The following is a 72,089-nucleotide window of genomic DNA, read 5'->3' on the forward strand; positions in this document are numbered from 1 at the left end:
GCATTTGTCCTAGTTTGCCACACGCCACATGTTGATACTAAGGATCAGATGTATTCTCTCACCCTGTGAAGGCTGCCTCGGAGGAACCTTGTCCCCTTGGATGCAGCAGAATTTCTAATCAATTACGGAGTTTGCTCTCTGATCTTGTTGCACATGTGAATGAGTTCGGGCAAGGGTCCTTCCTTCAACAACAGTGAGGCTAAATAAACTAATCTCTCCTGCCTGTCTTACCAAAATATTGCTTGGATATGAATTTACCTTAAAGAAATTTAAAGACAAGAGTTGTTTGGCAAAACAGGAACACGTTGGTTTAATAAGATGCAGTGGCCGGGATTGTATTGAAAGAGTAGTGTGTGGAGAAAGTCTTGGCCGACCATTTATACTGTTCGGGAGGTACAATAAACCAATCTGGCATTCTTGCCTAGCCATAAATAACAAATACAAACATTTGATAAGGGAACACAGGTGGCTCCCAACCTCGGGGATAGCTAGTGTGAACCAGTGTGCAGGTGTCCAGATATCCAGCTTAGGGAGTGCATGATCACTACATTTGGTGTGTGTGCTGTGACCTAATTGGCAGAGTGTTCCTAACTGTAGGTGGCATCTATCTTTGTGGTATTTTCGGAACGTGTGCCTTGACCAAATGTGTTTTATTTGGGCCAATTCCCTCAGACTTGTTTGTGGTGTAAAGGCCTATCTTTGAGATCGATCAGAGTTTTCCCTGGGTGCACCTTTATCTTTGGGCTAAGTGTAACCCCACCTGTGACATGTCAATCAGTAGGCTCAGGTCTGACCACGTGCATCTGACTTGGGGTTGATGGGGAGTTCTCCTAGCGTGAATCCAAAGTTTGAGTTGAGGATGGAGGTCTGCTGAAGCGCAATGCCTTGGTGAGTCACTGGAAGTCTTTGTTCTAGGTGATGAGGAGCTCTGGAGCTTTCAGATGGATAAACCTGTATGGTCAAAATAATTTATTTGGGGAAACAAGTATCCGGGACTCTGAATTGCCTCTTGGGGGCTAGGACTCAATCTGCCACAATGCACCTGCACAGTCCAGGAACAATCCAGTTGCAACTGGTCAGCTTGGGTGGTCTTCTATTTGTGCTCACAGGTGGCTTCTTCCAGCTCCTGTTCCGCCTTTTGCTGATCAGGGATCCCACTCCTTTTCCTTTGAGTGAGGCACAGTCCTTCCTTTGTAGCACCTTGAGAGTGAAGCAGGTGCAGTCCTTATGAGAGCGTGCCTTCTGTGGTGCAGTCCAAGGGTCCAACAGGGTAGTCCTTCTTCATTTGTTCCAGGCAGTGTTCCGAGGATCTCCTGCACATCTTGTATACTTATTCTCCATTCTGGGATGGACAGAGCAGGGACAGCTTGAACAACAGGGATACAGTTACCTCTCTCTGCTATGACTCCTTCCTGTAAAGTGTCACATAATTTTTACGAAAAATGCACTGTTCTTACAAAAATCAGAATGGAAAAATTCCCTCCTTGATGTATGTGTCTGTCTAACCTAGCCCAGAGGTGTGGCTAACATCTGACTACATTCCCATTCCAATCCCTCTTCTAATCTAATTAAGGGGGCTCCCATCTGGCTGGGGATCAAGCAAATGGGGGCTAGCCTGGGTCCTATGACATCTGCTCTGCCTTTGAAGTCCAGATTATCTCCTCGGCCCCTATCTCTCCCTGGCTTCTTCAAGAAGTAAATCTCCTCTCACCAAATGGATGTATTGTCTCAGCCCCAGGCTTCTTCACACCATCTTCACACCTACCCAGGCTGTCAAAGCCCGACCATTCAGGTGGGGCTGCTGCAGGGCTGCTTTAGGTAACTTTGGGATAGTGAGTTCTATAACTACTTTCAGGTAATAGTTATTATAAATCCAATCTTGGCAAGTTGTTGGATTTATTGTAACCATTATTTTGATACTTTGAATGATATTGCTAGCTTGCACCCAAGCAAAGGTAGACTTTATTAAGTTTAATAAAGCCTTCCCATGTTAGCTTATGGGGCTAGCAGCACTAACAGAAGGAAAAACAATGTTGACTGTTTTTCCCTACCACTGCATATAAACCATCTTTTATATTGTCCATGCTTTTTATAACTATGATCCCTACCCTTGGGGAACCTAGGGCAGACATTAGGGATGGCTTATACATTATAGAAAGATCATTTTGGACTTTGGAAGTACTTTTAATTCCAAAGTTGCATTTGGACACAGTTGTATTTTAAAGCCAGCCTGCAAAGCAGGCTTGACATTAAAGTTATACCAGACACCACAACAGAGCACACTTGGGTGCCTTAAGTCCACTGGAGTATCTAATCCTACATGCCCTATCATATACTTGGGACGTACAGGCCAATTAAAATGATACCAATCAACATATCTCGTTAGAGGAGCAAAGCTCTGTCCCCGGGCATGGTTAGCAGAGCCCTAGGTCCTTTCAGAGCCAGTAGCCACCAGCATCAGTAAACAAAAGGATGACTTTCCTACAGATCTTGCCTAAATGATATTGGAAAAATTATATCATTATATCGGTTACTTCACCATCAGGCATTTGAATTTTCTAACTCTGAGTGCAATGGCATCCTCTCACAGGAGAGAGTAGGAGTTTTGCAATATACATGGGTCTGCATGCAGTACATCCATTTGTAGTGATGCTGACTTTTAAAAGGGCTGGTAACAAAGAGTCCTTTGGGCAGCATCCTGAGGTTATTAACCTTACAGTATTATCTAACCAGACTCCTACAGGTGACCATAGGTTGCTGGGTTACTGGATACCAAAACATTTTTGTCCTCCAGTTCAATGTTATGGTTCTTTTTGTAATATCACTTTTAAAACTTGCTAATACTTCTCTCATTGATGCTCCTGAATGTGTTTTCATAACACAATGTTATCCTTTTGTTTAGCATCCATCCTTTTAGTGTTGTAGTTTTTCACAGTTTTCTTCACCACTTTTCTAACGTACCACTCTTCCTGATTTAAGTTTTTACTCACTTCTACATTGGATTATTTTGAATAGTGCCCATTCATATTTCAATCTCATCATACAATATTTCAATTGTTGGCCCTTTTTTTCCTTTTCAAATTGGGAGATTTGTTTATGCGTAGAATTATTTTTATTATGAGAGAAACATTTTTCAATATTGTTAACTATTAGAATTATAAATATGTTCACTGATTTATTAATTTGCCTCTATCAGTATTGTACTGTGTTTGTTCATTTAGTAGGTTTAAACATTGCTCAATTCTAAACATCCATTGTAAAGGTGGTAGTCCTAATGCTTTCATGATTGATGAATCCTCTGTGGATCTTTGTTCTATTTGCTTTTTAAACTGATATTCCCTAAATCAAATTTGTTGAAAATCGGGTTACTCTCTGCCAGAGTGAAGCACGAGCCAACTCCAAATTACCTGTGCTTAACACTTTCCTGTAATCATTTATATTAAATCTAACCATGGCAAGTTGTTGGATTTATTGTAACCATTATTGTGATATTTAGGATTATGTTGCTGGCTAGCTCCTAAGCAAAGGTAGACTTTATTAAGTGCCATAAAGCCTTCCCACGTTACCTTAAGGGTCTACCACAACTTTAGCTGTTTTCCCTACCAGGTCACATAAAAAATCTTTTAAATTGCTTCTTATAACAATGATCCCTACGCTTGGGGCACCTTGGGCAGACCTTAGGGGTACTGTATAAATTATAAAAAGGTAGTTTTGGACTTTGGAAGTACTTTTAATTCCGAAGTCTAACTTGAACACAGTGGTATTTTAAAACCAGCCTACTAGGCAGGCCTAGCTTTAAAATGACACCAGCCACCACAACTGTGCACATTTTCGTTATGGTAACGTTGCAAAAAAACAGTCAGCTTAACTTGAAGGCAATGAGTAAAGTATTTATGTAGGTCTTCAAACTGTTATAAAGTGAAATTACAAAGCGAAAAAAATCCCTAATTTAGAACAATAAAATAAAAATGCATTAAATCAATTGATACCAAAACAACAAAAATCCAATCAGTAGTACCAGAGATATGGAATTTTAGAGAAGGGCAAACTGTAGTTATTTGGCTGTGCCAGATCAGGACAAGTCCCAAGTTCGGTCCACCCACGATGGAGTGCTAGCTGGATACAGGGATCATGATAGGCCGGTTGAGCAAAATACTTTAAATCCTAGTTGCAGAGTATTGTGAGATCACCTGTTGAAGATGCATTGCACACTGGCTGTTCTGAGGAGCTGCGAGGTTGCATTGTGAAGTCATGCCTTTTTGTTGAGTATGCCATAGAGAAGGGGCTTGCCACGTGAAGTCCTGCGTCAAAGACGCACACCCCACCGGAGATTCTGGAGAAGCTGTGGGGATGCGATATGGAGTTCTGCGTTGTTGCTGGTGACTATTGGCTTGTAAGGTGAAGGCCTGTGTTGAGGATACAACCCGCAGCAATGATTCCCATTAGACTGTGGGCTGTGATGCAAAGTCTTTTGGTAGGATGCTTTGTACTTCTGCTGTTCTGACAATGCTGCCAGGAGATGTGTCATGCTGGGCCAGTTCCGCTCAAAGAATCACAGCTGGGCTTGCTGGCCACCATCAAGTCCATCTCCAAGAGTCCAAGACTGGTGCGGCAGGCACCACTTAGAGGACAACACTGACAGCAAGTAGAGGCCAGGTGCTGAATTCAAGATAGTTGGATCCTTTTCTGTCCCTGAGGCTTCAATCAGGAAGGCAGCCAAGTAGACCTTGGAGTCACTCTGGTGGTCCAGGGTTCAAGAAGCAGGTCTAGTCCTCTCACTGAGGCATCAGACCAATAGGGTAAGAGATTAACAGTCCTTCTTGTGGAGCCACTCATCAGCTCTACTAAGTCTTCCACAGGTCCAGTGGTGTACTGAAAAGCTAGGTCTGAGGGTCCAATATTTATGCCTTGTGCTAGCTTTGAAGCAGGAGGAGGTTTTTGAGAGTTCCACCCCAGCGCTAAGACGCCACTGGCATACACGCGCTTTATAAAAACCTCATTTCATTTCATTCATTTCATTTCATGATTATAATGTCCTGCCTTACTGCACTGCCCCCAGTTTGTCTTGGGTCACAAAAGACCAGTGTCAAACCTTGTTGAGCATGACCAGGCAGGTCCTTTGTGATGTGCAAGTATGGTAGTTGACATCCCCTCCTACTCTTCAAGTCTGAGATGTCCCATCCTGCCAACACCTATGGCCCTTTGTTTCACTGTCTGGAAGAAATACTCAAAGACCAACTTCAAGCTACTATTTGTTGTGTGGCCCAGAATACATGCTGCAGATGTCAAATGGTTAGGAGATAAAAATGGCAACTTTCTAACAGTGGCATTTTTAGAATTGTGACTTACAAGTAGGGGTGGGCGGAATTTGCATAATCGCGTTTTGCAAATCTCCGCGAAACGGTAAAAAATATCCGCGAACACGCAGAAATTCCGCGAACACGCAGAATTGCATGTTCGCAATGCTTTTTTACCGTTCCCAATCGCTGTTTGCGTGCTCGGGGGGGAAATATCTCGCAAACACGCACTTGAGAACGCGAACAAGCAAAACATTTTACGAAGTCGCGGAACACACAATTTTGGGCAATTTCGCGTTCTCTCGGAACACTCGGAACACGAAATTACCCAAATTACCCAAATTCCGAGAGCGGAATGGAATTTACCCCGCAGGCCTACTTAAAAGCCAAATTTGTTGTTAGAGAAGGCTTTCACTTGCAATTTTATAGACACCAAACTTGACATTCCCACCTGCTCCAAATTTAAAATGATCACTTATTAAATGTAATAAGTTAACCAAATGGTATTCTTTGGGAGAGGTAGTCCTTGCAGTAGTGAAAATAAATTTAAGAGTTTTTCACTAACAGGACATGTATGGCTTAAAAGTACATGTCCAACCTTTTAAACGCACTACACCCTGCGGGCTGTTTAGGGACTACCTTAAGAGTGACTTGCATGTATTTAAAAGGAAGGTTTATGCCTGACAAGAAGTTTATTTTGCATGGTTGAAAGAGCAGTTTAATCTGCAAAGACAGGCAGCAATGGTAGGCTTGAGACATGTTTAAAGGGGTGTTTAAGTTCATAGCATGATCAGTTCTGGAGGGCCACTATTAGCGGTCAATTCACAGGTCATAGGTACATGCAGTATCACTTTACTAGGGACTTAAAAGTACATTAAATATGCTAATTGAGTGTGAGCCAATTATACCATGTCTAAAGGAGGAAGAACTTTAGCAATGGTTAAAACTGGAGACGTAACACAAAAGATCCTGCAGTGTTCATTCTTTCCTATGTAATGCCAACTAGGCATTACTATGTTTTGTCTTTCTTTCATACTTTCATCCATGTTGACTCCTTGGATACACCCCTATCAACAGTTCTTGTTGTCACTATTAGCAGATATCAGAATGTTTTGTCATCCAAACACCACCTCTAATTAATACACATTAGCATTTTTTTTAAATTAAGCTATTAATCTTGTGTGGGTCAGTGGGCCAGGCAACATGTTCAATATTTATTTTGACTACCATGTTTCTCCTGTTCATTCCCTGCTGCATTGATATTCTTCCCTTTGAAAGACAGGACTTTTCTAAGAACCCCTATTTTCTATTTATTTTAAACATTCTGTGTGTTTATAGAATATGGCTTGAATCCCCAAATTTGATAAAAGTAACTTGTTTGGCACATTTCTTCCCACATGGTGATGTTTTTTCAAAGCATAGCAAAGTTTTGCCAAAGAGAAACATATAGAGGTCATTTGACCAAGAATGTTTATTATTGTTTGGTCCCTAATTCTCCAAATGCACATGTTTTTCTTCAAGTGGTAATATACAAACTTGATCTGTTTATATTAAGCCCCAAAGTGCAGCAGCCAATATTACGGCATAGCTACTATAATGTTATACATTGTCACTAAGGAGAGACACAGAGGTCCTAACTATCCCCTTGACCTTCTCCCCAAAAAAACCTTTAATCCTATCGGAGGAATATAGGATCAAAGATTTTTAAACATATTTTGTCAGTGTCTGTCAATTTGTAGTATACTGCGTGAATCCCAACACATATATGTTTGTATTTTCTCCCCTTCTATTTGCTCCATCCCATGTGTTGGTCTGCGCAGGGATGTTGTAGCAGCCCTAGGATGAAGCACGCTGCTATCTAGTAGGTGAGGGCAGTTTCAAAGAACTTGAAGGTTTTCCAGGTAGGGGGGTCATTGAAACATGTACCTCCTCTTCTTTTTTTCTTTTTTTTTTGTAGCTTAGATTGGGGAGGATGTAAAAGGATGTAAAGGAAAAGTATCTCTCCCCCCCTTCTTCTTGTGTGAGAATAGAGTGAATTCATTATAAACATAAAATCATTCTTAAGTACAATATTATTTACATTTTCATAATCAAGAAATACATTTAAAAAAAATAATTCTTACTTTAATTCTAGTAAATATAAAAAATATTATTTACTCTTTTGTGCTTCACCTCGTAGAATCATGCAATTCATGGTGTGGTCCGACCGGTGTCCGTGTAGGCGCATGTGGCGAGGTGAGCTGAATATGATCTGCTGTCTTGAGAGATAGGGAAGAGCATATTGCGCCTGCTGCTTTCTCTTTTTCCCTGCGTGCCTTGAAAGCGTGGGGCAGCAGGTATATATAGAGACTGGCCCCACCTCTGTTTTCTTGCACACACTTCTCATCGTTCGGCTTCTTGGCTAGTTTTAAGCAGTGGTGTTCACTGGTCTGTTGCTGCTTATGCTTCAACCCCCCCGCTCGTCGAGTAGTGGTGCAGTTTTCTCCGACTTTATATACGTTCGCCCCCGCTAATCATCCATTGGTAAAATGCTTCGCACCCACTCTCATCCATTGGCAAAAAGCTGCTATGTAAGAAGGAAGCGCAATGGGTTCAATGCAGTTGGAAATGCGCAAGGGGAGGTTATTCAGTGGCTATTTTGGGTCCCACTTTCTTTGCAGATGTTGCACTAGCCACCACTTAGGTGCAGACGTTCAGTGAGCTGCTTTAGTCCTTCGTCCATGTCGATACCTGTAAGGAAGCCTGTTGTGTGGCGGGCGCTTAACGCTCCTTTATTTTTATGCCGAGTGTAAAGTAGTGGCCTTTGAGAGCCGTCCCAGTAAAAATAGGATGTAGAGTTTTGTTATCGGCCGCCAGCTGTAGTTTTATAAAATAAAGGCAGCATGAGGCCATAGGAAGGGGGCGCCATCTTGGACAACTCGAAGCTGGGCTAAAGGGTAGAGGCTATTCGCCACATGTCCCGTTGGAGCACCTAATCACTTAGTACTGCACATGGGCGTGCAGAAGTGTTGGGAACGAATTCTTAAGGGTTTCATTTTAGCCCCCCCCCCACCACATCTAAAATAATGTTAAAATATCTAGATTGTCTTGCGATTACACTTATCGAACATAGTTACCAGCTACCGCAACATGACCTTATCATTCAGACTTCTGAGCCATGGCTTTAGTATACTTTGCTTTCAATCTGTTTTTCCATGACACTAGATTTGAAAGCCTTCAACAAATTCAAAATTTGCAAACATACATGGCAAGAATTTTCAATTCTATTAAGGACAAGGAGGCGAGGATTATGCTATTCTCATTTCTTTAATAGAAATGCCCAGCAGCCAATAAAAACAAGTAAAAAACCACAATACCCATAAACACTTGGGTAACAACCATAGAGTCTGCCATATATAAGGCCATGTAGACAATACCACTTCCTCTTTCTTTGGTGAGAAAATATTGGTCAAGAAACTGGAAACATCATGGAAAGTCAATTAAGGAAAACACTAACTCCAAACCAGGACGGCCAGGGAAAGTCCATAACACCAACGACAGAAGCAGGCAGGAAGCACAATCCTCAGAGGAGTAGGCAGGAAAATCCAGGCCGGAACGAAGAGTCGTCACTTGGGATCTGATCCTGAAAAGAAACATAGAGCCGTAATACACATGCCATGCAAATCTGATCATAAAGAAGAAGTGTGGGTAGAAAAAACAAGGCAATTGCATCTTTACAGCATCAAAGCATTATTGAATATGAATACAGAAACAATAATGTACATAATAATGGGTAGGATAATCCTCGCCTCCTTGTCCTTAATAGAATTGAAAATTCTTGTCACGTAGGTTTGCAAATTTTGAATTCTATTTCAGGACAGGAGGCTCCGATTATGCTTGTTTAAAGCTGATCCACCACAACAGAGGCAACATGAGCAATAGGCTTAAAGTAAAAAGTCTTAAAAAGAGAATCAGAAGACCAATCCGCGGCCTTCATAATATCACACAAAGTGACACCCATCGAGATAGCTTTAGAAGCCATCGCCCCTCTAGCAGAGTGTGCTCCAAACACAGACACATCAATGCCAGCTTCCGCCATGAGCCACCGTATCCACCGAGCCAAAGTAGCTGGGGTAACGGGGCGAAAGGGCTTCTGCAAAGCAATCAACAACTGACCTTGCATATCAGAATGAAGAGAAGAAGCACTTACTTCGTAATCCTTGAGACAGCAAACCACACAAAGGTTAGGATGAGCGGGGAAAGACGGGTAAGAAATGGACATAGTATTAGTCTTGGTACGTCGAGAGAGGCGTAACGTGACTCCATCTGGAGTAAAACTGCGCCCGGCCAGATCCAAAGCACGGACATCGGACACCTGCTTGCAGGAAATCAGACACCACAACATAGTGAGTTTAGCTGACAGTTGTTTACGGGATAGCAAAGTATTGACCGGCCAGGCCTCAAGAAAACGCAACACGAGTGAAACGTACTTGGGACGCGGAGGATTCGCTAGGTGGATACCCTTGAGCAATTTAGCAACCAAAAGATGTTCGCCCGCCGGTTTACCATCCACATGGAGATGGCCCGCAGAGCTAGCAGAACGGAAATTGTTCATCGTACGGTATGCCAAACCAGAGGAAGCAAGCGAGGCCAAAAAATTGACCATCACAGAAACATCTGCTGATGTTGGATCAACTTTCCGCTGAACATACCAGTCACACCAACGCTTCCAAGAGCCCTTGTAGCGTTTGTGGGTACCAGGGGACCAGGCGTCACTGATGAATCTGGAAGCGTCCGCAGAAAGGCCTGGGACCGACCAGCGTTCCCCGAAATCCGCCACGCTAGGAGAAGGAGAGAGCCGGACCGAATCAGGGGATGCGGATTCAGAAGAGGATCGAGCAGGAGATTCCACTTCTGGGGAAGAAGTATCGGCACCGCACAAGCCATCTCCAGGAGAACCGGGAACCACGCTTGGGCTCTCCACAGAGGAGCAATCAAGATCAGCTCCGCTTTGGAGGGTTTCGTGTAAGCCAGAACCCTGGGGATCATCATGAACGGGGGAAAGGCATAACAAAGAGTCGATGGCCATGGCTGGAGAAAGGCATCCGTGGCTAGGGCCTCTGGATCCGGCCTCCAACTGAAGAACAGCGGGAGCTGGGTGTTGAGACGGGAAGCAAAGATGTCCAGATGACACTGGCCCCAAGTCAGGAGAAGACGACGGAACACCCGGGGATGGAGCCTCCGAAGTCTCGTAGGTGTCTCCAATTCCAATCCGCAAAAGATTGTGGCCGCCGGGGAGATATTCTGCAATAACAGTGATCTTTTGTTGCAGACAATAGTGCCAAAACTCCTTGGCAATCTCCGCCAGTAATCTCGACCGAGTGCCCCCCTGCCTGTTGATATAACAGACTGCTGAAACGTTGTCCATGCGGAGAAGGATACAGCAGTTGGATTGAAGGGGAGAGAGGCAACGAATCGCAAATGAGCCCGCTAGAAGCTCTAGGCAGTTGATGTGGAGGGAAAGTTCCTGGGGAGACCACCGACCCCACGTCGAGACCGGACCGCACCGGGCCCCCCAGCCCCACTGGCTGGCATCCGATTCGATCACAACCTCCGGCGCGGACCCAAAAAGGGCTCGACCGTTCCAGGCTTCCATATGATCCAGCCACCAACGCATCTCCGATCTCGCCTCCTCCGAAAGAGGAATTTGGTCCGAATAACGGAGGCCGTTTTGGAGATGGCGAATTTTCAGGCACTGTACGGCCCTGTAATGCAAAGGGGCCGGGAAGATCGCTTGAAGGGAAGAAGCCAACAGACCGACAACTCGTGCTAACGACCTCAACGACACAGTCGGTCTCGCAATAACTGAAGTCAATTCTCTCTTTAAATACAGAATCTTCTGATTGGGCAAAAGAAGTTGACACGTAAGAGAGTTGACACGGAAACCCGGAAAATCTATCACCTGAGTCGGGCTCAACACAGACTTCTGAACGTTTACCAGAAAACCCAGGGATTGCAAGAGGTCTATGGACCATTCCAGATGAGACATCAGGCGGAGTGGACAGTCCGCCAGAAGGAGGATGTCGTCCAAGTAAATAATCAGACGAACACCCCGAATGCGAAGAGATTCCACGACCGGCCTCAACAGCTTCGTGAAGCAACAAGGTGCCAACAAAAGGCCGAACGGGAGAACCTGATACTCGTACCAAGTCCCTTGCCAGTGGAACTGGAGGAATCGGCGATGGGGATGATAGATTGGAATGGACAAGTAAGCATCCTTGAGGTCCAGACGGACTATCCAATCCCTCTCGCGCAAAAGATCCCTCAACAGATGGATCCCCTCCATTTTGAAGTGGTGGTAGACCACTCCCCCGTTGAACTCCTTGAGGTTGAGAACTAACCTGGAGCCCCCCCCTTCTTCTCCACCAGAAAAACTGTGCTGACGAACCCCTGCGGATGATGCACGGTCAGAACAATCGCCCCTTCAAGAGAAGTGATTTTAGCTCCTCGGAAATGAACTATTGATCCCTTTGGGAGAAACAAAGAGGAGAGGGAGGGCGAGACTGACTTAGAGGTTGGTAAAACTCTATTTTGTACCCTTGGACTGTTTCCAGAACCCAAGCATCGTTGGAGATCAATTGCCAATTGTTCAGGAAAAAATTAATCCTGCCCCCCAGAACCATACTGCAAGCAGGAATTATGCTCACCTGAAGTTGCGGAATCCTGATATCCGCCGGAGTATCCACCTGAATGTCCTTTCTGGTACTGTCCTCGACCTGTCTTGGAGGGGTAGAAATTGGACTTTTGAGAATAGTTCGAAACTTGATTCCCTCCTCTATGGGACTGATACCCCCTTTAATTGAGTTGTTGGGAGCCTCGGCTGGACGAACGTCCCCTACTTCGTCCGGGCCTGTTGAAAACCGGTCGGAAAGACCGGCGAAGCAAAGCCTGAGCCTTTTCCAGGCCACTGAAGGTACTGACAAACTGAGTCAGCTCTTTTAAAAATGGTTGACCAGAAAGTATGCCCTGAGCCGCAGGGCCAGATTCAGAAGTGGAAAGCTCTGCCAGTTTGGGATCGAGCTTAAGAAGGATTGATCGACGCCTCTCACTGGAAAGGGCTCAGTTGTGGTTGCCAAGTTGGCAAATCGCCCTCTGAGCCCATTCGATAAGCTCATCAGGGTCTACCATTGCAGAAGATTGTTTGGCCATGAAGCCAAGATCAAAAATCTTGGTGAGTGGGCCCAGCAGATCCAGGACCTTATCCTGGCAAGAACGCCATGAACGGTCAAGACCTTTTTTCAGATCTTTTGCATATTTACGGAGATAGGTCACCATGGTGGGATCCACCTCTGGTGTGTCAGCTAGATTGTCCGCCAGATCCGGTCTAGGGCACTCAGAACAGAGGCGAGCACGGACCTCCTTCTCCAAGGGTTGGTGGATGTGCTATTGTACATACGCAGCCACCGCTGGGGAGGGGAGGGGAGCCAAGTGGTCGAATTGGGATGGACAATGTCAGAGAGCTCAAAGGTGAGAAGGAGTGGATGGGTGGGGGCATCCCCGAAATGCTCCTTGCATTTCTTCTTCGGAGGAGGAGGTGACACATGTTCAGAGGACTACGAAGAAAGTTGGTCATCATCGTCAGCGGGAGTCGCTGCAGGCTTGGATTTGGTAGCAGAAAGGGACTTAGCCAACCTCTGAAAATCCGAGGCATGAGGATTACCTGGGGAAGACGTGGATTTGTAGGATGCAGGAATCCAACCCTGCTGTTGAGCATACTGCGCCAAGTGTCTCTTCAGAGGAGTAATAGCTCGAACAAGCGCTTTATTCATAGACTGTTGGACACCCCTATCAAGGGCTTCCACCAAGTCCTGCTCAAGAGGCACAGGGGCCTCCTCATCATAATCATAATCATCCTCGTAGTAATAATCACTCATTGTACACTGAAGTGCAATTCAATGCCCAGAAGAGGTTAAAAGTCTACTTGCCAAAGGCAAATTCAGGGGGAGTGACCAAAACCCCACAGCAAGCCAAGGAAAAACGCAGTAAACTGACACAAAATCACTTAGAGAGTGGAGGGAGGGCTTGCCGTACAGAAAAAGGCACTCTAGGCAAAACCTATGCAAAATTATACAGCCGGCAGCCTTTACTAGCAACCGGAGTCAGCAGGGGTTCATTCCTAGGCTGTGGGCGGCAACAATCGCAAAGGACGTCTCTCTCAAGCTCCGGTTCAGTCAGACGAACTCAGAGCGCCGGAAATAGCTACTGCGCATGCGCGGACACCGGCTGCCCAGGAACAATGAGGAGAGCTCGCGCTGCAAGCGCGAGGACACCAGCACCCCAGACTCCCACTCCACAAACGAGGGACACGGGCACACAAGCGCCCGGACACCAAGGGAGGTGACACACGCTCCCAGCCGCGCCGCGCCGCGCCGCGCCGGAACCGAAAATGAATGGTTTGAGAAAGCGGCACACACATACAGCAACGCGGCGCAAAGCACGAGCACAACGCTCATCAAATATTAGCAAATACAGAGCAAAAAGGCATAAGGTAAGAGAAAATGCACTTAACTGGCTGCGGAGCAGCAAAGAAAGAGGAAGTGGTACTGTCTACATGGCCTTATATATGGCAGACTCTATGGTTGTTACCCAAGTGTTTATGGGTATTGTGTTTTTTTACTTGTTTTTTATTGGCTGCTGGGTATTTCTATTAAAGAAATGAGAATAGCATAATCGGAGCCTCCTGTCCTGAAATAGAATTACCTTGAGGGCAGTCTTCGGAATCTCCGCAACTCCTAGTTATGATATTGTGGACGCATGGAAATGTATAATCAAGAGACATGGTGTTAATCATGGATTATTTTCCCACGTGCTGGGGGACTGAGTAGTGCGATTCAATTTAAAACCTAATAGTTATGTGCCTACTTAAATTGACTTTATAATACCTGCAGGAGTTAAAAGTTGGCAATTGTACTGTGTATTCACTAAAATGCCTTATGGTGGTAAATATACTCCATTCCTAGTGAATAGTGGACTGATCGCATTTAGTCGGTTACTAATTTCCGCTGGCTTTACCTGTCCTTTTGAGAAAGAATTACATTAATTCTGATCTCTTATCGTGGACCAATTATATGGGCAGTGGATTCTAAGAAAATGCTAATTATTTTTCTTAATGACATTGATGGTAGTTGGTGTTTCATTTCTATCAGGTTACCTTCATTGTCAGTTTGCCACCAACCATTTCAATAAAGGACCCTAGTGTATAATAAATACTTATTGCACTGATCCTTATCCACCACTGAAATTACTTCATATTTCACCATATTAATTTACCACTAATCCTTTGTAGGCTTCCTGAATAGCGTGCGTCATTAAGAGCTATATAAATACAAACCTTTGTCCTCTATCCTTCTGCTATCATTCCAAATCCAAATAACTGACTAACCTATCCACCACTTAAAATGTACTTGCATGTTTCACTACACTAATTCAACACTAATCCTCTATGGGTCCCGGAGTAGCGTTCTAATCGCCGAAAAAGCGCTTCAACGCCTCGTGAGGGGTAGTAAGTGCTATATAAATGCAATTACAATACAGTACAATATTTAACAAAAATGAATTCATTTAGAAAAGACTAAAGTAAAAAATAAAAAATATATAATTAAAATACAGGATCCATTTTATATAGTAAACAAACATGAATCCAAAATTATAAATAATAAAAAGAAATGAATTATTCTAACTAAAATTTTGGAAAATGTATACATAGGAGGGTTGAGTTTAAAATATACTATTCTTCTAACTCCAGTTTAACAAACATTTGGTTGAAAATGGATGCATGGGTAGTAGATTTTATTTTCTAACCCCAGTCTAATAGACATTGGAGACAGTGCAAGCATAGAGAGTGTCAGATCAACTATTCTAATTACAACATAACATAATATTATGGAAAGTGCATACATTGGGGGTCTGATTTAGTACTTTAACTCCAGTCTAGCAAACATTTGGGAAAGTACAGACATTGGTAAAGTCAGATTTACTGTGCAAACTGTATACTAACAAATATTGAAGACAGTGTATACATTGAGGTGTCAGATGTAATAGTTTATCTTAAATCTAACAAAGATTGGAAGAAGTGCATACATTTGGAGTGTCAAATTCACTATTCTCACTCCAATATAAGAACCACTGGGGAAAGTTCATATATTGGGAGTTGGCAAATTTACTATGTTAACTCCAGTTTAAGAAAAATTGATTAGATGCATGTAATTTGCTGGGGCAGGAAAGAGGATGGTGTTAGATTTATTAATTTAACTGCAATCTAACAAACATTTGGTGAAGTGTACACATGGGGAGGGGTTTAAATTTACAGTTCTTACTACTATCTAACAAATTTAGAAGAACGTGAACACATTGGAAAGCTAATATTTACTGGTTTTATACCAGCTTAGGAAAAACTGTGACCAGTGTAAGAATTGTGGAGGGGTCAGATTTAATATTCTAGCTACAACATTGTAGTAATTGAGAGATGTTTAAATACAACAAACACAAATATTATATATGCACAAAAGGTATTTCATGTATATAAATTATTTTAAAAGTCTAACAATCAGAAAGTTTAGAAGTAATGATATTATGTTATGTTACAGCAAATTTGTAAAGCGTGCATACACCAAAAACGTTTTATGGCGCTAGAGGCGCAACAGCAGGGGGGTCACAACGACTTAGCCATATGCTTGTCTGAAAAAAACAGGTTTTCCACATATGAAGGCTCTGATACTAGGAGGCAAAGAATTCCAGACGCCAGTGGCAAGCATGGAGAATCCGGATCCACCCCAGCCTCTTCCTCTTGAACTTAGTAGATTTTGTTGTAAGAAACTCAGATTACACTTGGGTATAAAGTTCTGAATTCTGAAGGATTTTGTCTCAGTTAAACTTAAGTTTTGATCTTAAGAAGACCAAAACTTAAGTTTAACTGTGACAAAATCCTAACTTTCAGCATTCACAAAGTACATTTAGGAGTAGTTATGTTAGGATTCCTAATTTTACTACTCCTAAATCTACTTTGTGAATACAAAAAGCCGTAAAGTTAGGATTTTTCCTCAGATTACTTTTGTGATTTGGGCCCATGCTGTCTGAAGGTTGGGAGTCAGCCAAGGAGTTACAGAATGTACAAATTACAGCTAGGAGGATATTTAGGTTTTCCATAATTTCCAGGCGCACAACCAGAGTACCCGCAAGGTAGTAGTAAGAGTTATTGAGTAGTTGGTATAGGCAATGAGGCGAACGGTAAATCCTCACAACCGTTCAGGGATGGACCAAGAACTGATCCATACGGCCCTTATGTAGGAACAATAAACAGAACTATCACACCAACAACGGAACCTATTGATACCTCTATTTTGTCAAACCTGTTCGCCAAATGTTTAAATGTTGAATGATATTGGTAGTGCTCCAATGTTTTTCTATGGACAGTACTGATACTCTTAACACTAAAAAATTACATATCTATATTGTATAGCGCAGAGTTACAGAATGTATTAAGCTTCCAGTTTCTGAACAGAAAGGGGAATTTCTAGATGTTATGTCATTTAAATTTAGTTTGATTAAATGATGGTCTGACCAGGTACAGTGGGCAACCTCAAGGTTGGACATGTATAAATTTAGTGACTAAACTAGGCCAGGTTGGTGAACTCCACTCTGTTGGGGGAGTTTGCGGAGTTTCTAGAGCACGCAGGGTACAGAAAACTCTGCTCTGCATAGTGCAGAAGAGTTTTTTCCCACTCGTACTCACCAACATTAAATTGGCGAGCACAAGCCACCACACGGGTAGAATCTCTACTCAATTGGCAGGAAGATAAGAGCAAATGGCAGTTCGCACTGCACTCTGCCACTTCAGGAACTCAGATGAGTTTTTTGTCACTTTGCAGAGCTTCGTGTAACGGAACTCCGCGAACTCCATCCAGGCTTGGACTAAACCTGATCAATAATTTGCCCTTAATATGATTGGCAGTGAACACCTTCTAGTCAAAGTTCAGACTAAACAGATGATCAGATTAATCAGTGGATATGCAGCCACTATTTTTGTTTGTTGGCCCACATGTTAAAATCTCCCAGAAGTAACATTTTTGCCTACCCGATGGCTAGAGTAGATAAGGCGTCAATCAGAAGTGAAGTGAAGGCAACTGGGGCATATAGTCCCAAGGGTTTGTACATATGAAGACGTTATAAATGACATACTAGCACAGAAATATGTTTATATTAATAATTAAATGATAATTCAAATAAAGTGTATCCCTAAACCACCAGCTATGTAACACACAAACGTTGTTATAAAATATGATGTGATGCAAACATTATGAATTGTCTTTATTCATAATGTAACATGATTAAATGAAAACACTACAATGTCTTTCTCCAAATATACTCAACATATCAAACATTGTAAAAGAATGAATCATATAGGAAAAGAATCAAACAATAACATGTTTATTATTAAACTTGTTACAATAACTAGGATACAGATGACACTGCCTACCCAAGCTCCGGTACACAACACTATCACTAAAAATACATCAAATACCAGCTCCAAGCATTTTATGAATTACAAATGAACGCATAGATAGAAAATGGAAAAAGAAAAATTACCATCAATAATACATTAATCAATCATTATAAAAGAACACATATATTCTCAGACCACCCATCCAATTCTTCAGTGAGGCCGGCAATATGAAATGAAAATATATTCAATAATAGAAAATGTGAATAAATAAATGAACATTTTAGCAAAACTCAATTCACATAAATATTAAATGATATAACCAGTTGTGGCCGGTACAGGTAAGAGTGGTTGGGCAGTGAGGCGGGGGGAACTGACAGGTGACAGAATAGGGAAATAGAATAAATAAAACCACTTACCTGGTGGTCACCACATCGCCAACTCGGTGAGGCGGTGGGCACAGGGTAAGGATTTTATTTTTTTTGTAACTTTATTTTCCCTATTCCATCGTCTGTCAATTTCCCCCTTCACTCTGCCCTGCCCCACTGTTCTTACCTGCACCAGCTGTGACTGGATATAACAACCACTGACTCAAACCAAGATAAAACCCAAAACTAAAATCTAATAAGCAATTCATAATATGTATTAAAGATGAAAGCAAATCAATGACAAATAAAAGGTACCACATAAATGAAGCAAAATATGTAATGGTTAGTTCAAAAAACACTACTAAGATCAATACTTTTATTTACAACATTTTTAGTGGGTTCACTATGAAAATGTGTCACAATTACCTTTAACTGAAGCAAACATTTAGTAATATTTTTTAGTGGGGCGGGGCAAATAAAAACTAGTGTAGGAACATTAACAGAGAATTATTAGGGGCAAATTTACAAGGTCTAGTGCATCTCTGCAAATCAGCAGGGATAAGCCAGAAAACTTGTGACAAACCAAACTACCCATGCACCACCACGGATGCGCTGCATTTACAATGTGATGCACAGTGGCGCACGGATGGGCAGATACGCGTCGTATCTGCTGGCGTAATGTTGGCGCAGTGCTAGAGTTGTGTCGCGGGTGCGATGCAACTCCAGCACTTTTCCAACCCAGCCTGTCTCCAACATGCTGCGTTTCGCCTTACACCTGCTTCAAGCAGGGGCAAGGTATTGACGCAGCGGCTACGGAAAGTGACTGAGTGAAATCTTGTAGATTTCACTCAGGCACTTTTTCTAGGCTTTCCTGCGACGGACCGCCCACACTGGGATGGTACGCCCACATTATACCTGACGCAGGCATAATGTGGTTTAGGGGTTTACAACGTGATGTATCTCCCTAGATGTGTCACGTTGTAAATCCGTCACAGCATGGCACTTGCTTTACGCTGCTGCTGCGTCACAGCGGCAAAAATGCGTCACAAGTGCCTCGTAAATCTGCCTCTAAGTATTTTAACTTTAAAAGCAAACCATACCTTTTCAAATTAAAGTGAAGCATCTGATAGGTGTTCTTATCGGACATGTTAGGCAGTAATTAGTTTCTGCCATTTATTTCTGAAGGACTTGTATCCTGAATTTAGGGCATCTAGAAAGACATGTTCCATATTATAGCTAAATGTGTCGACTTGCGCAGTAGAATTTTAATCTAGTGCGCCACGCCGTGATTGATCATAACTTTCCTGTTGGTGATTTTAAATTAAAAGGACCGTGGTATATTGATGATCAAAAGAACAGATTAACATAGGATGGTTGTCACCAACAAATTCCCTACATGATTGAGTAAACAACACCTCTCCTAGAAGATAAGAAAACGAATGGTAGAGGTATCCATTTGCTCCTGTATCTAATGGTGCATGTTCATTTGGGCATGATTAATCAAATTTATTTCAATCCTATGGCCATGTATGAAAAAACTGATTTCCTAATATAAATTCCCAAAAGCGATTCGGAGAAGGGTGACTAGTAATACACTTTCCACTCACATGTGCAACTCTGAAAACTGTGCTAATATAGTCGAGTCCTAAATTTTGGGTTACAACAGTGTGTGTGCTAGTTAGAGTGGATATGTCTCTAAAAGTAAGTGAACACCCAAACATTTTGTAAGATGGTCTGTATTACCACAATGGAAGTCAAAGCTTATGTACTTTCATCATTGGCAGGAGTAAGTATTTTTCTAGGGTAGTAATATTAGGAAAACAAACAATTGAAAATGCGCATGTCCATGTGTACATGCAGTTATGTCCAACTGGTGTACATTCTAAATGTATAGATGTTATGCCTTTGAGAACTTCTGCCAAATAATGACTGGCATAGATAGAAAACGTCTGTGATCCCTTGGGAATCTAATACATATCTGAAATATGTTCCAATTAGTGTGGTAATGGTTTGAGTGAAAAGGCCCTTAAAACTGTCTCATGCTTTCAATGGAAGAGCAACCGAATAGAAATTTGAATAAGATGGGAGAGTAAGGGTTAAGAGCAACTTTGAGACTATTAACTACATTTGAAGAGAGGGCAGGCCTTACACTGGAGGATGGTTTTCTGGAGATGGTCATGTTAACAATAACAACATATAGTGGATGAGGAGACACATGATTTAACATTTTCAGAAATGTGTCTAACAAATGGGACAGCAAGGCGAAATGTTAATAATAAGACAAAGGGTGTTCGTCTCACAGCTCACCCAAGAATAGGGCAACTCCCTTTAGTAATCATAAAGTCTACCTACTCCTCTGTTTTGCATGTAGGCTAGAAAGGGTCACATCAGAGGAAAATGCCATAAAACAAAAAAACCCTAGGCAACAAATTGAATGAAGAGACAACGGGTAACAAAAACTAGACACCTAACAGGCCTACAAAGAGGCTCGCAGGGACGGAATACCTACAAATCCAGAAGGAGAATCTAGCAAGTGAATTCAGAAGAACTAACCAAATACTGTAAATTAGAAAAATTGGGAGGAAAATGCCAACAGGGAGAAACTAACATGACGAAAGCAGCACTTCAACTACATTAGGGCAGATTACAATTTCATTGGGAGGCCTCCAGAAGGGTTCTGGAATGAGCAAATCCGATTCGGAGCCTTTGTCTCTGACTGAATCATTCCCCATCCAACCATCCCCGAACGACCAAGCACGATGCGAAGGTCTCGTTCAAGTCGACTGAATCGTTTCCAAACATGAGTCCGACTCGTTCGCAGCCAAATCATTCTGTGCAATGGAGCCGGCTTCCGAGTGAGCAAGTACGATGCACAATTCGGACAGTCGTATCGACTCTGTGTCAGTGAAATGAAACAGCTGTGGGAATCAGACTTTGGGGGGCTGTAGCAGGACCCCCTTCATGTGGGGCCCTCATGCGGAATTGATCCCATGGGGGTACCCATGGGTCCCCCCTTTCCATCCATGCATGCACAGTGTGGCGGGCACCATGGAGTGCCCACCATAGGGTGTACACTTTTCCCCGCCCATCCCTTTTTGCTGTGCAAGCCTGTGTATGCGTTCAGTATACCGTCTCCCATAGAGTTCAATGGGAGTCCGAGCGACACGCGTCCCTCATCATATGGATGCATCGGAATCAGTCACTCAGACTCGCAATTCGCTAGGAAAGCCCTTCGGATCCGAGTCGAATGGATGGTTTTCCTAGCGAGATCGTAATCGGCACCTAAGTGTCTCAGATCCAAATTGTTCTTCACTCCTCTTGTAGGCAATATATAGCAACTACTGAGAAGAGGAAGAGAAATCCCCTCAATGGATGTAGTGCTATCTTATTGGATTAGTTAAAAAAAGGGATTATTAGAATATGTAGTTATCATGAAACAGGCGCACTGGAAGAGATGTCCATGATTGCTCCATCAGCCTCTGTCTTAAATCCTGTACCATTCATTCATCTAAATGCTGAATATGCCCACACAAAGTGCACCAAACAGGTCATCAAAGTAAAAACTTGCTGGCATGTAAAATTGTAACAGACCCCCCCATCACTGCACAACCACCAACACCAGGGAGCAATAGGGAGGATTCAGCTGTTGTCTATGAGTGCACAGTGGACTGAGGTGCAGCGATTCCCAAAGAACTCTGAGAAGTGGCACCACAATTTTAATTGGTTAGTTAGCACACTGGAGTCTTCAGCATGGATGAGCCCTGCAACAACCAGTGCCTCAGCTTACCACTCTCTTTTTTGACGGTATACCTCTGTTTGACTTGCTAAACCAATAATCATGGCACATTTATGTGTTTTCCTTCCTCATCTCTGTAGTTTGTCTTAAGAGTGTGCGTTGTCAGGAACTATTTCATTTTATCCACCTTTTATTCTTTAAAGAAAGGATTAATTGCTCCAGCAATGTGATGAGGGACGAGAAGGTTCATCATAAATTACATGATATCTCCTAGATAGGGCATCTACCACCGTTTTGTTTAAGGCAGGTATATGAGTCATTCTGAACTCATATGGTGCAAAAAAGTGAGGCAAGTCAGCTTGACAACTATTCTGTCATGAGTTTTTCTGCAAACTCTGTACATTTATATACTCTATAATACATGAGATGGCAGAACATTGGATACTCCCAACAATTGTCATCCTGTCTTTTTAATAAAACAACTCCCTGTGCCTTCTTAGAAATAGTAGTTTCTATGCTAAAATGCTTTTGTGGGTCTGGTTGCCTAAGAATGGGAGCTTGAGCAATTTCTTACTTTAACTCCTAAAACAATTTCTCCGTAGAATGCAGCCAGAAAGAGGAAGTAACAAGGAGAAATAAGATAAGATACATATAGATATTTCTCCTCATTGCACCTCTGAAATATCCAGTGAGTCTTTTATTACCTTTGCATATTTTTTATTTTTTTAAATGCTGTTTAATTTATTCTCCAATGTGGTGCTATTGTTGACTATTGGATGAGTCTCTTTGGCACTATTATTGACTATTGGATGAGTCTATTTGGTACTGTGTTAAATTGGTTCTCCTCATTCCTTCACAAGAGATCTCAGCGTGCTCTAATCAACCACGCTTTTCCAATGAGTTGCCAGTGCAGGTTAGCATACCCCAAGGTTCTATATTTCATCAACACTGTTTAACCTATCCATGGAGCCCCTAACCAAAATCCTATAGCTAGCCCTTATCTCTACGACATGTATGCAGATGATACTCAACTCTACATGACAATTGCCTCTTTCAATGACATCAGCATCCTCAATAACACCTTGAAAAAAATGCAGCAATGACTGACTAATAACCACCTCAAACTCAATGCCCTCAAAACAAAATTCTGTTTGATCTCACCACCCACTATCAGCCCTTGTATCTAAGGCTGCCTCCCATATCTTACTGCCTTGAACTGTCTACCCCACACATTTTTAAATCAGCTACATCCCTAGGAATAATCTTGGACAATGCCCTCTCTATGCAAATGCACATCAGTGCCACCACCAGAGGAGCTAACCACCAACTGCATGGACTAAGGAAACAGAAGCATTTCCTCCCCCACGGCAGACCTCAAAGCAGCGAGTCAAGCACTTGTGTTATCAAATTAGACTGTGGCAGTGCTTCCCTTGTGGGCCACCCAATAAAAGTCACATTTATACCACTGAAGGCTACTCTGAACACAGCACCTAGGCTCATGACTGTCTAAAAAAAAGTGATCATGTCACCCATGACCTCTAATCATTGAAATGGCTACCCCATGAGGCTGAGATACATCTCAAAATTGCCTTTAAGACCCATAAAGTGTTGCACCACAATAACCCCTCTTACCTGACCTAGAAATTGACCCTATTGAGTAGAAATAGATCTTCTAGAGGCACAAGCTCCCTACTACTTAAATGTAAAACCAATCCTTTTCTGGAATTACCCACAAAATCTGGATCTCTCTCCCTCACAAGATCAAATGCAACCCATCCACAACTATCTTCAGGAAAGAAGTAAACATTCTACTATTCAACAAATTCCTCTCACATTGAGGACATACCTCCATCTCTTCATGAGCGACACTTTCCTGCCTGATTGCTGTTCCATTTTGTCATACCTTCGCCCATACCACTGGCATCAGCCCTGTTTCTCCATTTCCCAGCTATCTCCACACTGTCCTGACATCTATCAGACTATGCCCCTCCCAGTATTTATGATTGACTATTTGTTCCTGTCTTTCTTCCTGACGTTTGCTTATGTAACTATTGTCTACATGACATATACCTTGTTTATGTATATTGCTTACCGTTTGTATCATACCTACCTTTGTTACTCTTATAAAGCACTCTGTCACCCGAAAAGGTCTTGTTTGCACTATATAAAACTATAAATAAATACATAAATAGTGAAATCTGCTTGTGAGAACTGCCTGTGTAATGCTACGTCTGGTGCCTAGTGGGAGCCACTTGAACATTTGACATACCATGCGGAGAAGGTGGAAGCATGAGGAGGTGACAGTATTGACCTTGATCTTCATGATGAGGTTGGTGCCCAGGATAATGCCTAGGATTCTAACATGGTTGGTTCAGGTGAGTGTGGGTCAAATAGTGAAGTTTGCATTGGTTGTGATGGTGTTATTTGAGAGGGAAAAATTAGCTTGGTTTTGTTGGCATAGGAGAATATGTTGATTCTTGGAGAGCTGATAATGTTTGCCAGTTGAGTCATGTATATGTGTGTGAGGCTGAGGTATAAACCTTGTGGGACTTCACAGATGAGATCCTTGGGTTCTGATGTGACCGGTGAGAGCCTGACTTGTGTTCTTCTGGAGAGGAAGGAAGCTATCCATTTGAGTGGTGGCTCCTGTATGTCTGCGGTGTGCAGTCCTGTGAAGAGTAAATCATCCTGGAGTTTGTGATGTTCTATGTGGTCTGAGAGTTGTTTGTTGATGGTCTTCTTGATTACTTTGGCTGGGAAGGGAAGCAGTGCAATGGGTCAGAATCTTTGATTTTGTGTCATATGTTTAAATGACATCACCTGGCAGTACATTGCTCACCAAGAGTTCCAAGTTGTGTCCATAAGAAATGATATATCTACATACATAAGTAGTGGAGCTACCTCATGTCTGATCCATTGTATGTCAGACATTGATTAGGCTTATGTGTCTGTTAATTGATGGTTCTCCTGTTGGACTTTATTTGTAGAGCAATATAGTCACTTCATGTTTCCAGAAGTCTGGGATCTAGTGTCAGTTGTTCAATGGAATAAAGAAGTCTTCCATATTAAGATTTTCAAGAGTTTAAAACATTCACTATCTAGGAAGCCCTCAAACTTTATCAATGTTATGCTGTGTGTTATTTCCTCATTTGCCCTAATGAGATGGCACATGAATGAATCGGGTCACTCGCTGAAACTTAAAATTAATTCAGTAAATCATCATTATCCTGGAAAACATATCATGATAAGCTTGTTACAATGCATTACCAGCAACAACATCACCTCAAGCCACCGGCAGAGTGTGATGGCATCATACTCAATCCCCACCTCCAATGCCAGAACTCTCCATCAGCCAAGAGAAATCAACAGTAATTTCCAACGCTATAAGGAAGTAATTGTCTGACAATAAACTCCATAAAGATTCCCTCCCATGACCTTTCAGGCTTTAGAACCTTCCTATCAGTGGGCATTTGAATGAAGGCCTCTTTTTCAATCAGGCAAAACATATATCTATTGAGATAGCATAGCTCAGCCCCAAAACACAGCAATCAACAAAAATCCTAATACCTCAGTAAGCAATTTCCGACATTAACAGCTAGTGTTATGAACAAGCACATGGCACATATGGCCACCTTTGACAAGTGTAAACATATAACTGGAAATAGTTTGAACAATATTTGATTATCTTCTTTAATGAGAAGTGTAAGAACTTGAAGTTTATTATGGGTGCATGGTAACCCATCACAATAATAAAGTCACTAACTTCTTAGGTCCAGTCAAAGGTTTCTATAATTTATTCCTGAGCTCAGACCCTGGCAGCTGTGGCACAGAGCAGACAGGCTTAACCTGGAGAAAATTAGTTAAACTGTCAAACACACAACACCATAAAAATCCTTCAGCAATTTAACAAAAATCTCCAAAATATAAAAGAATAATAGGCAAAATGACACCAACACAACAAAACTCCAAAAAGGGAACAAGACACATTTTTTAAGATTTAAGTGGAAAAAGCCCCAAGAATTAGCAAAGCGCAAATGATAGCCTGTGGTCAATGGATGCCAGAAAAAAGTGCAATTCGAGGCCAGCCATGATGGAATTCAGATTAGATACACCAAGTGGATTTCTTCTAAGGCCCAATAGAGAATGGGATTTGGTCACTCTTTGAGAGACAAATTCCCCTGTAAGTTGTTCTGTGCTAAAACTGTAGCTGCTGCATTGGGACCAAAGGTTGGATTTATGAAGCTGGTTGGTCATTTTGTCGCTCTGGAGCATTGGAGATCTGTCACTGAACATTTTCTAAGTCTCAACTCTGAATATAGGGGTCAATTAGGATGGCGGACGGATCGCCCGTCCGCCATCCTTGCCCGTCCGCCACCTATTTCCCCCACCATATTACAATGGCGGGGGGACCGTGGTGGACGGGAAGACCGTCCGCCGCATTTCCACCGTGGTCGCTTTGCGACCGCGGCGGAAAAGCTCTAATATGGTGGCAGTGTCTATCAGACACCGCCAGCCATATTAGGATGTGCTGGGGGCTATGCATTTCCGTGGCGGCAATGCCGCCACAAAAAGGCATACGGTCCTTGCTTTGGGGGTCCGTTGCGGGCCCCGAGGGTGAAGGGGGTGTGTGGGGTGCACATGGGGGGTACCTATGGTACCCCCTGCAGTTGCATGCACAGTGCGGCAGGCACCGCATGGTGACTGCCGCTTTGTGCATGCAAATGCACAGCATGCATTTTTAACTTTGCAGCGGGTGCTGCTTAAAGCAGCACCCGCCGCAATGTTAAATATACGGGATGTGACCGCCAGGGTGGCACAACGGAGGGAACGCCGCTGCCCCTGCAGACGGTCCCTCCACCTCGGGGGTGGCGGACGGACGCAGGTCCGTCCACCATCATAATCGACCCCATGATTTTGTTGTTTTTTTTAGTTAAGGGGGCATTTGACTTGGGGATGAAACTGAAATCTTATTCAACTCTTTGAACTGATGGTTGGATATACTTTTTCTGGCAGGTCCTGCTGCACCTCTGGGGGAAAAGCTTCTAAAAGTTTCAGAACTTTTTTCTGATGCTCAAACAATCACAGAAGTACATTTCTAAGGTCTCAGGTCCTCAGTGGAGTCGCTTAGGCTAATGTAAATTATCCTTCAGAAACTCTGGGCATGGAAAAGGTAACTTTGTAAATTTTTATTTTCCTAAATATTGAGTAAATGTTCGCCTTCACCATTGAATTGGGCTTTTCATAAATACTAAAGAGTGGCGGATTTCTTCTTTTTTCTAGCTGATCCCAAACTAAAGATCGCATTATTAATATTTTAATATGAACTTTAATTTTCTCATGGAATTGCCAGGGCCTTCTAAAGTGAAGATAGCTCTTAGGCCCTTAAGGCTGCAGGGAAATGGTGGCAGCAAATGTCTAAAAGTCATATTTTTTATTACTATTTCCCCTTACTTTGTGGGCTTCAAGCCCCACATAGGGGTGACTTATTAATGTTTAAAAGGAAAATATTTTACCTGTCAAATGGGTTATTATGACAGGTGGGGCGGGCAGGTTTAAAATGCAGTAGTCATGCTGCAGTGGTAAGCCTGAAGCCATGTTTTTCTTTTTCACACTAGTGGAGGGCACAATAAGAGCTACTTTTCATTGTCATACGATTGCTAAATAATATTCTATTGCCTTATACACAAGCTAAATAAGCCAATCAGATATTAGCACTTACACTAGGCACTGAGCAGCTGTGCCCCAGTGTGCAAAGTGTAAGTGTTTTAACAACTTCTACATGAGATGTTCATTTGTTTACAGACTTCAATTGAGGATGTGAGGTTAACAGGACATACCTTACTCTTGCTTCCATGGCAAATGCACACTGAGTGATGAAAATAAAGAAAATTAGGGTAAATGTTTAGGGAAAGAGTGGGATAAATCAGCCAACACAAGCTAACTTCACCTGGAACTTGAGCCAGTCAAAACCTGAAAAAAATTATCAATATTCAGAATTGGGCTTTATTTCACTCCTAGAGTTAGCTGGGGAGTGCACTTTATAGAAATCGCTATAGAAGTGCTGTGAATTGTGCTCGTCTCAGAAGATTCCATACAATTAATTTAAGGAGGAAAGTCAATTGACCCTTTTTTTCGTGTATTCGGCAGCAGGATTGCTCCACAGTGTTCTATTGTGCTATATTTTTACATCAGGATCTGAAGTAAGGTGGAATGTGTTGGAAGGAAGTTTGCTCAAACATATCTTGGAATGCAATAAGTCCATCTCACATCTTCTTTTGCCAGTGGTAAACTTCTTGTTTGAAGGTGTTCAACAATCTCAATCTTTTTCTATCTCTTTTGTGAACGGGGTGTCAATGGAAGGAAACTGGCCCTTTAATTTGAAATTAACTAAACAAGTTCGAAACCTTTCAAATTGCAGACTTGTTTTACTACTGTAATATCATGAATTAAGAGATGTATGGACAAACTCTCCATTGTTTAATCTTACTTTAAGCACGCTAAAAAATTTCCAGTGAAGGATAGAAATTTTGAAGAACAGATATTCAAATTTGAGAAGTTAATTGATGTGTAATTTTATCTGATCTTGATACCAGTGTTTCTGAGATACTTAACCACTTGCCTCTCACCCCGTGTAAATTGTCGGTCATTGGAAACACTTTCTTTTGACTGATTTAATTATAAATAATGCCTTTAGTGTTCTCGTTTCAAATGTCACAGTTATCTATTACTTGAAAGCACTTGTTGCTCCTATATATCGGTCTGCGCTATATAGGTAATTTCATTAAATAAATGACATTTTAAAAAATATGATAGAGTACAATAATTATATTTAATTAAAGAAATAAGATATGCAGAGTACTCGTCTGGTACATTGAAGCATTTTATCACTTACTCTCTGTCTTGGCCCAAACACAGAGCACGGATGCTATTTACTATTTAGTATCTCATTTTCACGAATAGGCAATTCCAACATGCAAAGAGGCTTTTAAACGTTTGGTCAGAATCAACAATCATCTTTATGAAGGTGACAAATGTTAATGTAGATTTAAAGCCTATGGTTAGCGTCCAATATGAATTTACTTATCATGAACTATTAGCCTAATACCTAGCATATTTTAATGGTATTATCAATCAAAATGTTAAATATTATTTCTCAAACTGCGCAATTCTTATGTATTTTTATGTGTTGTTTTAATGGGTGCTTTCACAATAAGGTATTGAATGGTGTTTGACAAGGCAACCATACATTACCTCCAAGGGCGTGTAATAGCACCGTTCAAAAACGTTCTGTAATCTCGCCACGTGTGCTAAAATAACACTTAATGTAATCCGGCTTTTTTGTTCTATTCGGCCAGCCAGAATACATCACTTCATTCTCAGCTGCACAAATGGTTTAACAACATTCAAGTTCTCAAACACTATTACAGTAACACCGCAGAAGAAACTAATATCATACGCCCGCTGCTGATGCCCTTTTTGTAAAAATGCAAAATTTTTATGAATTTAGAATAAGACACATTCCTTTTTATACACTATCGCCTGACTGTATGAATGTAGTCTTTTCATATCATCTATCACCTCTGTCACAATTTTCGTAAGATTTCATAACTCTCAAACATACTTCTCCTATTACAGATTGTATGATTTATGAACAGCCAGAGCTGCCGAGACAGATGTGAGATTAGCATTGTAACCCATTTCACATCACCTGCAGAATTTTTTTTTTCAATATACTGTCAGATTTAGACATCTAGCATATTTGGGATATCCTGTCACAAACTGTGCACTTTAAGTCATTTGTAAAGTTTCTAAAACGATATAGGTAATTGGAAATAACTAAATACAGTGCGTAGCTGCTATGGGGACCCTGTACATCTGGATACCTGGTAATAAAATCACACATTTCCAATGAAACCCACTTTACCTAATTAAAGCCTTTGGGCAAACGAACATCTCTTGCTGACTTTGGGGCATATTTATGGTCCAGTTTGTGACACGTCTGCACCACATAACGTGGTACATGCGTGATGCAAACCTTAAGTGAGATTTATGAAGCCACGCACGGCCACTTTGCCTGGCCCTGAGTGGGTCCACAAAACTGGAAGAAAGCAACGTAGCGCAAATCGCTTTGTTACCTTACTCTGCTCTGGCAACTTGCTCCATGGACATTGCATGAGCATTCCCATGCAACTCACAAGGATTTTGACACATTGTCAGATTTACCAGAATTAGTAAACCTGGGAATGCGCAAAAAATATATGCCTTCCCCTGAAAGCCGTAAAAAGGAAATATATTTATTTCTGCCTGATTTTATTGACATTTTTTTTTTATTGAAGTTTTTAATCTTGTATTGCAGTACATAAAACATATACAAAAAAATACAGTTCAGGCTGTAGTGTCACTTGTTACAACATCGCAAATTACATATTGTTCTGGTATATATAGTACAGTACATTCCTTACTTTTGGTGTATTACCATTTACCCAATATTAGAAGTGAGGACATCTGTGTGTTTTTGAAAAAAGGCTGTTAGGGGTGACCAATAGTCTTCAGGGAGTTCTTCCTTGTACGTGTTCAGAGTATCTTTACAATATACCATATCCATTATCCAGGCCTCCCTGCTGGGGCTGGTTTTACTGTCCTAGCACATGAGATATCCTTCTTTTCGCTAATAATAGTGCTATAATATACAGCTTTTTCTTTACAGAGCGCAGCTGTTTCACAATGCCCAATAGACAAGTCTGTATTGTACATTCCACTGTAGTTCCTAGTATTTTACCCAGTGTTGCGGTCACGTCCATCCAATATTTCCTAATTTTGTCGTAGTCCCATGACAAATGGATAAAATCAGCGTTGTCTACCCTGCATCTCTTGCATCCGGCATCAGATCGCAGACCACATTTATGCAGTTTTGACGGAGTGTGATATGTTTGATGTAAATATATATATAATGTATCATTTTTAAATCGCCGTTAGGGATGAGCATTGTAGTCAGTGCACAGCTGTGTTGCCAATCTGCCTCCTCTAGTGGTGTATGCAGACATGTATTCCATCGTTCCCATGCTTTTTTGGTGGACCCTGCAATATCTTCCTGCAGTAATAAACACAAGGTGCTTGTTATTAGGGTTTGTAATGACCATTTGTAGTGCCGGTAGGGTCAGCGGTTCTTTGGGAAAGTCCAGATTGAAATCTTTAATCGCTCGTCTTAGTCTATGGTATGTAAATCGGAATAATACTGTTTGGTTACTGATGAAGTGGAGATCATTGTTATCAATTAACCATCTGTCTCTGTAGAGATCTTCCATTGTGTCTATTCTGACTTGTTCTAATATGGACATGCCTATCTCTTCTTGGATCATGAATAAAGCCGGGTGTTGCCTTAACGGCATTGCTGGGTCGTATAATGGTAGTTTATTTGTGAGTTTCACCATGCATTGCCATGCTAGATTCGTTGTGTTTATGGTATTGATTTCGCCCCTAGTTACATGTGTGCGTGGATGTGACAATATGCTACTTAAGGATATAGGATGTGCATCTACGTCTTCGTCGGTGACGTGTGGCATATACCGCACTGGATGATACCAGTAGTGTGCATACTGCACTTGTGCACATAGGTAGTAAAGTAAAAAATCTGGTACCACAAATACCCCTTTTGGGTAGGGTAGTGTAAGTGCTCTAAATTCAATACACGCTTGCTTTCCAGCCCATATTAGATGTGTTACGTTTGTTGTTATTTTTTAAATATTGACGCGTGCGGGTATGGGGATATTATTATATAAATACAAAAATTTGGCCAGGATCACCATTTTAACAAGAGCCATTCTATCAGCCAGAGATAGTGGTAAATGAATCCAGTGGTCGACTTGCTCCTCTAATTTCATTATAGCTGTCCCATAGTTTGCTCTAAGTACTATTTCAGGGTCTTGATGATACCATATCCCCAAATATTTAACAGGTTCTCTTTGCCATTCTAGGGCATAATCTATTGGATGTGGTTTGGTAATTTCTGTCAATGGGATTATAGTGGATTTACTCCAATTAATCTGGCGGCCAGATTGCCATCCAAACTTAATATATTCCCTTAAGAGAGGCAGGAGGTTTACACGTGGTTCGGGCACATACAATACCATATTGTCTGCGCATAGGGAGATATTTATGGGTCGCAGATAGAATTGTACCGCTGTGGTCTTATGCTGCTGGTGGATTTTGCATGTCAGTGGTTCTAATGCTATGGCGAACAGTAAGGGTGATAGTGGACATCCCTGTCTCGTTCCACGTGCTATTTTATTTTGGCTTGAGATGTGCTTATTAACTTTTATACGTGTCACTGGTTTGGTGTATAGAATTTTGATCCATTGTATAAGGAGAGGGGGCATTCCCATTTTGGTTAATACAGTGAAAAGGTATTCTCATTCAATCGAATCAAAAGCTTTGGCAGCATCAAGCAGTACAGCCGCCGCCTCCATTTCTGAATTGAGTTGATGAGATAAGGCAAAGAAAGTTTGTATGTTGTGTACAGTGGATCTATTGGGTATAAACCCGACTTTGTCATGTAAGACAATATTTGTCATTAGGGGCTGCAATAATTTTGCTATAATCTTTGCTAATATTTTGGTATCAATATTATTTAAGGATAGTGAGCGATATGACTTGCAGACAGTGGGATCTTTGTCAGGTTTGAAAAGGGCTATTATCTATGCTTCCCAGTGTGTAGGAAAGAGTATTTGCCTATTATATGCATCGCCATACATTTCCACCAGATAGGGGCATATTATATCTAAGTATTCCTTATAAAATGTATTTGCTGGTGAAGCCGTCTTGCCCTGGGGCTTTCCTGTTAGGTAGCATTTTAATAGCTTCCCGGACGTCTTCCATCGTGATTGGTTCACTAAATAGTCTCTTTGGTTATCTGAGAGACATGCTATTACTGTGTCCTCTAAGTATTCCATGACTTCGTGTGTTTTGGCTGTATTGCGTGTTGCATACATTTTGCTATATGTGTGCATGAAGGCTTCGAGTATGCTTGTAGTACTATATTGCATTAAACCTTCAGTGTCTTGTATTTGATGGACTGTATGGGGTTTTTGGGCTAGGACACGTCTGAGTCTACCACCCACTCCATACGCCCTCGCCATTCATCTACTAGTTATATATTTAAGCTCACTTTGCGCATATTATTTGTGTAGTGGCACATATACTGCAGGGCCCTGTACCCCAGGAACATCTGCACAATCAGAACATATATCATGGACTTTGATATTTTGCAGAGTAGTACTCAAGAAAAATTAAAGGCAATACAACCAAAATCTAACCCCCCCCTCTCCCAACCCTCCCCTCCGATCGCACTATACACCCACTCTAGGCAGAACCATTCCAATGTTAGAATAAAGAAACCCACCAAAGTACCACCACCCACCCCTTCCGCTGAATCCTGTCCTACGAGCCCAATCCTATAAACCCGGGTCCCGTTCTATCGGAACCGGGTCTAGCAGCAATCCATGATATTCTGCCCACCTTTTCCATATTTTAAAGTCTTTTAGGGGTCACCCCCTAGCGATTATTATGGGTTTCTCTAGGCCCAATCAAAAGTCCAGTCTATTCTTCCATGTGGCTAATGCAGGGGGGCCCCGGTGCCTTCCACGCCCTCGCTATGTCCCTTTTGGCTATTGTAAGACCCAACAACAATAAGTGGCATTTACAGATGTTGCCGCCTATCGGCTCCATAACGTGTAAGAGTGCTAGTTTCAGTGAGTGGGGAAGATCCCATCCCAGCACCTCCGATAGACAATTGAAAACCCCCCTCCAGAAATGATCTAAGGAGAGACACTGCCAAACCGTGTGTATTAATTTACCCTCCTCCCACTCACATCCGAGACATATAGGGAAGGCAATCAACCCCGCCCTCCATAAAAACATATATGTATGATAGACCCTATGTAGATATTTAAACTGAACCAGGTGCAGACGCACCGCTATGGCCGCTTCCCGTGGGGCAGCCAGGGTCTCCACCCAATCCTCTTCCTCCAAGGGGCCTAGATCTCCTTCCCAATCCTCCCGGGGTTTCTGTAACGTGGAGGAGCAGTGAATAACCAGGGTTTAATATATCCTGGGGATCTTGCGACCCAAGAGTTCTCCCATGAAAACTTTGGCATCCAGGGGACTAAATTCAGCCAAAGACTGCAATCCCGCCAGACTGGGTAACAGAGCATGTCAAAATTGCGGATACTTGAAGAACTGGGACCCTGGCATATGAAATTCCACCTGAAGAATTTCAATACTGGACCTCTCATGACATCACCCAGGACCAATATCCCTATGTGATCCCAACCCCGAAATCCCTGCAAGGCTGCGAGTTGTGGCAACCGCCCATTATCCAAGAGGGGAGTCTCCTGCGTTAGTGCGTTCCACACCCCATCCTATGCACCGCTTGCCTCCAGATCTGTAACACCACCTTCATTGCGATGGCAATGATCCCCGCAGTGATACCGAGTATAAAACACTATGTAGCGAGTGATCACCCAAAAGCCGCCTTTGTACTGCGTATGACGGGTCCTCCCGATCACCATATCGCCATTCGTTCAGTACAAGCAAATGAGATGCCTGATAATAGGACAAAATATCTGACGACGCCAGTCCTCCATAATAGGTGGATAAGAAACACGTCCGCAGGGCCACACGTACCTTGCCCCGTCCCACACGACCTGCCCAAGAGCCGCATTAACCTGCCTAAACCAGCAGGGGAATCAGATATGGGTTGTTCTGTCACTGATATAGATGGCGGGGAGCGCGACCATCTTAAATATGGCTGATCTGCCATAGATAGTCAGTGGCATGAGGAACCAGGTCCTAATATCTTCACATACTCGCTCCCACACTGGTACCAGATTGCGCTTCCAAGCCACTGCCGGCATATGTGTTATAAATACCCCCAAATAGTTCAGTCCTGCCGCCGCCAGTTGGATCGACGATGCCCAGACACCCAATTCCTCCCAACATCTAAGCATCAACAATGTAGACTTGCGGGGCTTCATATACAGTCCAGTAGTCTCCCTAAAAATTTGCATTATGCGCAGGAGCCGTGGCCCCGTTCTGTTTACATTTGTGAGGAAGAAGTCGTCATCCGCATACAATGCAATCCTGTCTGACAACCTCTGGGCCCATTCAAAGCCCTCAAGCTGTGCTTCTATTCGCACCCACGATGGCAGTGGCTCCATCGCAAGTATGAATAAATATGGAGACAAGGGGCATTCCTGCCCCGTTCCCCGACTAATAGAGAACAATTAGGCGGCTGCGCCAGCCACCCGCACCGATGCTGGAAGGTCCGTATATAGGAGAGTCAAATAAGAAATAAACCTCGGCCCAAAGTTCAGCCTTTGAAATAATCTGAAAAGGTATACCCAACTAAGAAAATCGAATGCCCTATCCATGTCCGCTAACAGTAGCACTGCCGACACACCTAGGCGCTGAACGGACGCCTCCGCAACGTGCGCCTGCCTAATTTTATGTCTGGTTGCCCGCTGAGGCATGAAACCAGCCTGGTAGGGGTGCACCAGTGCTGTTACATGGGGCAATAGTCTATTTGCCAAGGCTTTATTCAAAGATTTTGGCCTCCACATTTAAAAGAGAAATGGTTCTGTAAGACACATGTTGATCCGCGGGCCTACCAGGCTTATGGAAGACCACCACCTCTGCATGTCTCCGATCCAGGGGAAGAGAGCCGTGGTCCTGTGCCTCCTCCACCAATGTACAATAATGAGGTCCCAGCTGCAGAAAGTACCTCTTAAAAAATTCACTGGGGAACCCGTTAGGTCCCAGAGCCTGCCTAGAGTTGAGCTCTCCCAATGCAGTTCCCAGCTCCTCATTTTACAGTGGGAGCTCCAGATCATCTCTTACCACATCCGAAAGAACCCTCGGAGGAAGGTCAGACAAAAAGCGATCAACCATGGTGGCAGGCAAACATTCCTTAGGGGCATAAAGATCTGCATAATATGTAGCAAAACTCTCCGCTAGGGCCCGTGGGTCCGTGAGTGGATCACCCACTGAGTCCAATATGCCCGGCAGACTCTGAGCATGATACACCCTCTGGCAAAGTCGATGGAGCATCTTGCTATATTTGTACCCCCGATTGATACACTCTGCTGTGCGTCGCCAGCCAGGCCTGTTGGGCCACATCCAGCAGTAGCATGGCATAATTTTGTTGGGCAAACAGCAATTGGCGCCGGGCCTGGCCGCCTCCGTTCTATCACCCCAATGCCTTAGATCTTTGATACCCGCCTCAGCCTGAATGAGCACCTCCCTGCGTGCCCTACGAGCCACTGCGCACCAAGATATGTTTGTTCCCCACAAGGTAGGCTTCATCACCTCCCACACAGAATTGGCCCTGGTCACTGACCCTACATTCACTCTCAGGTACTTGTCGATAGCGTCACACATCTGTATAGTCATCATTCTACAAGTGCCACACCGAAAGACACCACCTAAACGGTTGCCTTCTCTGCCCCATCCATATGGTGAGGGCATCTGGGGAGTGGTCTGACAGACTTCGAGGGAGAATCTCTGCTCCCTCCACTCTGCCCACCGTCCCTCTGGGGACAAAAAGATAATCGATTCTGGAAAAGGAGTTGTGAACCGCCGATAGATACGTAAACTCCTGACTGTCCCGATGCAAATAATGCCATGTACCAACCCAGTAAACCCCCGTCACTAAAGAATGCAGCCTTGTGATGCCGCCACCCTCTGGAACCCCCCTCTCCCTCCTGGGATCCATGGCCACATCCATTACATCGTCCCAATCGCCACCAACCACGCCACCCCATCCGGCATATCCACCTATATTGCCATAAGGCACTCCACCAGACTCCCCTGTAACGGAGAAGGAGCATAGACGCTGCCCAGGATCAGGGATTCCTCCCCAACTTAGCCTTGCAGGAATAGCGCCCCTGGGTGTCGGTCCAAAGCCTACTATGCACATAGGGGACCTACGATGAACCAAGATAGCTACCCCTCAGGACCCCCTCACAAAACCTGAATGGAACACCTGTTGATACCCATATCATTAAAGGCAGAGGGTCTTTGTCCCTAGAAGATGCGTCTCCTTTAGCAGGAGGATATCCGCCTCAGCCCACTTGGCCTGTTGCAGTATGGCCCCACGTTTAATCGTATCGAGGGCTCCCCTCACGTTCCAGCTGATAATATAAATTGAGCCCGGGTACATTTTCTCCCTATGGGGACACCTGCCATGTGATATTATATCGATGTATATGGGGATGTGGTATCCTACCGGTGTGTATGTACAAGCCAATTGTCTATGTAGTGACGTGCGATAAATGAACAAAACAACCCCCCTCCCAACAAACCCCCCACCCTATACATAAATAATTATGAAGCATCTGTCGTGGTGGGAATGGGCCGTGTCCCCAATGGGAGGATCCGGTCCGCCCCGACCAATGGATGCCCAACTCACAACCTATCTGTCACTTACACTCCCTCTAGTAGCACAGGCCCACTAATGGACCCAGCCCATAGTTGATCCAGTAAATACAGGCTGCTCCGTCACTGCTCCTCACTTGTGTGACCATCAGGGTATCAATGTTTGTCGGCCCGGGCCAGTCCGGGATGCCGCACCGCAGGACAGAGAGCAGAGCCTGTAGCATGATCTTCTGGCGCCCTTTGATTTCACAGAAGGCCCCCTCCTAGCAACCTCCGACGAGGAGGAATCGGACTCTCGTCCAGGTGGTGTATGGGCCCGGACTGTTTCATCAGTTCATTTAAACACTTCTTCTGGAGTGTCAAAGAAATGGGTACGAGAGCGATAGACCACTCGCAGGCAAGCAGGGTATATTAAGGCATACAGGAGCTTGAGGTCTCTCAAGCGGACCTTGGTCGCCAGGAACGACTGCTGAACCAGCCTCGTATAATCTGGGAAGATTAGTATGCAAGCGTTATCATACTGTAGGGGTTCTTTGATACGTGCCTGCTTCAGAATAACATCCCTGTCATGGCAGTTCAGAAGCTTCGCAATGACTGGCCTTGGGTGGGCCCCAGGTGGAGGTTTCTGAGTAAGCGCTCGATGAGCACGCTCAATCACAAAGCAGGGGGACAACAAATCTGGTGGAAGCCAACTCTCCTGCCACTGCGTGAGGAACTGTTCAATGTTGCCCCTCTTGCAGCCCTCCGGAAATCCAACAAGGTGGAGGTTATTGCGTCTTGCGCTTCCCTCCGCGTCTTCCACTCGAAGTGGTGACATCATCCTCCACTCCAGAAATGCGAGTCTTGCCCTCAGTAATACGGGATACAGCGTTCCACAGACCCTGCCGCAATAGCATGACGTCCGACCCCACTGCCCCTATCTTAGCGCCCAACATGTCTCTGGACTGTGTAATAGCTGCCATAAGCGCTGCATTGTCCAGCACAGCTCCTTGCAATACCCCAGAGGAGGACCCCCCAGCGGCCCCCGAGCCTGTTAATTTGTCAATAGGGCCCTCTTTTGTAGGCCCTCCACCGCCCCTGTCTCGTGTCATAACTGGCTCAGAATAGTTCTCAGGCAGTCATCAGATGATCAATAGAGCCCCATCGGTCACTAGAAATCGGGTAGGACCACTGTCAGGGGCCACCGCTAGAGGTCTCGAGGGAAATCCACCCGGGCCAATAGACCCCTCACGTATGTACTCCTGAGACTGTGGATCCAGTCCACCGCACCAGAAAGCAGACTTCCACTGGGATACCCCCAATGTCCTCTGGAGCAGCTCATACACCAGCAGCGCTGATGAGCCTCCCGCAGTGCGACCCGACCGCCGAACCCCTCATCAAAGGAGGGGGGAGAAGGTTCTGAGAGGGCGGGAGGGAGAGTCAGAGCAGGCGTAGAGGCAATCCGGGCTGGTATATCGTGCACTAGTGTCCAGCGCTGGCCCCTACCAACGTCACCTGCGTGGTCCGACCATCTCTCCAAAGCTGTAGTGCCCCCATAACAGCGCACTGAGCACAGCCAGACACCCCTTCTGCACCAGGGATGAGGCGGGTGTATCACTGTGGCCACCACCGGGATCCCCCACACGACGGCATCCAATGCACACCCCTCCAATATCAGTGAAAAGAAACGGGGGGTAAACCACATCCTCGCAGTCCCTTCCGATCTAGTAATGCCTCCGAAGCTGTGTGCCTCCCTCGGTGCCCCCACTTACCCCCTGACAGTCCGATATGACTGCCGGTGCCCCCCGGATAGATGCTCAAGGGGGGGCGGAGGAAAGGGGGCCCGGAATGTCCAGGGCTCGGGTCGGGGGCCCGCTACCAGCCGTCTCTCACTCCTGAAGGTATCACAAGAGGGACTCAACAGGGCTGTCCCCTCTCCCCCCTGTTGTTCGACATGTATATAGAGCTGTTTGCAAAGAGGCTTATGAAAGATCCGGATATTGAGCCTTTTTGACACGGGGTTTGGGAGAGGAAGGTGGCACTGTATGCGGATGACATATTAATACTATCAGCTGATCTAGATAAAACCTTCCCACAGTCGTCAAACTAGCAGAGGATTTTGGGCAAATCTCAGGATATGAGATAAATGCCGGAAAACACAGAAATTATGACGTGGAACATCTCAGGCTCTATACATCATATAAGCCATAACATGCCATACTTGGGGGTTACAATTGTACAAAACATCGAGAAATTAGCAGAACTTAACCTGGCACGAATTCGGCAAGAGTGCTGTAAACAGATGAAGATATGGGCCCATCTCCCTCTATCTGTCCTGGTAAGGGTAAATCTTGTTAAAATGTCTATGTTACCCAGAGCCACTTTTCTTTTTAACACACTTTCTCTGCACTTTTACAAACATATTATAGAAAAATTTCAACAAGAAATAAATTCTTTCATTTGGGCATATGGATCCACCAGGATAGCATGGAAGAAGCTAAGGCGCAGGAGGGAGAAGGGAGGTCTGGCGCTCCCTGATCTTCAATATTACGCATGGGCTTTTCAACGTACATATTCTCGGATGCTATAAAAAATGCCTACTGACACAGGGGGGGAGATATGTTACTGGCTATTTTAAAAGGGGCAGGCCTATCGTCGGAGGGTTTCATGTTTAAATTCGGCGACCACATTTTTTAAAAAAAAAGTCAAATTAAAGGTCCTGTCAGAATATGGGCAAATTAAGAAATCTAACAGGGCTCAACTATTTCTCTAATTTAGCACCAGTGTGGGACTCTCCGGGCTCACCAGAATGCCTTCGGGACATGCTGGCTATCCCTAGATGCTGGACTAAAAGTGTGGGGAGATATGGTTAGTAATAAAAAGTTCATCTCATGGGAAGATCTAAAGATGAGAGTGGGAAACGATCTCTCAAGATTTAAATATATCCAGCTACAAAGTGGGGTTCAGTCCCAGATCAGACCGAATAAATTGATTGGTGAGTGAAACAGCCTAGATCAGCAGTTGGTGGAAAGTCCAATAGGAAGGAAGGAGGTGTCACACTGGTATTGGGCCATAGAAGAGGAGGTGGATGGGGAGTTCAAGTTGGACAATGAGCTCTGGAGTGAACATATGCCAGGGGTACAGTGTGACTTATTATGGCAGGATTCTTTTAAAATGCTTTTTAGCCTATTTAAACCTTCCTGGTTGAAGAGGAATCACATCTTTACGGTCCATCAAGCATATTTATCTCCCCTTAGGCTATCAAGAATCCTTAAAGGTCCCCAAGTTAAATGTAACAAATGTGGGTTAGCAGAAGCCTCGGACCTACACAGGTTCAAAGAATGCCCCTCAATCGTCATTTTTTGGGAAGAAGTACGGACAACAATGGAGAGAATTCTGAAAGTACCGATTCTATTGGAACTGACTTTGATTATTTTTGGCATTAACAGTCACATTTGTGGTTCAGCCAGAGCTCTCTTATTTTATGCTATTTTATTGGCAAGGAGACAAATTTGTAAACAATGGATAGATGTGGACCCTCCTAAACATTCAGATTGGCTGAACAAACTATATGAAACATCCAAGATGGACTTGGCTAGATCTGGTAGTCTAAAGAAGATCGCATATTGGGTATTGGGACCTGCTGCTTCAATGGAAATAGTTAAGAAATGTTTTTTTTTCTCTTCCAATAATGAAGGGCGGGTCCGATGATTATGCCTATTGGATACTTCCTGGACTATGTTGGGCCTTTTTCCCCTTTAGACATCGAAAGAGTCCTTCTGATCGTTTAGATCAAGTGGGAATGAAATCAAACCTCTTCTTTTGAGGGATAGTAGCATGCCAGTCTGGATGTATACCCCTACCTTCTGAAGGTATCGAAAGAGACTCTCCCAAAAGAGCCTGTGCCAGATTAGATCGTTGAGTTGGGATATGAACAGTCGGTTTGTCTACAGTGGTTAAAAGGCGAATGAGGACAAAAAACAAGTTATATACATACAAGTGAAATGAGTTTGCAGAAAATATTGTTGTTTTAGCTCTTTCTGGATAGGTTTGACACTGTTAAGATTCGTAAAAACTAAGCACAAGAATGGTACTTCACTCTCATACAAAGCAACTATAAAATGGCAACCTCTTCAACTTTCCACTCTATCATCATGAGAAAAGAAACAAATGAAATTATGTCTTTCCTCTAAATCCTCTGGGGACAAATTCCTAGAAGAATGAATGCTGTCAGCCACAGAGGCTGCTCTCCCAACAGGCAAATCCTAGGATCTGAAGCTGCCCCCTGGCACACCCCCATCCACCTCTGCATCATCTGTCTCCCCAAATTCACTGGCCTCCCGCCATGCATGGAAGGCCTTCTGCAGCTCCTCTTTCCGAGAGGTGCTTTTAATGGGGCATCCAAAGTTTTTGTAAAGTTGTTTGAGCTGCTCTACTTTGTAGGCATATAACATTACAATGCTAAACTCTAATTCTGCTTCCTCTGCCGGTTTACTATTTAGAGACTAGGGTGCTTGGATAATTCAAGGTTCAAGGGTGAGATCAAAAATAGAACCAAAAATAAAAGACAGTATGTGGCTGCATAGTGGTCTGCACTTAACTAGTGAGGTACACCAAACACTGGGGGTCAAGTACAAATAAAAGTTTGAATTCTCATAGCTGATCCCACATATTAGAAATGGGGTTGTCTGCTTGGCCAAGGTATGTACCTTTGTCCAAATAGGCACCCTTGCTTCTAGTCAGGGTAAGGGGGATACACACTTTAGATAACCCCCTGCTCACACCCTGGGTAGCTTGGCACGAGCAGGCAGGCCTATCCCTAAGGCTACATGTAAAGTATTTGTAAGCAAAACACACAGTAATACATTGATAACACCACAAGTGGACACCACACCAGTTTAGAAAAATAAAGTATCTTCATCTAAACTCAACAGGACCAAAACGAAAACAACCCAACATAAAGGTAAAAAGATGTGACTTTAGAACAGTTATTGCAAAATAAATGCTTGTAGAGAACAAATAGCTCCACCTGGGGCTATTGCGACTGCTTGACAGCAATAAACCCAAAGTACGGTGCCGAACACGAGGAGCGCGGCGTTGGGCACGAAGTAACAAGGACCCCCAAATGAAAAGTACCTTTGGAAATGAAATCTACGATGATGCACAGTGTCATGGAAGTAAGAGGTCGATGTTAAGGTTGAGGCCAGCTCCCTGGCTGCCATGGGGGAGGCGAGGCTTTGTGTCAGCAAGGAGGCAACATGTTGAGTCCAGGACAGGGGATGGTGGTTGCATCAGCGGTTAGGTGGCAGTTCTGGTGACGGTGCAATATCGGCAGGTTTGTGGAGTCACCCTTGGTGGTTATTGGTGCTGTGATAACAGGATGCAGGAGCTGGCCGATGAAAGAGTTGGTGCAAGCAGTGGCATCAGGAAGTGCCAACAACTGCAGCGTTGAAGGGCATTGTGCGGTGTATGCCAGGAGGTGCGTCATGTACTTCACAAGTGGTGCACCTGGCCTCAGTACAGGTCACTGCGTCACAGCGGCATCGCTGATGCAATAGGAGACACGTTTTCTTCCTTCTCTTAGGTTACCTCCAGCTCCCAACAGCAGAAACAGTCTCCAGATGCCCAAAACTGGAATAGGCAGGTCCTGACAGATCCGAACTCTCAGCAATAGACTTCAGGGGAGCTGCAGGTGAAGTCTTTGTGTCCCTGAGACTACAGAGCAGGAGGCCAGCACCTTCAGGACATAGTATTTCACTATCAGGACATGTCACACACACCAGTATATGTCCTACCTTTCACATACACTGCAACCTGCCCAAGTGGGTACCATGGGCCTACCATAGGGGTGCCTTACATGTAAGAAAAGGGAAGTTTAGAGCCTGGCAAGTGGGTGAACTTGCCAGGTCGACATGGTAGTTTAAAACTGCGCACAGAAACTGCAGTGGCAGGTCAGAGATGTATTTCAGGGCTACTCGTGTGGGTGGCACAATCAGTGCTGCAGGCCCACTAGTAACATTTGATTTACAGCCCTTGGCACCTCTAGTGTACTTTACTAGGGACTTATAGGTAAATCAAAAATGCCAATCATGGAGAACCAATTGTAATACCAATTTACTACGGTTCACTTCACTTTGACACTGATCAGCAGTAAATGCCAATCAAGGAGAACCAATTGTAATACCAATTTACACAGGGTCACTACACTTTGACACTGATCAGCAGTGGCAAGGTGTCCAAAGAATCTAAGTCAGCACAGCATCAAAAATACATGCAAAATGTCAGGGGAAACATGCCAACGATGCCAAGTCTAACAGTCATAAAAGCATAAAGCAAAAGCATGATTTTAATACCCACCACCACATAAAAAATTATAACTATGTAATTTATTCTAACCATCACGTTAGTTAACTCACTATATAAATAAATATATAAAAACATCTATTAATATCTCAATATCTCTATAAGAATGTGTTTTAATGATTCACTGATAGATTTTTTTATATTCCCATCAATATTTGTGGCTACGTCAGTAAATGCGACGTAAATGACTGTACATGGGGGGCCACACTGGATGTCACAGCGTCATCACGAATATCACGTGGGATTAAAAAAATCGATTTTGGACACAACTTGTGTCACTAAGACCCCATTTCTCAAACATTGGATCAGAGTACATTTACTCTGACCGCTCATGTTAGCTTTTTCAGAAAAGTTCAGCCCTGGGAACCAATCCCAATAGATAAAACAGCAACCGCAACTTTCTGTTCAGGATGCATCCAGCCAATCAGAGCATTCCCGTTTGCCAAGCATTTGCGATTCATCGCAAAACCACTGTGAAATATCCAAGGCCAAAGTTCACTTTAATGTTAAACTTCAATTTCTCAACAACTACTGAATGAATTTACACCAAAAAAGCAAAAGGCACTTCCTTGAACCGACATCTACCTACCTGCCAAAAATGGTGTAAGTCCATTCAGAGGTTCGGTCTGTAGGTGTGGCTAAAGGTTCTTATGGGAATTAACATTAAAAATGGAACCTTATTTCATGCCCCAAATTCTCGGTCCCACCCTCAAACTTTCCATTATATTGGAACCCACCTTGGCACTTTGTTTGGAAAATTTGATGAAGATGGTCCAACGACGACAAAGTTATAGCCATGTCAAAAAATGCTTCTACTATGGAAACTAGGTCCTAACTATAACTACCTTCTGGCAATCGCAAGTAGGAAATATATATATATGTATATATATATATATTACCTACTGGCGGTCGCCAGTAGGTAGTTATAGTTAGGATTGTTTTCCATAGGGAAATCGCAACATTCTATTGGGAATAACTTTGGCGCCAGTTGAGGAATCTGCCTGAATTTTTCCTCAACCTTGCCTTTGCAGCTCTCCGCTCCTTCCCTGAAAGTTTGGGGGGGATTCGTCAATCGAGGGCCGAGATAAAAGGGGGGTCCCAAAACGTGTTTTCCCCATGTTAATTTCCATAGGGCGGTCGAACTCACTTTTAGCTCGAACGGCTGAATGGATTTCCACCAAACTTGGAAAAATTATAGGGACTGGTAGCCCGATGTGCCTTTGCTATGTCTCAAGATATGTGCTCCAGTGGATTTTGAGTAATTTAGGTTAAAAAAAATATATATCTATAGGCGCGCCCCGGTACGCGTACCGGGCGCGTACCAGCGTGTCACGCGAGTTCGCGAGCGGAAAGCTGATTGGCTCTCGGGTGTCTGAAACATTCCAAACAGTCCGGAGCAGCCGCCATCTTGTGTTTTGGTAGGATCGAGACACAAGAAGTGGCAAAAAACAAAGGGGCAAATGACCAAAAGGGGGCAGGGTAGACCCCTCCTGACCCTCTAGGTTTGATGTGGGGGCCATAAAAGGCTCCGCGGGGCAAAAAAAATAAAAAAAACTAATTTCGATTTTTCGCGGAGGGAGCGCCTGGTACGCGCACCGGGGAGCGTACCGGGGAGCGTAGCATGGGGAAAACCCAGTTCATTTACTGCGTCACCTCTACGACCCTTTCTTGCGTCAATACACTCCTTTTGCATACATTACACCTGACGTAGGTATAATGTGGCGCAGGGGTTTACAAAGTGACGCATCTACGTAGATGCGTCACTTTGTAAATATGACTCAATAAGGTGCATTTTTAACAGCACTGGTGCGTCACAGAAAGTGACGCACCGGTGGCGTAAAAGTGACGCATGGCCTCATAAATGAGGCCTTCAGTCTTCTACTCATGCGTCATATTAAATATATGATGTATTATGTCGCAAGTACTTTTAGATACGTCAGTATTTCAGACGTATCTGTAAGCGCAAAATTGATGCATTGCTGGAGAGTGTCACAAAAATGATGCAACTCCAGCAATGCATCTTTTCTTACCCTTCCACACCCCCGTTCCTTTTCTACATTTTGTTTGAATAACCACATTCCCCATGTTCACTCTCCTTCTCCTTACTTTTGTTCCCAACACTCACCTTCTTTCAGTCCCCCTACTTCACTTCCTTTCTCCTCTCATACTTTTCTGTTCTTTCTTACCCATTTTCCTTTCATTTATCAATGCACTCCACTTCACTTACTCTTTTTAATTTTTTTAAGAATATAGCTCTTTGATGAGATTTGGAGGTAGTTCTGAAAAGAACTTTTTTTTTCTTCTTTTTTCTTTTTTTAGAACTACAACAAAAACAGGGAATGGAAACTGCTCAACAGGAGCAAAAAATAAAATAAAAATTAGGGCTGGTAACGGCAGTGATGGTTCTCCAATGCTCGAACCATGAGCAGAACACTTTGCTCCCCACAGGAAAGTAGCTGATCACAGTATCTGCATTTAAGGGCGCCTTTGTTAAATGCAGGCTGAATGTTCGGAACCTGCTCTTGTGATCTCCCCCCACCGATGGTGTTCGTCCTCCGGTTGATGTAGAGGCCCCATCACTGGGAACCTTTTGTGCCAGAGCCCTGACACTTTCCCGGGCAAAATTCTGGGGGTTCCTTCTCTCCACATGGCGAATCATTGTGGAGTTCCCAAAAGAATATTTTTTAGTGGGGTCACCCCGTAACAGGACTGTGTGACAGATCCTGCACTCCACTTTTGGAGCATTTACCTTCTTCTGGTGATCAGGTATGGAAAAAAAATTCCAGATGAAATGTTCTTTGTATTTTGGCTGAGGAGGCTCTTCATCGATGAATTCATTGGAGTCATCTTCACTGCTGGATGGTCTGGCAGCCATGATAATCCAAGATATCCAACAAAGAACCGACAGCAAAACAGGCAGGTCTTTCAGTCACAAAAGTGAAAGAAGAAGTGAAGGAAATGGGTGGGGATTTCATTCTTTATACAAAAAATGTTAGCAACCAATGAAAAGTGTTATTTTCAGGTCAAATGCTTACGTAGCACGTTCGTATGCGCGTGGGTGCTTCCGGGTGCGCTTACGCCATGCGTATCACGCAGACGCGGCTACGCGATACGTTACGATGTTGTTTTCGTTTGCGGCAATAGCGCTAACGGGACGCTCACCGGTACGCGCCCCGGGAGCGCTCCGGGAAAAAAAACAACAAAAAAAACTATTACATAATTATACAATATAAAATTCAATTCAATATCACATTTCATACCTATAGAGATTTGCTATTAAAAAACCTATGAAATTCACTGAAAAAACCATAGGTTTCACACCAGTTATAGTTAGGAATTAGCATTTAAAAAACCTATTAAATTCACTGAAAAAACCATAGGTTTCACACCAGTTATAGTTAGCTGGAAGTTTTACTCGCATAAAACCATTGAAATTCCCACGTTATAGTTAGTTGGACTCACTATAACTTGCGCGTGCAATGCACTGCTGATGACGTCACATATTACATCACTCATGACATGGTCAGTGACATCACTCATGACATCACTGATGACACCATCCTTGTGACAGTGTGACAGACCTCCTTTCACTATAATGTAACCCTTGAAACACATATTCAAAAATAGAAACTAAAATTTTCCAAAAAATGGAGATACCCATATCAGTTACAACAACCAATTCAGTAATTCCACCATCTATATACACATCCACTCATTGACAAACAGTTCTATATAGTCACTCATACATATACTCACTCATCATATGTAGTGATACACCTATACATCCTGTTACACACCGACAGTTATCCATAAGTTACCCACACACATACTCACACATGCAAATAAACTATTGAACATCCATTTATTTGCATATACAGCTATACACACACTACCACTTTACTTCTAAGGAAACTTACACATACTTACTCTTTTAAACAATCACTTATAGAAACACATACTAATTTAAACAAGAACACTTACCATCCCTCACTCTCACATATACTCACTTATATACATCAATATTCACATATACTAGATTAAAGCATATGTAGTTACTGATAAAAACACTAGTCAGACAGTCATTCACTCACTAACACACACATATACACACTCATCCACCCATACAGTCCTGCACATATGCTGTCTTCAAAACACATACAAAGAGAGAGTCAGTCATTCACGCATCTATGTGCTAAGTAATACCCCCACCAAACCATAGAAACACTCATACTGATACTAAGAAAAACATCTAATAACCCATATACATACACATGTAGCTACTCACCAACCCATGCAGCCACTTATACACAAAGTGAAACACTAATACATATATTTAAATATTTAAACATTACTCACTAATATTTATTTTTCAGAAAGACACACATTCACTGGATGGTGTCATCAGTGATGTCATGAGTGATGTCACTGACCATGTCATGAGTGATGTAATATGTGACGTCATCAGCAGTGCATTGCACGTGCAAGTTATAGTGAGTCCAACTAACTATAACGTGGGAATTTCAATGGTTTTATGCGAGTAAAACTTCCAGCTAACTATAACTGGTGTGAAACCTATGTTTTTTTCAGTGAATTTAATAGGTTTTTTAAATGCTAAGTCCTAACTATAACTGGTGTGAAACCTATGGTTTTTTCAGTGAATATATATATACATATATGCTCTATAGTGACCTGCAAAATACTTACATTTGCGTTGTAAAGGCATCCGTGGTAAAAGTATATGCATCATAAAATCTTTTGTGGTAAACACATGTATTGTAAATACTAATGCGTAGTTAAGACCGAGTTAAGGCATGCGTGGTAATGGCATGTATGGTTCCGTCATACATCCCTTCAAAAATGTATGTACAGCGTGATTCTACTGTGCTAATTAACATGCTGTGTTTTCACCTATTTCTCATGTAGTCCAATAAGCATATATTACAGTTAAAGGATTGTTGCAGAAGATTTGTCTGTGTTCTATCAAAGGAATAACATAGTGTTTCTAATGTGAATTGTCTAATTACATATTATATTGCTACAGGTTAAAGATGTGATGACCCATATCATTCACTCAGAGCATTTCAGGGTATATTGTAATTAGGAAAAGGGTATTAAAAGCCAATCTTTTATGCAACAGTGAAGTTATCATATAATGATATGAACGCAACCGGTGCACCTGCAAAGAAAATCAATATATCAAAGACCATTGTTAAACTAAACGTTTAATGGATTGTACTTCAAATGTTTAAAGGGTTCTATATTAACCAATCGTTAATCTCACTTAAAGCATCTGATCTAGTCTGATCTCAAAAGTTAAGCAGACTCGCCAACTGGTTTCAGCGTGGTTGTCATAGTAATGTAGACAAAAACCCGATGCCATAGACTCACCAAACTATCCATCTTAGCAATGTTGGTTAATTATTTCATAAGCTCTGCAGTATCTGCAGTTTACAACAATAACATTTAATGTTGACCATTGGATAAAGGGGAAAAAACGACCTTGCTAATACTGGATCAAGTGAACAGTGGGCTTCTTAAAGGAAGTCCTTCTGTGCACATTATTTAAGCACATCAACTGTAAGACTCTTGAGGAAAAAAATTGAAGAGAAAAGGAGCCGGTACTCATTAGTCTCCCTGAATGCGACATTCATATTAAAAATGTATGGCCACTCCCCAGAGCGCTTATCGACAAGATTCACAGAAAAAATCCATGACTTTTTTAGGTGACATGCAGCATTGAGCATTTTCCATGGTTTTGTTTTACAATCCATAACAGTCAAGACCTACATTATTTTTTGCTGATATTTTTAATACGAAATAACCAATAAGACTGAACTGATGAGAAGTTGCGCTAATAATGATTGGGGGGGAGGGGTAAAGATGCATAATATTATTTGACGTTAGTAAAATATGTCATATTTTGGGAATTTAAAGAAAAGATAATCCTGTTTTTCTGCATCTCTGGGTTGCACAGAATTTCGTCTCTTCCCTCACGTTTAGTAGTTTACTGTTTTGTTGCACCTTCAACAATTAAGTCGTATGGCATTCCAGGAAAGCATGAACCCTGCTGAGATGTTTCATTTTGGAGAATCCTCTTGAAGTACAATCAAAAAGTAGAAAGAAAAAAAACGAAGCCACTTAACCAGGATCTTAACAAGCTGTTTTTGATTTTTACCTTTAAAAAACAATTGAATTTTAAAGGAAGGTGATTTGCCCCATCAGTTTCAGTTGCATTGTTAGCTGGGACCTCAATTTGAATTTCGTTGCTTTCAATTGAATATTTCTTGAAAGAATTTTAATTATCTGCCTGTAAAGAATAAAGACTCTGGGCTCCGTTTGTTTATCGTGAAGGGCCTTAAAAACGAGGACAGAGCTTCCCAGCTCCTGCAGGGGTGGCTGAGCGAGGCGGATGATTTTTAATTCGACAAGTTCAGAGAGATTTCTTAGTTTGACGCGCGCGGCAGGGGGTCTTTGAGCGCCTGGCAGTTCTTCAACATTCGAAGCTTTGAAAGACTTTCCCTGCAGCAGAAATGGTATCAAAAGCCAGTGATAATATTCCCTGCAAGGTAAACCACCCTATTGAAGATTTCTCAAGCTGTTTATTTATTCATTACAGTTTTTATATGATATATTGGGTATCTGGCTAATAATTCATATTGACGATATAAATTACAAAACATGTCATTAATCTTTCACCTTTTCTGTTTTTCCAATCTTTGGCTTTATGCAGCTTCAGTGTACTGTCTTTGCTTGCGCAGAACATGTCCTTTTGCATTTCAAGTCGCAATCCAATTTATCCTTCGAAGTACACGTCTTCCTCATTTTCTACCACCAGCTGGGCACATTGGATGTTTGTGGCCAGTCCCGTCTTCCAAATCCTCAGTGCGATTAATTAATTTTGCAGAACCACATCCGATTTCTTCAGGGTCTTTTAAATGAGAAAATGGGCCTTAAAATGAGTTTTAGGAAGCTGTTTTCCCACGAAGCCTTCATGAAAGTTTGTTTTTATATACTAGAAATCAGATTTTTGTGATGTCATCTGAACTTTCGATTTTTTTTTCGCTAACAGAGTTTGTGCCGAGTGGCCTTTGCAGCATTTTCTCGGTTTTCAGCTTATGCTTCAACTACTTTTTCTTCCGAAGAGCTTGTTCGATGACCAATAGAAGAGTCGTTTACGTCCATATTCAATATTACTGAAGAGGTATCGTTTGGCCTCACTGGTGAGTGAAGTCACTGACATAAGTTTTTTTCACCTGTCTGTGAAAGCGTCTTTGAGGGAACTATGAGATAAGTCCTGTGGGTAACGTTGCCATGCATACAGCATTGCAATAGTGTCTCAAAACAAAGCAGCCTTTCATAGCATGATTTTTTTCCTGTTTGGAACCTTGATTGAATACAAGAGTTTTTTTTAAACTTTTCTACTGAATTTGTAAATGGGCAAGCCACCAACATCATAAGGGGACCTACGCCGGAACAGAAGCATAGATCTAGCTTGGCATAAAGAGCCAAGGCACGAGCCGAGCCATTAAAAATATACACAACAGCTGCCATGTAAGATGGCAAGTACATTTATGGCAAGACTCTTTACAATAAAAACAAAAATTTATTTTTCGTTTCTTGACTTACTATATAAAGTATATTAAATCACTGCAGCAAATGTTAGTTGATAAATGCATTTCTTCTAAACATAGATTTAGAAAGAATGTCTGGATGAGCCAATAAATAGTTAGATTTTGATGTCCACTTTATAAATGCTTATTATTATTACTGCTACTATTAGTTGTAGCAGTAGTATTGTCCGGAAAAAATATACATTGCACGTCGGTTACGTTTTTTTGTAGGGTTATCTCTGGGCTGATTTTTAGTTAATAAGCCTATATATTTGCAGCTCAACATGAATAGATCAAGAGACACAGATATTAGCCAAGGATCATGTAGAGTGGTCTAAAGTGAAACTCTTGTTTTCATCACAGCCATTGTTTTCTATTTCCTCTACCATCACCCGAAAAGGCAATTCTTTGTTCATAGTTATGACACGAGAGCTAGAAATCTTTCTTTTATTAATTTTGAAGCGGTGGTTTCTTCATTAGAGCGGAGAGGCGTCCCTCCCCCACCCCCGGCCCGTTGTGAGCCCTCACGTGGCAAATGTGAAAGATAAAATGGCCATAAAACGATATCATGGCCATTTTATTTTTTACCAACGTGCAGCTGCAGCCTGCCCGAGCCGACTGAAAAGGGGGTTGTGTCCTTCTGCTGCTGATTGGCCATATGGTGGACACTCCAAAGTGCGCATGCCAGTTTGGCTGGCTGTCTTGCAATGGGCAGCCTGACATGCACACTTTGAAGCTCTCCAACCCGAGCTGTGTTAGACAGCTGGGTGGAGGGCAAACACAAGCCTCCAGGGCCTGAAGTATCATCCAGCCACCATGCTCTATCCAATCCTGGTGATTCTCTTGTGCTGGTTACTAGCATGAGAGCAGCGTCTGGTTTGGATAGGAGAGTTAGCTCTTTGACTCATGCACAGAGCCACAGGCTGCCAAAGAACATGTTACTTACCCACTTAACTGTGGGTAAGTAACATTTACTTTGACTTAAAATGTTAGGGCCTGAGTTAGATCTTGGTGGATGGGTTACTCCATCACAACAGTGAGGGATATCATGTCCGCCTAAATATAAATCCCATAGGATATAATTGGATTCATATTTTGGCAGAGGGGATATGCATCACAGTTGTGACGGGGTAACCCACCTGACAAGATCTAAATCAAGCCCTTAGTGTAATGCATGTTAGTGATATATTTTGTGTTGATATTGCACAATGCTTGTTTTATTTTTGTCTTTTGGGAAGTAGTGGGGCACTTCTCTCGCCTCAGCACTTTCAAATGTTACTAGCCGCCCCTGACCTTGTGTGTTTGTCAGTCATAAAGGATTATCTGCGAATTATTATACAGTACTGCAGAAAAGTACATAGAATACTCTTGGCATCTGTGCTGTTCCCAATAAATCAAACTTTAGTACAAAGAAAGTGGAGTCTTCCATTTATATGTACTAATAATTGACCTTTCCTCACTTAGCATTCAAAACTATTTCAGATGAATCCCACCCCTCATTAAAGGCAATAAATCAGAGTCACAGCACAGAATAAAGTCCTAAAGTATTGCAGGAATCGTATCGTTTTTTATACAGATTTGTAATGAGTTCAACTGGCTTCAGACTGATAGATTGTTTTCTTAATTTTCTTGTTTATCATTAAATTTAAACTGCAAATTCGGTGGAAGGAAAAAACACACAGACAATTCATTTCATGTTACATAGCTGTTTTCCAGGATGCTGCTTCTATTTAGTTATATACAAAACGTTTTAAGAGGTGGGTTTTTGTAGGACCCTGATTAATGCATGGTTTCTTTAATTGAGCCCTGCAGTTGGGCCAATAAAATGAACATTGGCATTAATGAGTGTTTGCCATGACTTGCCTTCACCACCTATACATGAGCATGTTAAGAAGCTGTGTGTGTGTCCTCCTAAAAACAGTTACAATGTTGTGTAAGTTTGAAAGGGACACCACCTACTTAGATATATATCCAGAAAACCGCACTGCGTTCTGTAAGTACGGCCAAGTGCTTTACTGGTCAAGATTTAAATGTTAGCCTTTTTTTTAAATACAAAAAGCAACATATACTCCTTCTTCACAATTGCCCCAAAAACATGGACACAATCTTCACAGCAATACTATGATAATTTAAATAAATAAGGAGTACAAAAAATGTAAAACAATTCTATTAAAGTTAATTTATCAAGGATGCAATATTGTGCTGTGAGCTGCAACAGCACTATGGGGCAATCCTGTATTCCTCTGCACCTGATTAGCAAGTGGCAGAATAATAAAGGTTCCGTATGACTTAACTAGTAATAGGATTTTTTGGTAGGCAGCCTATAGCAGTATCTGGACCAGATATTGATTATGTTTAATAGACATATGGTAGGCATGCGAATGAAATATGAAGTTTTGGTACATGAAAAATGTTTTAATTATTTCAAAAAGCAAAAACAAGGGAGCTGGGGGAGGAGCCAGGCTCGCGAGCGTAATGGTCGCCTTTTAGCTCGGCTCCGTCAGCCCTCCGGCCTGACTCGTATATCCTGCTTTATATCCTGTCCGGAGACGACACGTTATCGAAGAACTGGGAACATAACGCTTTGCTCGTACTCACCGTCTTTACCGGAAGCTCCGACGTGCCGCGGTTCCGAAGTTGTGCCCCCCGAATGGACCGGGGCCTCCGAGGAGCCTGGCCCGGGACCTCGCCTATGGGATCCGGCCTGGTATTGCTGTGACTGTCGGCCTCGGCCGAGAGAGTGAGCCACTGGTGAGAGCCGTTGTGTGAACATCCCGGTGATCCTGAGCCGGGCCAGTCCTGGTGGCCCGAGGCTGATGCGGGGCGCGATGCTCCGGGGACTGATCATGTGAAGGGGTCCCCCCCGCCGCTGCTGCATCCGGCGACCCTGGACCCTCACGCCTGGACTCTGCTGGTGAGGAGCGCCGGCGTTTGATATAGGCGGACCCCCGCATTGGGCGAGTACCCCTTCTGCACCGAGGCCGCCATCGCTGGGACCCCCCGGAGCTCTGTAAAGTCCTACATTTTTTAACAGTTTTGAGAGTAACGGAGGGTGGTGAAGGGGCTGACTTCACAAAATGGCTGCCGCCTATCTGGAACATGGATCACCTCGTGGCGGCGGACTTGGGTTGCCAGACTGCACGGGGGCCTGGACATGTGTGCGTGAGCCTACAATTGGAGATTGGAGATGTTCTTGATGCCCTGAGATCCTTGCACGCGTCCCTGGCCCCCAATGCCCCTATACGCTCTTCGCGGTCCGCCGCCATCTTGAATGGACGCTTCTTTATGCATCCCCCTTGTCCCAGTGCTTCCATTGCCTCACCCCCTTCGGCTGTTGCGAGGGTTATTACCGCTGGTCATCGACCACTTAGTGGGCCAGTGGCTTTGGAACTCCTTGCTCTTCGAAGTATTGAGATCGGGGACTCGGATGTTGTGCCGGAGCCCGGTCCCACTTGGGTGCCTGGGAGGAATACTGGACTGCTGCCTGTCTCTGAATCCACGAGTTCGTGTTTCTACATTGCGGGGAAACTCCCGCGTTTCCGTACGGCGAAACTGAACTCCTGTTTTTCACCGCTCGTGCTGCTGTTGCGGATACCTTTGAACTACCTATTTGAACTTTTGCTCACTTGCGGGTTGATTGACCCCCCTGGTCTACGTCTTTATCGTACTTTCGCTCAATTGTGTGCTTGCCTCGCATCGAGTGGCTCACTTCACATTGTCATGTGGTGGGTGGGGTTTGTGGTTACGAACTTGTGGTGTAGTTGCTTATATTCATAGCACGGTGGGAGGTCCCCCCCTGTAAGTATAATGGCGCTCGAGATCGTGTCGTTCTGGTTCATTCGTACAACGAGTGTAAGGTTGGGCGGAGGGCTGTGGCCGACTGTATTTGTTTCCGCCCTCTTGCTCCTCCCTCCCATTTCTTCCTTTGTGTTCATGTCTTCTTTTTGTCTCATTTATTCTTTCTTTCTCTTCTCTCTACTGCATTTCGGGTTCTGGTTTAGGGCGACAGGCACGCTGTCTGAAGGGTAGGCCGTAGCCTTCTACAGGGGTGCAGGGTGGGATGGGTGGGTTGGGTCCTATTTGATGTTCATTTTCCTCAGTTCTACGGCCCTTTTGTATCTCTTTATAGGAGTGCCGCGTCTGTCCTTGCCTCCCGTGGTATGACTGGGGGTGGGTCTGTAGCGTCGTTGATCTTCTTCTTATAGTTCTGCTGTTTTCCATAGCGACTGCCATACCCTCCTCGTTGCTATTGCTCCTGCTCTCTCCTGTGTTCCCCGCCGCGGGACGCCTGTGTCGGCGTGGCGCTCTTCTCTTTCGTTTTTTATTTTTTTTTTGTTTTCAACTCCCTCTCTTCCTTTTTCTCCTTTCTTGTCCTCTTCTCTCTCCCCCCCCTCTTTCCTCCCCTTCCCTTTTTACCCAAGGTTAGTATGACGGGTCAGTTTTGGTAAGATGTTCATCCGATCCCTTCGTTCTGGTTCCGATGTGCTATTGGGTGGTGGGCATGCAAAGTCGATAGTGATCGCATGTTGATTGTGTTTAACGCAACTGTTTTTATACCTATTTATACGGTGTTGCCTCTCCTGTATTGCGGCCCCATACCCCCTTACTGTTGTTGAGGGTTTGTTTTGGGAATTCGGATTCTTCTATGTTGACACTGAACCTGTCGTACTCCTTCTCCCCATATTATAAAATTAACCTTCTCTGCTCCTGTTCGCTGGTCGCCTAGATCTTCTGTGTTTTCTCCCTTCCGGGATTGTGTCGCCCATGCTCCTTAATGATTGGTACTGTAATGCTCGCTCTGGATCTTTTGCCCGATTTCCGTATTGTGGCCGGCCAATTTGGTTGTAGGCCCAGATTTGTATATCCTTTTAATACGAATAAAGGTTTTAAAAAAAAAAAAAAAAACAAGGGAGCTGCAACACATAGCAGACTGATTGTGCATCGCTCGTGTGGATCAAGCATAGATAAAATCAAGTGCATGGGGAACATATCTATAGTAATAGCTGTCTTCTTATAACTAAACTGGAAGAGTAAGCTAAGCAAGTTATTATCGTCCAAAACTATTACAGGCAGAAGTAGACTGACCAAAACTAGTAATGCCTATGCTTTGGTGCAGTTAAAAGACTAAAGCATTCTGTGTTAATTAGCACAGGAGCCAGTGGCATTCTGAGTACTAACTGTTAGAAATGAGGTTTCTGGTTGGAAGAGATATGCACCCTGTGCAAGCAGGAGCCACAATCCAAGTCAAGGAAATTCACAACACACCCAAATGTATTCTGTGCTCACCTTCTGAGCAGTCAGGCTTAGCTTAAGAGGCAATGTATAAAGTATTTGCGCAACACTTCCAATAGTAACACAATGAAAACACTACAAAAAGACTCCACATCAGGTGAAAAGAATAGAGATCTTTTTTGAATAAATAAAACCGAAATGACAAAAATCCAATCAGTAGAAGCCTAGAGATACTTTTTTAAAGATTAAGTGCAAAATAACTCTTAGAAACTGTAAGATCTTAAAGAGCTAATTGATCGCCCTGGACTAGGACAAAGTCAAGGGTTCAGGCTGATTGCAATGGAGCACGAGCTGAATACAAGACCCACGCAGTGCCCGCTGAGCAAAAGTACCTTGATCCTGGTCACAAACAATGAGATGCGGGGTGCAGCAGAGCGATCTGTCGGTAATGACTACACAGTTGGGGTAATGCAGTGTATTTCTCCATGCAATGGCAGAGATGCGTTGGTTCTGCGAGCATGTACCGCTTCTGGGGTATAGTGGTTCTAAACTAGATGTGCTCGGTTTCAGTACACTGTAGAGGAGATGTGTCGATTTTTCCCATGCAGTCGCAGCGATTTGTCAGTTCTGAAGCAGCAGTTCCTGAGGCGATGTAACGGTTCCAATTGCTATGCATCAATTTGGTTCCCACAATGGTTCTGATTAGTGCAACTGTGTCAATGTGTCAATTCTGGAATATGCAGCACATTATATTCACTTCCAAGGGCCCAGGACTGGGTTGGCACCACTTGACAGAGCAAGACATAAAGCAAGCAAAGTCCAGGTGTTGTTTGTAGATTTAAGAGAAGTCTTTGCTATCCCTGAGACTTCAGAACAGGAGTCAAGCAAACAAACCCTTGGGGATACTTATGCTCTGGGATGTAGAGATGCAGGTCCAGTCCTTATCACTACTAGACAAGAGGGCAGCAGGTGAGCACAACAAAGTAGTCCAGCAGAGTGGCAGTCCCTCCAGCAGCACAGCAGCCCTTCTTCCTGGTAGAATGTCCTCAGTTTCAAAAGGGTTCTGAGTTGGTGGTGTCAGATGTCCCATACTTTTACCCAGTTGGCCTTTAAAGTGGGGGAAGCTTCAAAGAGATGCCTTTGAAGTGCACAAGTCCTTGCCGTTTTTGCCTTGGCTCTAGACACACTACAAAGGGGTATGCAGGCCTTTATGTGTGGACAGGACACAGCCCTTTCAGGTGTAAGTGTAAGCTCCTTACTTCCATTTTGCCTAGCAAGCCCCTTCAGGATGTGGATGGACCATCAGTCACACCTGAGCTCCCTTTGTGTTCGGCTGGCTATAATGAATGAACAAAGCCAGCTCTCACCCACCCCAGATGTGCATTTAGAGACAGCAAGAAGGCACCAAATAATAGTAAACAAATGGCAACTTTTTAAACTGGCATTTTCAGAATTGCAATTTAAAATCCAACCTTTCAATAAGTTGTGCTTTGAAATTGTAATTCCAGGCACAGCAAATTTAAGGGTCCCATCTATTCCCAATTGGAAATTACACTTATAAAATGTAATAATGCTGTTCCAAAGTTACACTACGGGAGAGCTAGGCCTTGCAGTAGTGAAAAACAAATTTAAGTATATTTCACTACCAAGACATGTAAAACTTAAAATGTGAATGTCCTACTTTTTAAATGCACTGCACCGTGCCCATGAGCTGTCCAGGGCCTACCTTAGGGGTGACCTATATGTAAAAAAGGAAGGTTTGGACCTGGCAAATGGTTTAACTTGCAAGATTGACATGTTATTTTAAAACTGCACACACAGGCTCTGTGGTGGCAGGCCTGAGACATGTTTAAAGGGCTACTTAAATGAGTGGCAAAATCAGTGCTGCAGGCCAAATAGTAGAATTTAATGTACAAGCCCTGGGAACGGGTAATACACCTTACGAGGGACTTATACGTAATTAAATGTGCCAATTGTGGATAAGTCAATGGCACTATGTTTTAACACCATCGCTGCTGGTCTCATTCCTCTCCTATGCTCGGCCATAATAAAAATGGGTGTGGTCATGACGAGCTCAGCTCATCATGAGCACAGGAGCACTGTACTGCATGACGAGCTGCGCTCGTCATGAGCACCAAAGGGGTTAAGTATAGAGCACATGCACTTTAGCACTGATTAGTACAGGTAAAGTGCCCAGATTCCAGCAAAAACAGAAGCGGTAAAAGCAGGAGTTATTAAGGCAAAAAGTCTAGGGAAACCACACCAAGGATGAAAGGTCTAACACCAACCACTGAAACTCAGTGGAAACCTATCAGTAGTGGAACATCTTTATGCATAGGTGTGAATGAAGATGTACCTATTTATCTACTCATCCACTAACCTTTTAGGAAACATCTTACTTTCTAGCAGATGTACGTAAATGCTATGTTTTTAACCTAGATTATTAATTAAACTGACCTATTGACACTTCTGGAATGGATGAACAATCAGTCCATTCATGTAAATTACAACAACGTGACAAATAATTATTAGCTACCAGGACTTAATAAACAAAATACAGGGTAACAAAATTTGCCTTTCCCTGTTCAGAAAACCAACAAAACAAAATTGCTAACTAACGTATACCAGGTAGCATCTATGAAATTAATGTAACAATCTTCTTTTTGGTCAATTTCTAGGGGAATGTAGAAAATGTAAATTTAAAAAGTACTTCTTTACTGAATGCAACAGTCTGGTTGACTGTTCAATATACTATAAAACAGGAATGCAAATGTGCATGGTACTTGTGACTCATTACCAGCTCCTACAGAAAGGTATGGCATGCATGACAGACATGCTTTTGTCACTACTTTGACTGTCTCAAGAAGCCTGGCTTTAAATTGGTCCATCAAAGGATTTTTCTCCCATACTATAGATAAGTGTGATTGCATCATATCCAAAAAGCTCCATGCACTACACATAGTGATTTGTTCCATGTTAAAAGAAATGAAGAAGTCCGTTTCTTTCCTAGTTATATTCTTGCATTATTTGTTTGCAGGAAACCTGGCACTACAACCATTTTTAATTAAAAAAAATAATATTTTGTTATCTTAAAACCAGCTGCCAATTCAACTAGAGGTCCTTTCAAGGGTCACTTATGTATAATGTTGGCAGTTGGAAAGTAATGCCAGTTTGAACTACTCCAAATGAGCAGCAAATACACATTAGCTGTTAGTCGTGGGTTTGGATCATCTGAACGTCACAGATTCTCTCCATTGATCATTCCTAACATTTACTTCTGCCCAGGTAAATACAAGATACATTTTTATCAAAAGTATTTGAGTTGATCTTTGACATCATAACAAACAATGGTTATTGTTTTTCTGTTATAAGGAGAGATGTAAATGCTAAAGTTCAAAATTAGTCAGTAAAGGTCCTGAGAAGTTAGGACTGTGAAAATGCTTGGAATATTGAGAAGTAGAACTTTGTAAAAATTGTAGGACAGACATATGTGAGTTATTATTACTATACATGCTGTCCAAATCTCATTTTATTTTACACAATGTGAAAGGATGTTAGCGAGAAACTGCCTCTTTTTCCGTGGTCCCCCCTTTTGGTTTAGACTGTTGCTGCAGGCTTTTTGATTCTGGGACACTTCTAACTAAGCCCCAGTGCATGTAGTATTACTTCCAAAACATGTTGAATATGGGTATAACCCCAATTGGTTTTTAAAGGTTTCTTATAAGGTAATAGTATACAGTGCTTAAAATACAGCCATACAATGGAAACTTAAATGGGTCATATGGACTACACCACTGGTGCGCCATCCACTAGTGTGACAAGACAAATGTCATTTCATCTCCACCACTGTAGCACCTGTCAAAATAAAGTCTTTTGACAGGAAAAACCTCACTTGAAAAAGTAACGGGCTTTGTACCTCACAAGGCATGATGCAAGGTAGGACATGTAGAGATTTAAAGTTAACATGTCCTTACAGTTACCAGCACCCGAAAGCTATTGTTACTGTAGGAAGGCTGGCTGGCCCATCTGGGAAGACTGGGAAGCAATATTAAATATTATTTCTGCTAACACAGGCTAGGGACATGCTAGGAAAATTTAAAGCAACTATAATTATTATTTATTAAAAGCCTAATTTAATGGTTGATTCATAATTTTTTTTTAAAGTATTAAGGAACAGGAACATTTACACAGGTCCCTTTTCCTGCCTGAAGCTCCTGGATAATAATTTGCTTTAGCCTCCAATTGTCACCCAGCTAGTAAATCGCCCTAATGAAGTGTGAAACTGCCAACAAAGCCTAGCTGTGGGAGATGTTTTGTTCCTCTGAGAGGAAGACCAATTGGGCAGTGACCTGGGACTTCATCTACTTCAAAGGGGCCTTTCACTTTACAAGCAGAAGTCAGATCGCACCAGCACAGGTCCCTTCTTCTGTCTTACCAGTCAGGCAGGCACCAAACCCAGTGGGGTGAAAGCTGCCCCAGGACTATTTTGGCATGCCCACAGCGGAGGAGCTGTTCATTAACCTAGCCACACCTCTGGGTGGCCACATAGGCACTGCACAAGGGAAGAAGTGTTTCTGCATGTTTAGGTCTGGGCCTAGGCAGGAAATGTTTTGTTGAGAGATGCTGTATACAGTATGGGGGGAAGCTCCGACCACTTTCCGGCTACCTTTTTAACCCCTTTACCGCGGCGTAGAATCCACCGCAGTGCTGGGGTTTCCGGGCGCGGGCGGGGCCGTGTTGGCCAATGGACATGCGCAGCACTCCGAAGGTAGTGCTCACGGCGGCCGTTGGCCGACGCCAGCACGCAACGGGTTAATTGGCCGAAATTGTAATTTCCACATTCTCATTGGTGTTCGTCAAGTTAGTCCCGCCTCCTGATGGCCATGACGTCATTTTTGTCCCTCCATGGCTATTGGCCCCTCTACTTTCAAAACAGTTATGTTCCCCTGCCTCCCCCATTCCCTCCCACAGTCCGTCACTTCTCCGCCCACCACAACTCCTGCCACCCACTCCCATTCCTGCCTTCTTGGACGCTAGCACTTTTGCAATAGGTCTTGCGTAAATACGAGTCCTATTGCATTTGTAAATGCTTGTCTTCTCCTCTGAATGGCTAACTGAATACGCACTATATTTTGCCTGACCTGTCCCTCTCACATGATTCCCACCGCTGGCTGCATTAACTGGAAGCGGAAGCGCTTTCACTTTCCAAGCAGCCTACACACACTGCCCTGATATCCACGTGTCCACTCTGTCTCCCCAAGACCCTTGCTTCCTCGTTTGTTGTAACATTCCTAATCTCTCTCCAGCCCTATCCTTGTGTGTTTGCTATTTTTACCCCTGCCTGCTTCTCTAGTCTCTATGTTTTCCGCCTCTCCCCTGTCTTTCACCTATTCGTCCCCTTACTCCCCCGTGCCCACCTCTCCATTCCCTGTGCCTGTGCTAGGAGGGTTGAAGGATGGGTGCAGGGGGCAGCAGCGTGCCTGTTCAGGAGGCGGCGGCAGCAGCAACAGGGACTTGAAGGCTCTGAAACAGGTAAACACGGGAGCAGCAGCCCCAGCTGCACCTCCAGTACCAGAGCCAGCCTCATTAGCAGCAGGTGCTTCTCCAGCAGCGCCCCCGGGAGGCCCTGCATCCTCTCCCGCCCGCCTGCCCTCTCCCCCACCGGCAGCAGATGGCGGGCTCAGCCAGGGTCCAGCACCACGGCTTCTCGGAGACCAAGCGTTATTTGTACTACCACACCTTGGGTACCGAACCTCCTACGCTGTGGAAACCGGGCTTCCGCCGAGGCTGAAGAAATCGCGGATGTCCTGGCCCTCATCCTTCTAGTTTTGGTATGTCACTAGTGGAGAGAAGAATGTGCTGTACAGAACTCTCAGTTTAAATAAGTTCTAATAGAATGTGTGTGGTCAGATTTAGTTAATAATGCGTTTCAGTTTGAATTGTTTAAGGTGTGTAAGCTTGTTTGAATATTGCACTCAGGGCGCCCGCGGTGCATGGGGGCCCAAGCTGCAGGGGGCCCCCTTAGCACACTACTGCTCATTCTACCCCTGAGGCGGAAGCCGGGGGATCTCAACACTCTCTTGTGTTCTTTGTGTAAAGCGCGAGTTATTGACTACGAATAACCCGTTTTTTTAAACCTTGTAAATATTTTAGCCTGCAGTTCTTAAATTCATTGGTCCCCTCCTTGGTGTGAGATCTGCATCGCCCAAGGCTTTCCCAGACCTGCCTGACTCAGCGCTGCCGTTATCAGGCGCTGACAACCTAGTCCAGCCACTTTAGCCGCCATCTTGGGCAAGGGAGGGTTGCCGGTCTAGGTGATCGCTCCTCCCGCCCTCCCAGGATATTTAAGGGCGTTTCCAACTTCCCCCGTGGATTCTGCTCATTCTACCCCTGAGGCGGAAGCCGGGGGATCTCAACACTCTCTTGTGTTCTTTGTGTAAAGCGCGAGTTATTGACTACGAATAACCCGTTTTTTTAAACCTTGCAAATATTTTAGCCTGCAGTTCTTAAATTCATTGGTCCCCTCCTTGGTGTGAGATCTGCATCGCCCAAGGCTTTCCCAGACCTGCCTGACTCAGCGCCGCCGTTATCAGGCGCTGACAACCTAGTCCAGCCACTTTAGCCGCCATCTTGGGCAGGGGAGGGTTGTCGGTCTAGGTGATCGCTCCTCCCGCCCTCCCAGGATATTTAAGGGCGTCTCCAACTTCCCCCGTGTATTCTGCTCATTCTACCCCTGAGGCGGAAGCCGGGGGATCTCAACACTCTCTTGTGTTCTTTGTGTAAAGCGTGAGTTATTGACTACGAATAACCCGTTTTTTTAAACCTTGTAAATATTTTAGCCTGCAGTTCTTAAATTCATTGGTCCCCTCCTTGGTGTGAGATCTGCATCGCCCAAGGCTTTCCCAGACCTGCCTGACTCAGCCCCGCCGTTATCAGGCGCTGACAACCTAGTCCAGCCACTTTAGCCGCCATCTTGGGCAGGGGAGGGTTGCCGGTCTAGGTGATCGCTCCTCCCGCCCTCCCAGGATATTTAAGGGCGTTTCCAACTTCCCCCGTGGATTCTGCTCATTCTACCCCTGAGGCGGAAGCCGGGGGATCTCAACACTCTCTTGGTTTCTTTGTGTAAAGCGCGAGTTATTGACTACGAATAACCCGTTTTTTTAAACCTTGTAAATATTTTAGCCTGCAGTTCTTAAATTCATTGGTCCCCTCCTTGGTGTGAGATCTGCATCGCCCAAGGCTTTCCCAGACCTGCCTGACTCAGCGTCGCCGTTATCAGGCACTGACAACCTAGTCCAGCCACTTTAGCCGGCATTTTGGGCAGGGGAGGGTTGCCGGTCTAGGTGATCGCTCCTCCCACCCTCCTTCCGCTTCCCCTAGTCATGGATAAAAACAACAGACCCGCCCGTCCGCGCCGGCGGCGCGCCAAAGGCGCGCCAAGGGCAAGCCCGTCTGCGCCCGTCCGCGCCTGGACCGGGCCTAGGGCCACCCCCCTGGCTCTGCTCCTAAGATCGCGCGAGGATCATATACTTCGAGCCTGCTCCGACAGTTGCGTCCCTCTCAACATCAGTCATGCTTAGTACTTGACCCTCTGCTCCTCGCTGGAGATCTCGATCACATTTGTCCCTGTTGCGGATCCTCTATTCCCTTCTTGTTTAAACCCTCCCTCACCACAAACCATAAATCTCACAAATCGCACCCAATGGCCCTTATCAATGTCCGGTCACTCGGTAAACACTGACAGGAAATAGCTGATCTAATTGAGGAAAAAAAACGTGACATGCTTTTCCTGACTGAAACCTGGATGGACAGCTCGTCCGATCCAGATCTTGTGATCGCAGTTCCTAAAGGCTTTTCTATCCACAGATTGGATAGACAGCGCAAAAAAGGTGGTGGAATTGCCATCATCTTACGTGATGCTTTCACTGTCAGAATCAATCCAATCTCCCTACCTTCTTGTGAGGCTTTGCAATTTTCCATCAAATTAACCCCATCTTATAATTTTAAGGGGATCCTATTATACAGACCCCCGGGGTCAAGGACTGGATTTATTTCGGATTTCAGGGCCATACTGGAATCTTTAGCCTTAGACAGCTCTCTAACTATCCTCGGCGATTTTAACTTTCATTTTGACAAAATTGAGGACAAGGACACAGCCACCCTTCTAGATGATATGACTATCTTTGTTCTCCCACTGTTGGTTAAGTCCCCCACACATGATGGGGGCCATATTCTAGACGGCATCTTCTCTAATCTAGCGGAGCTAGAGGTTTCCCGAATCCTTCCCCTTACCTGGTCAGACCATCACGTCATTTTGGCATCATTGACGACTCATGATTCCGGTTCTCCTAAACAACATTCCATCTCACGTCAGCCTTTTCCGGCATGGAACGATATTGACGCTGTTAGCCTGAAAATTCTTTTGACCAACTCTACCCCCTCCCTATCAGCTGATCCCAATATCGCCATCACACAATTTAATGAGTGGGTAGGCTCTGCAGCCACCCATCTGGCCCCTCTGAAACAACGATCTCGTAATAGATCTGCTCCGTCGGCCCCCTGGTATTCAGAGACCCTAAGAAATCAGAAACAACAGTGCAGGAACAAAGAGAGGCACTGGCGGAAAGACTACTCTGCTGAGGCTAAAGTTAAGTACAAAGAAACGCTGGTCATATATAAACTTATGATCAGCGAGGCCAAGAAAAAGTTCTTTAGTGATAGAATCGAGTCAGTCAAAAATTCCAATAAGGCATCGTACGAAACAACTAAGCAGCTAGCCGGTCAATCTTCCAACGTTACCCCCTCACCTTCCCAGTCGCTATGCGACGCCTTGGCCAATTTCTTTTATGGCAAGGTTAATGACATCTACTCCGCCTTCGCAAAAAACACCAACCCCCCCTCTAAGTCGCCGACAATCTTTTGGACTGGACCCACCCTTTCTCAGTTCAAAGATATCTCCAGTTCTCAGGTCGCGTACATTATTTCCACCATAAAATCGGGCTCTGCCCTTGATCCATGTCCTCTCAAAGTATTACTTCCTGTCATCGAAGTGGTGCTCCCTGTCATCACGTCTATCTGCAACTCTATGTTCACCTCAGGTATCTACCCAGCCATTTTAAAACAGACCCTTATCAAACCTCTGCTAAAGAAACCTCAACTTGACATGGAAGAACTAAAGAGTTATCGTCCGATCGCCAACTTTCCAATTTTGGCAAAAATAGCTGAAAAGGCTCTGAATTTACAACTTTCGGCCTTTATAGAGGAACATCATCTCCTCGACGACTCCCAGTTTGGCTTTCGCCAATATCATGGGACAGAGACGGCTCTGATTAAAGCCGCGGATGACATTAGATCCATCCGGGATGCTGGGGGGACTGCAGTTCTAATACTGCTTGATCTGTCGGCAGCGTTCGACATGGTCGATCATGTTACCCTGATCAACCGTGTCGAAAACATTGGTGTCCAACACAATGCCAGGAAACTGCTGGCTTCCTTTTTGGCCAATAGGACTCAGGTGGTTACAATGGGTTCTTTCCATTCTTCCACTCTGTCTCTGCCATGTGGAGTCCCTCAAGGCTCATCCCTCAGTCCGACACTTTTTAATATCTATGTGTCGGACCTTGCCAATACCATTCGTGCACACAGGATGAGCCTTACCTCCTATGCGGACGACACTCAGTTGGTCCTTGCCATTAAGAAGGATGGCTACAAAAAAGCTGATGATCTCAATCAGGGCATGCTGGCAATTGGGAGCTGGATGGCTTCCAATTGCCTAAAATTAAATTCCGACAAGACGGAAGTAGTCATCTTTGGTCATCTGACCCCGGAATGGTCTTCTTGTTCGTGGCCCGCATCACTAGGCCCTCCCCCTGTCCCTGTTAGTAAGGTGAGGAATCTCGGAGTCATCTTTGACGACCGTCTTACTTTTCTCCCTCATGCTAACCAGATCACCTCTGCCACTTTTCATAAATGAGATTAATCAAAAAAATCCTCCCTTTCCTTCCCGACTCAGCTGGCAAAACATTGGTCACCTCCCTGGTGCTGTCAACCTTGGATTACTCCAATGCTCTGTTCTTGAATGCACAAGAAAGAGTTTTGAATAAAATGCAAATAATCCAAAATTCAGCAGCAAGGCTCCTGGGCAGAATCACCAAATACTGTTCTGCTTCCGCAACCATCAGAGAACTACACTGGCTACCGATAAGGAACAGGATAAAATTCAAAGTTCTCTGCATCGTGTTCAAGGCCATGCATAACATGGGACCTGCTCTCTTTACCCAAAATCTGACTCCTTATTGTCCCCCCAGAGCCCTACGTTCCTCCAGCTCAAATGATCTTGTAGTTCCACGCAGCAAATCTGTCTCATGGGGAGACAGAAGATTTTTTTGTCTCAGCCCCTAAGCTTTGGAATACATTACCTCCCTCGATCAAACTAAACCACTCACTCTGGTCTTTTCGCAAACAACTCAAGACCTGGCTTTTTAATCAGTAGACCCACTCCTCCCCTCATTGGTTAAATGCAGCAGACAAGTTAGCGCCGAGACACCTAAGGGCCATTGTTCGCGCTCTATAAATTTTATAAATAAATAAATAAATAAATACTCAGGCCTGACCTTCCAGCTGGGTTATATGAATGAGCGTGTTTGGACACCCTTAGAGAGCTGCTGGGGGTAGAGAGAGAACACGCGCAGAATCCCATTACAGCGCTGGAATGGGATCGGAGTTCTCGCTGCCACCAGGTGCACATGGCTGAGCTGCCCAAAAATATATTATTTTATTCTGCTCCTGTCGGTGTTTGCAAGAGAGGGAATCCATGTGACACGATGGGGCAGCAGCCGAGGACTTTAGGGCGCAAGGGGGGGGGGGGGTGACACAGCAGGGCCGCAGCACCAGGGCTGTACCTGCAGGGGAGAGGGTAATATTTCAGCTGGAAAAGAAGGGGGTGGCTGGTAAGCGTTTCCTCCCTGGGCCTCAGTGGGCTGATGCACCCGCTGCACGAATGTCTGTTCGGTTCCATGTCCTAGCGGGTCCACTCAGCCTTTCATCCTTCCTAGGTCAATTAAATGAGTATCATTGCAGTGGAGTGGGTAACAGCAAATATTCAATGCTTACTTCAGGGGGGTGCAGGGGACTGGCCTCGGATACAGTATAGCACACAAGTTAACACCTCACTGGAGGTCAGATTTATGTCTTTTAAACGTACCTTAACACACCTTTATAAGTATAAAGTATAAAAAACATAAAAACAACGGAGTTGTGAAAACAGATGTGGCCTGCGCTGGTGGGTGGTGAGATAAGACCTAACACAATCTTTCCGTGCTCTGGTGTAGTAACTGAAAGATAGCGTTCTAGTCCAGCCCCTTGGGCCATCTGTAAAGTGCCAAGTGCAGGTACCTACAAGAATCACTACTGTACCTAAAGGAAGCTCAATGTGTGTGTGCGCCGGACAGGCCTAACACTGGACTTTCAGAGCCCCATTCAACTCTGTGACTAAACTCTTTCTGTTTAAGCCTGTCACACACTCACCAAGTGTGCTGTAAATCTATTTACTACTGTGCGGTGCATGCTGCCACTGCGCACAATAACGCAGTACTAATCTCCTCGTAAGGGGTGAGAAGTAGGCAGAACAAGGCATGAATGCCCGAGAGTTTACAAACTCCCACAACTCATGAGCTGGTGGCCTTTCACAAAGTCTTTTCCACCACTTTCTTTCCCACCCTGGAACCTGTTGAAGATGTACTTCAAAGAGCAGGAGTAAACGGTATTAAAGGATGTGCAGAGCATTAAACACCCCTAAGTGTCATGGGGAAGGGAGGGTTCTGGAGGGGTTTCCTGTACGGGAAATAATGTTCCCAATAGAAAAACCCAAAAAGCAAAACAGTGTGCCATTGCACAGCAGGGCCGCTTTTCACTAATGCTTAATTGTACTGTGGGTTAAAATCATTCAACGATCTACACACCCCAGATATTCAGTCACACTTGGTCAAACAGAAATGCCCATGTTTGGCTGAATATTGTATTATTCCAATTTCATAAAACAACAGCTGCCTTCCGGTTGCTGGAGTCCTGGCAAAGATTTCCACGCTGGTCCGCTTTTATCCGCGGAATTTGCACACATTGCCGCAAATTACAAATTATGGGGGAGATTATTACCTCAATCGTGGAGTGTAAACGCAAGAGGCAAAAGGCAGGCGCCGCCGTGCTCGAGAGACCCGTTGATTTATTCAGCGTGGGTCGAAATTTGGACACACTGTCAGGGTTGTCTTCTATACCAACGCCAAATTAGAACTCAATGCCAATTGGTGTATTATTTTGTGACACCTTGTGGTTTTGGTGTGTATATGAACATGTAAATACATACACGCACTGAGCACTTTATTGCCCCTTGCCATCTGCACTATTGAATAGCAGCTGTTTTATGATTTTTGAATAATGCAACATTTATTAAAACATGGGCTTTTGTTTGACCAAGTGTAACTGAATATCTGGCGTGTGTAGATCGTTGAATGATTTTTAATTCTTAATTTTTAATTCTGTGAAAGGCCCTCCTGTATCAACGGCTCTCTTTCTTAGGGCCCGAAAGGCCAACTTTCATATTGCTGGTTTGGCTTAAACATTTCATTAACTGCAAGTGTTTAAACATTTGACCTGCCTCATTAGCCATTGGTTCAACCTAATTATCGTTCCTGTTAAAAGTACTATCTCCAAATAGTAGGTAGTTGTCCTATAAACGCAAAGTAGGGGCCTTAAAGCGAATCAGTTCTTATGTGAAGGCGTTGTTGTTTCTGGGGAAGTGGTTTATTACACTGGTGTTTATTAAGCATGACTTTGGAAATCTGTATGTTAGATTTCAGGCATTTGAAGGCTAGAGAGCGCAGAAGTACAAGGGGGGCGCAGCTAATGTCTTCTTTATGAATTATGGCTGCTCTGCATCATGGTCTATTTTTCTATGCTTTCGAAATATTTTATTTCCCTGTGTAATCCTCTTGCCCATAAGGGGGTGAACTAAGTGCGCAAGTCATGTCTTGCTGAAGAAATGTAGTGATTGTGTCAGCAGCAGATTGTGTCTTTGTTATCGCAATGCGCCAGTTTAGTAGAATACATTTTACTTTTTTATGCAGTGCTTATTATAATTTTTTTAAATTTTGCTTTATGTGAAAGGAATGCGTGGATAGGCTCGTTTAGTAGGAAAGGGTGTATTTCTTGGATTCTTCATCGGTGATTCTGAAAGAGGTTTGGCATTTTTGGTTATCATGCTGTTGTCAATTATGTCCCTCTCTATGGTGAGAGGTAAAGAAAAGATCAGATTAAGTTGTTTTATTAAGGGGATTATAGTTTAAGGCTAGAGACCAACAGGGTCAGTCAACAGGGGGAAACAGCTATCCAAACTTAGTAAGTAATATCTCCCAAATGTTACAGGAATCTTACAGGAACCATTTAAAAAAAAGAAATGTCTCTACATTTGTTTTTTACATCTTGGCTACAGGCATATTAAATTGTCTGTTGGGCAGACACATGGGGCCCTCATTTATGGGCCTTGCGTCAGTTTTGCGTATCCGATGTGTCACTTTTTGTGACGCATCAGCGGCGTAAAACATGCCTCCTGTCGCGCGCTATTTACAAAGTGACGCGTCTAAGCAGATGCGTCACAGCAGGCATAAGACTGACGCAAGCCCTTTCACGTGGGGCTTTCCCCATGTGAAAGGACGCATTGCTTGAGTTGCGTCACTTTTGTGACACATTCTAGCAAAGCGTGACTTTTGCGCTTACAGATACGTCAGAAATACTGACGTATCTGTAACTCCTTGTGCCATTATGCGTCATAGTGTAAATATAACGCATCATTGGTCTCGCAAGGAGGGCGCAGTGAAAAGTGACGCATCGCTGTTTTCACGCAGCGATGCGTCACTTTTCATAAATGAGGCCCATTGTTTCCATTATATGTTATGCCATATTCATTTGTAAAGTGCACTAATCACCTGAAAGGGTATCCAAGCGCTTAATTATACAAATGCTCATTAGACTAAGAGGTGGCCTGGGTCAGCCCCTTGCTCATAATTGGAGGGGTTTGTTGCTCATCTCATATCTCTCCTTTTGAGTCAGTGGCTTCCCCCTATATTCCTGTGCTTTTCCAGCCACAGAGCATTCTGGTCTGAAAGTGTGACAACTGTTAAACTGTACCCTTCAACTGCATTCTTGAGGGAATTCTGTTTCCATTTATTGTAAGCACTCTCTTTCCTGTCTGGCTCGCTTTTTTTTTACTATCCATTCCCGCTTTAACCAATGCAGCCCCCGCCTCTTACCTGCTCCCCTAAACATAGTTAAGGTTATTCTATCCTTCATTTCAATTCTTTTAATTATTTAACTGGGTGAATGCATTGATCTAAAGAGTTTTTTTGTTTGTTCATTTTAGTTACTGTTAGAATATTTATCTTTATTCAGCCTTAGATTCCATTCATTCCATCAACTCCATTGAGATTCCTTCACTTCACTTCCTCCCTTTCTTTCTTTCCCTGATCACGTTCTCAAAGTGTTCACTCAAGTGAACTATGGAAGTGCCTGGTCAACCTGAGCAGATGCATTAGCCAATAGCTCTGGCTAACCACTTCTAAGGTCCCAATTAAGAGACCGACTGGCATGGCATACTTCTCAATGCAGTTACATAAAATGCCTATGTGTCCTTGCATAATGTAACAGAGGCTCATGTTAATCACCCAAGAACCTTTGGGTCTAGTTCGCGCTATATAAAAAACTAAATTGAAGGTTAAAGAGCACTAGATGTTGTAGCACCCAGGATTATGTTCTGCATAGCTAAAAACGTATAAGGTTCCAAAGCCGAGACTGATTGCATTGCGAATGCTTGTTAATTTAGTGAGTGAGGGGCACTTGCTTGCAAGTAGGCACACAAGAAGTGATGCAAAGTTAGGTGGGTTACTCTTTGGAATTTTTACCCAGTTGGTTACGGGGGGCACATGATTCAACCCCAACCACAAGATAGTGCCAGACATGAAGGTGGCACCCAAAGACACCTTCTTCAGAACACTGTGGATTTGAGGAAGAACAGAAACATAATTTGCTTTCTATTTGAGAACTTTGAAGAGGTCTGTTGGGCAGGACCTGATCCCACTTGTACCCAGGGCATGGAATTCAACTCCAAGGGTCAGTTTGATGACTTCATGTGTAAGTAACTGGACCACAAAACACTGCAACAGGCCTTTTCTTGAAGAATTCAGGTAACCAGTACCAACTGGACCTGGCCTAGACCTAGGGAGTATTGACTCTCAAGTGCTGCTCCTGAGCCCTTGGGACCCTTGACTGTGTCTAACTCAACTTCTTGTAACATCCCAAAATGTTTATTGCATAGAATATTTTTGGACTTAAAGACCTCTGCAGGACCGAGACCAACCAGCCAAGCTGACCCACCAAGGTGAGGTGCATTGCCAATGGGCTGGAGAAACATGTTTCACCCACTGGTAGTTTCTCTACAGCAGCAAATTCCATTGAGTAAGACCTTGCCAAAGAGGGATCTGGTCTTGTGGAGCCCTATTCAGAGACAGCCTGCAGCTTTTCCCTCCTGGAAGATTCCAAGCTCGGAAC

Source organism: Lissotriton helveticus, chromosome 2_2 (assembly GCF_964261635.1).
Source record: "Lissotriton helveticus chromosome 2_2, aLisHel1.1, whole genome shotgun sequence".
Taxonomy (NCBI): domain Eukaryota; kingdom Metazoa; phylum Chordata; class Amphibia; order Caudata; family Salamandridae; genus Lissotriton; species Lissotriton helveticus.